Below are 69,254 nucleotides of genomic sequence, written 5' to 3' on the forward strand. Positions count from 1 at the left end.
TGTTGTTCTGGTCAATGCTGAATTTTCTCCCGCCGCCCCTGACTACCGGTCATAGTTGGGTGTTACCGAAATTGTTGTCAGGCTGAGCAATATCTGGTGCGGCAGACTTTTTGACGATGGATTAGGATTTCTTGTAAAATTTCAGGGATAGTGTTTCGCTGATTTCTTCTCCATATCTTCCGTCAAGTGTTCATATGGCCAACGTCATCATCGAATATTGCGTTTTACTCTGTGGGGCCCAATTGTGACTTCTATGTCAACACCTATGCTATTCCCTAATTGGTTGTAGCTGAAGAAAACATCCACCACGGTTGCCCTAGAAAAGTAGGGTTTATTATATCTAATGTGGATCAAGGGTGGTCAAACGGTTTCTCAACAATGAACATTTATGATGGTCATGTTCCATCAGTGTGGGGAATACGTCTCTTTTTAATATTCTTAGTCCACAGCTTAGTTGTTGTATCTTTGATGGTGGACTGCATATGTGTTTGATGTTTTTATCTCTGTAAGTGCCGTTTGGCTCATCTATTTTCCAGGGTCAAAAAAAAAATTATATTTGTTGTTCTGATTATTTTAATGCATATATTTTTCTGTTACCTTATATGATTGTTATTCTATCATTGCAATTAATTTTCGGGCCAGCTAATCAATTGGCAAGTAATTATCACGATGAGCTTGACTTTGAATTCTTGGGTAACAATGTATTTGCAAGTGATAATGGTGGAAGGGCGTAAGAGTTTCGTCTCTGGTTTGATCCCACTGAGAAATTTCATACCTATGAAATTCTATGGAACCAAACTAGCATATATCACCACTTAGCCTTTTGTAATCAACCATATTGTATCTTTAATATGTGTGTATATATATAAGATCAGCATCAAAATCCTCTCCTGTACCTACACTTGTAGAAAAATAATATAGTAAAAAGGGTTTGAGTTCATAAAATCAATCAAGATCTCAATATTATTAATTTTGTTTACCGTAAAAAAAGTAACATTAATATTGGTTATTTATATAATTGACTTTAGGTTCTTTGTGTACCAAACCCCCTATCAACAATACAAATATTGGAGTGAGTTTCCCATGCCCATAGAGGGGCAAGCAACTATATGGAATTCAACTGCTTGGCAAGGAGAAGTGGAACGGAGTGACGGACTTCACGGCCTTTTATCAAGGTTTTGCAATCAATGGGTGCCCCTATCAGAACTCGAACCCTCATATGTGTTTGAGAATTGAGTCCCCCTATCAGAACTCTAACCCTCACATGTGTGTTACTCTTCGAGCTTGCCTTGGAACGGGGAGGAAAATTGGCAACTCACTTAGCAATAGGGACAGACCCAGTAGGGGACTAGGGGGGGGCATCTGCCCCCCCTGAATTTTTAATATTTTCATTTTATACCCTAATGTTTTTAAAATTTATGAAAATGCCTTCCTAAAATTACAATTCACCCCCACTGGATTCTTTTTTTTTTTAGCATTTTATACCTCAAATTTTGATAATTTATGAAGATGCCCCCACTATAATTATAATTTGCTCCATTGATTTTTTTTTTTCATTTTATACTTAAATTTTTTTAAAAATTATGAAAAAAAACCCTATTAAAATTACAAAAATGAACCCATCATATAATTTTATACCCACAAATTAAAAATTCGCCCCCCCTCACCAAATTTTCTGGGTCCGTCACTGCTCAGCAACAAGCAAGTTTTGAAGATGTTAGAAAGAATTATATGACTAATGATTATTGTTCTCGAAGCTTCAAAAACTATCCAGAATGCTCATTTTATCAAACGACTGGAGGGCCTTGTCAACGCTGGACTCCCTCACAAACCTGTGCATTAAAACACAAAATGTCTTTGGTTCAAGTAAATATTGATATCTTCCATCTTCTGAATCAACTCAAAAGCCTTATCCACCTTACCCCACTTGGTGAAAGAGAGCACCAAGATAGACAAAACATGAGAATCGAGCAAACCCTTCTCGTGCAACTAATTGAATACTTGCAAAGCTTTATCAGACTTGCCGGTATTGCTGTAACACTGTAAGAGCGGTATAAATGTGTACTTATCGAGTACCCACCCTGAATTACTACGCATCTCTTTCAACCTTATCTCAATTAAATCAACAGAACCAGACTTAGAGATAGCCTCCAACAGACAGTTATAGGTATAATTATTTGGAATGCATAGACCCATCCTTTTAACTTGATCAAAGAGCACATTGGTTTCTTAAATTAAGCCTTGACCACCCAAACACCTAATAATGAATCCAAATGCCCCGGGGGTGAAGAAACAATGAGAATTCACTATATCTGAGGGCCGAGGCTAAAACCTTCAGTAGGGCATTTTGACGAGCATGTGATAAAATGGAAGCCATAACATTGTAAGTATAACAATTATGCTTATACCCACATTTATTTGAAGCCCAATTAAAGAACATGTGAGCTATTTCCCAACTCTTTATACCTGCCAACACAGATTCAACAATTTTGGTAGTGAGTTTTGATCCATAGTCCCTCAGTTCTAGGGTGTCTGCGGTAAAGGGTCTTGTCTCGGTGAAGATGGAAATGAGACCATCAACGATCTTAGAATCATCTGAAGATGAAGAAGAAGAAGAAGAAGAAGAAGATCGGTAGTGATGCGTTTGGGTACGGAAAATGAGTCGAGGAAATGGTGACTTGGGTGTGTGGAAGCGAGAGCAGAGCTGAGTCTGATTACAGGGTTTCATTGATTTCAATAGAAAATGCGTTTTGCTGATTCTAGGTAATGCCATGTTACAACAGGATTCTCAGCTCTCCCTGTACTATTATTGGAAGGAAGTTAAAAATCACCCTCTTGACTGTATTTTCTTCGACTGAAGATGACGGCGCAATTTGGTGCGTCACTTACTCCGTGTCTTGAGTTCTCCTCTCTGTAGGAGTTCTCCTCCCGTAGGAGTCTCCCTGCTAGTCAGAGTTTGTAGTTCTTCTGTTTCCTGTTTTTGGGTTTCTTTCCTTGTTTGTGTGGCAAACTTTTCTTGGGTTTGCTCGTTTAGGGGGTTGTCTTTATAGGTGAGGGTCGCGGGTTGGGGATCTCACTCTTAATCTTGATTGCTTCTTGCTCTTGCTAGTTGTTCCTAGCTATGTCTTCTTTTAGGAGTTATTCTAGATTTCGGGTTGCTATTGACAAATTCATCATCATTTGGCTGATTTGGTGGTGGATTATTCCTTTGCCTATTCTCACTTGTTCTGACTTGTTACGAGTCTTGTTGTATATTTCTAAGGGAATATTTTGTGCTGGCAGTGTGTTTTTGTCGAGTGTTATGGTGGTGTTTCTTGTTCCTCTTTGCTTCGCGGTTCGATTGAGCAATGTTTTGCTTTGGGAGTTCTTACATAGTTCACTAATCCTGGGTTTCCCTCCTTTATTGTGGTGTTGGATTTGGCTTGAGTCTGGAATGTGGGGGTGGTTGCATCTGTGGGTCTGGTGGTTCTCTTGGCAAGTGGTGCGATCTCCCTTGCCTGCTTGGTGGTATTTCTCATGGATCGCCGGCAATTTCGAATGGTGTTTCCCTTGTCCGGTTTTGACGTCATGGGTATCTTCCGGGCAGTTGTCTATGGCAGTTTTCGGATGGGTGACGGTGGGTCAGTACTCGGGCTATTTGCGTGTAGCGATAACATTTCATTTATCCGGAGGCCTCTGGTTTTATGTTTATCGGTCTCTCTTTCCATATCTTACTCACATGTGTGGCTCTCTACGCCTTAATCTTACTGACATGTGTGGCTCTCTGTGCAAGGCGTATTGGCTAGGCATCTTTTACGGCTAGTTTGGTGCGACTTTTTAGTTATCATCTGGTTTCTCTTTGGGCTACTATTCCTTTATTTTCTCGATTTACTTTTATTGTCACTTACAGTTTCTTTATTTTGAAGTCATTCTTTTCAACGCTTACTATTAGCTCTTGGTGGTTTCGTCTATTGCTTCTCTTTTTCTGTGGGTTTCATTACTTGCTACTGGAGACGGACCACTTTATCCTGCCTCACGTCCAAGGAATGATTACGACTACAACAGAGAGAGAACATTTGTGTTGTCGCTGATATTACCTAAACTGCTCAAATTTATCGTAATACTACCACTGTAACTATCACCTTTTCTTTGTTTGTCAAATATGTGATCTTCACTATAAGGGTCGCTATAAGGGGTGTTAGTTAAATTTGGTTGGTTTTGTGAATGTGGGTATTTAATGTGTTTTGGCTCTGTCTATGGCCATTATTCTTGCATATATATATATATATATATATATATATATATATATGGCGTTTGGCTTGTTTTCTTGTCAGGGTAAAAACAAATAAAAAATCTTACTCCGTGTCATGTAATTATTATTATTATTATTTTGTTTTGGATAAATTCAACCGACACCCCCATAAAGATTTTGGTGAATGCCATTTAATGGTTTGTTAATAATTTATTTCCACTTCCTCAAGTATTAAAAATGTGTATTGACACTCTTTTCAAACCTCTAAAATTATATAAAAATATCTTTTAATCCTTTAACTTGTTAATAATTCCATTTAAATTATAAAATTATAAATTTAACATCATAATTAAATTTAATGAATCAAACTAACCTGTTCATCTCTTTTATACATATAGATATGGTTTATATACAATAAAACTTATACCACCATAACCACCACCACAACATAAAAACAAAAAATAAAAAAAAAATTAAATTATTTTTTAAATAGCTAGATAACTATACATAACCATAACACAGGACGATCCAAATTTGTTAGATTCGAATCACTAACCGGGTCCTTACCCGAACCCGAGGTCATGCAAGAGTACAATGGTCATTTCTCATTAAATTAATACTTTAAGGCCCAACGTGGGCAAAATGGTTATTTAACATAATCATGATAGTTTAAGACCCAAAAAGGGTAAAACAGTTATTTGTTAAGGTCATCCTTTGATTAGGATGAAGTTTGAGAGTAATATTGTCATTTTCATGGTTAAAATATAATTAAAGTATTTTACTGGGTAACATGGTATATACTAGCAACATTAAATGGATGGTGAAGAGAAAAAAGGGGAAATAAAATACAAATAGTAAGTAACAGGAACCGATCGATATGTGGACAATACACATCAACCGATAGGGCCATCCACAGTGAAATTTCTCATTGTCCAAAATCGTGAGATACCGGTCGACGTGTAGGAAGTTACATGTCGACCGATACCCCCAGCAAGGCATTTCTAATTTCCTTGAATTGCTCAACCAATTACACTAAAACTACCCAAAATAAAACCACTAAAATAACACATTTACACTACTAAAATATTACTAAAATTTAACACTATTGAACGTGTGTGTGTGTGTATATATATATACCCAATTAATTCTTTAATTCATACATATTCAAACAAAACTACGTTCATATAATTTTAGGCTTATCAATTCACATATGCTACAAAATACAAAACATATATCCATGTGTAAGGATTTAATTTAATTACACTCACAAAGTATACAAAGTATGCCCAAAAGAATAAAAATACAAATTTGAGACCTTTAAGGTAGTAATTACAATGTTTTTCACAAAATGAACGTATTATAGCCCCTTTACAAAAAATAATCATCACATCTAAGCATTGATTACAAAATATGGTTTTATCAACTTCGACTACACTTGTGGAGGAACGTCATCAACCACTTCCTTGCATAACCTAAAAATTGTTAAAGGACAGAGTGAGCATGGAGGCTTAGTAGGAGATACCTAAGGTGTGACAACCCTGGTTTTTAGGCCAGCATGTCCTCTGATGAACCGTAAGGATGATCCGATAACGGATCCGAATGCGGAAGCGAAAACAGAAAACAAGACTCTAAGAAGTCAAAGTGACCTTCCATGAGGTCGTGGAACTCAACAAGAACTGATGCGGAAGCAAAAGATCGAAAATATGACAAATAAGCCCCCAGGGGCAAAATAGTCATTTCTAAAAATTGTAGATTCGGGTGCCACTGAGCACACCGCTAGAAGGACAACGAAAAACTAATCAAGATGGACTCAAGAATCGCATGATTCGAAGTTCGAACGAAGGAGAAACGGCATGACGAAGAAAAACGAGCACTTAAAGCAAAAAGGGTAAACTGGTTATTATTCAGGAAGAACCAGGTGCAACCGAGCATACCGTTGGAAAGACAGCGAAAAATTAGTCAAGTTCAAAAAAAAATTCACTTGAATTGGAGTCCGGACAAAGGAGAAAAGCCCAAAAGAAGAATTAACGTCGCGGCGGCACGACGAGGGGCCATGACAGCCCCATGTGCACACCCATATGCGGGTCCATGCACGCCGCGTGCGCGCTGGGTGCACCATGGCTGGCAGCAGCCCATAAAGCTGCTGTGTGGTTGTTTTTTTCAGAAAAATCCAGAACAGAGGCTGAATTTGGAGGCCTAGATGAATTTTTTTGTAAAAACACAAAGAAGAAACCCCCCTCAAAATTGAGTTTTCTACATGACTCACAAGAGAATTAAAAAAAAAAAACACAATATAAAATGCCCAAAATGCCCTCCCAAGAAATCTGGTCCAGAGGGTCGACAAAGCTGCTAAATAGAAAACTGAAAGCTGAACTCGTAAGCGATTTCCGATGTCAAGACGACATTTTCTGGAAAAACACGGAAAAGAAGCCCCTCCTAAAATCATGTTTTCTATTCAACCATGTTAAAAGAAGAAAATAAAACTACAGTAAAAAGTCTATAATTCCCCTAGATCAGAATATGCAAAAAAAGTGCGAAAATAATTCACAAGAGGCTCAAAACACAAACGATAAGGTTTTGCCCGGAAAAGACCATGCATGCAAACGTAGCTTACCTATTTGGACGTGCTACAATGGTCTACGACTTAAAAATACTACCGATACAAAATCCGACCCCCCAACGGGCAAAAAGGCAAAAATGCAACTTGGAATAAAAACTCAAAATCTAAAAATATAAAACGGGATCAAATGACCGTTTGGCCCTTGGCCACACTTCAAACATGATTTATGAGACCCTATAAAAGAAAGAGAATGGAATTCCCACACCCGATGCAACCACGGTGAAGCAATGACTTGCGATTTTTCAAGATTTCACAATATTTCATAAAGTTAAAAAGTACATAAAATACAATATAACGATCATTGGCCTCCGGCCTCATCTCATACATATCAAATACATTGAAAGGAGTGTACTTAAGTACACATTACATACATGGAATCAAATATACATATTTTGACATATAAGTCTACAAAATGACATTTCATGCTAACATTTGCATGAAATGGAAACTTGAAAGCTACACGACATCCAAGGAATGCTAGGCGTCACAAGTGGTATCAGATCTCCTAGGTTTAAAAACCTTTGGATGACGGGTTTTGGGTGCATATCATGCTTTTATTTCTATGCTCTATCTATTTATATGCTTTATGATAACATGTTTTGGTTGATAACATGTTTATGTGTTTACGTGCTACATGTTGTATGCCGTTTGTTTAACATTGTTTTATTTTAATGTAAAGAGCTTGACATGTGACGTATGCTAGATTAGAATTGTATATGCATAATTGTGTTGCATACTTGGCATGACACGGGATTGGTCATTGAGGCACGAGTTGAGGTTGATGGTGATTGCAGTCACAGTCTCGTTGTGGTATAGGTTGTTATCGACCTAGCATGGGTTTTGAGGTAGGTGGATGGTCACCTTTTGTTTGGACTCTTGTGAGATGAGTCATTTGGCGTTACCGTAGTGGTGGATTTGTTGGTTTTGGGCTATTATGAGGTTATGGACCTCTTAGGATCCTTGGTTGATCAGGATGATTCCTCTGGGATTGCAATTTTCGTGGGCGGGTACGTTTGTGGGCGGGTGCATGGCACTGTCATGCTACCGTACTGGCTAGCTACAAGCGCAGTTCGGGTGGAATCAATGTTGGTTTTGTTTTGATAGGCGTTGTCCTTTGATCGGTGATGATGATGGTTGTTTTGGCGATTAGTCGTGGTGATTGATTTAGTTGTTATTGGTATGGCTGTAGTTGCCATTTTCCCTGAGGAGTTCTTGCGTGATGACGCTTTTGGGATCAAGTCAATTGATTGATGTTACGGGTAGTGAGAGCACTGCACTATTAGTGTCACTTGTAGTGTCACCTCTAGATTCTGAGATGGATTATTAGAGTCTTACCGTTGTGGTAAGGGCTCACGTTTGCTTTGAGACAGGTTGTTATCGCATTGGTTTTGGAGACAGTTTATGACTAGGAATTGTCCTTTCTTTTCTAGACACTCTAGGACACGATATCTATAGGGTTCATTGTTGCATCATTTTATCTTATGCAGTTTTGTTTATTACCATGTTAGTAGTATGATTTTTTTGATGTTGTGATGCATGAGTAGGTGGAAGTGTGTCCACATTTGCCTTCTTATTGTGTGGCATTAACATGCCTTCTTTATATGCTTAGAAATGCCATGTTGTCATTGCGCTTTAGTGACATGCTTTTGTGCTTACGTGGAGACGTGTTGCATGTACTTTTGATTTTTATCTATATGAGTAGATTTTCCTTCTGGTAGTTGCATTCCTTGTCATATGCATGACTTCCAGGTTTGGTTTTCCCATTCGTTCCCTTGGTCGCACGTAATGTGTATGTGGATTTCCACAATGATTTCGTGTTTGGTTCGAGTAAGGGACTTCACATGGAGTGAGTCTCTTCTCTTCATTGCGTTATGAACAGTTTTGGGGTTGACTGATCCGTAAGGGTCACCATCATTGTCTTGAGTCCTTGGTAAGGATTTGTTGGATTTTGGTCGACTTACTTCCATGTAGGGGGTGAAGTCTTTGGCCTTGTTGTCTTTCGTTATAGAGATGGAGTTGTGGAGTTGTCCTTTTTAGGACTGGTGGTTCCCTTTCTTTCGTGTCTTCCCTTGGGGAGTTTCTGCCGTAGTTGTTGACGGAGTTGTAGTGCTCACAGTGAGTTGATTGGTGTAAGATTATTTTGTGGGGACTTGTGTCCATACCATTGAGGATTCCTTTGATTCGAGAGGTGAGCTCGATGCTCTTTTGAGAACGTCTTTTAGAGACTTGTTTCAGTTTTAGAAATCTTGATGTTGTTGACTCTTAGGAGGGGTTTTGAAGGATCACTGTTCGATATGACTGTTTGTGGAGTTTTCTCGTCCTAGTTATGGCTAGGCGTAGTTTTGAGGAATCGTCGTTCCAGTGGTTGTTTATGGATCGATAGAAATTGAAGAATTTTGATTTAGCTTGGTGTTGCCAAGCAGGGTTTTAAGAGATTCATCTTGTGACCTTAGTTGTTGGCATTTTGATGTATGTGCCACTTGGTGGATTTGTATTTTGAGGATTTAGTTATCCATGATAGGGATGAGGATCTGATGTTTAATTACGGTGTAGTCTTGTAGTTGATCTGTTTCAGGGAGATATGAAGAACTTTCGATGAAATGTCTTATTGTGAGGTTCATTTTGATTTCTGTAAGCGTTGATTTGCTTATCAGGTTTTGGATTCCTGATTAATGTTGTTAATAGGGGTATTTTGAGACATTGGAGATGTTGGTTTCGCTGTATTGAGGATTTGTGGCCTTAAGCATAGCGGTACTTATAGTATTATTGTCAGAGTTTTGGGATTGACTAGGATGGTCTGGCCAGACATCTTTGGACCATATCTCAACTCTCACAAAATGTTGGTCTCCGTAGTGCTTTTGGCAATAATCATTTTTTTACATTGATGTCATTTGTATCGAGAGGTTTCATGGATAGACCTAGTGGGGGGGCAGGTTATGAATTAGTGCCTTATACTGTCATGCTACCGTACAAAGTTGTGTGTTGTGGGCGAGTACTAGTTGCCGTCGATGCTACCTTACTGACGAGTAAGTGTGGGCGGACACTAGGTACTGTCGTTGCTACCACACATTTGAGTACGTTGTGGGCGGGTTTTGGTCTCTATTCGTACTGCCACGTTATGTTTGTTCTGTACCCTAATTTGATATGTGGTTATCTTGGAGTTCTTTTGGTGGTTGTTTTTGGTTTCTTATGATGGTTTGTCAGGAGGGACGCTTACGGTTGTTGTTTTCTGTTCTTTTGTCTGACCTTAGGTTCTATGTGTGAGTTCAGACTTGTCGTGTGGCCATACGGTCATTTCTCCCTTGAGGAGTTGTCTTGTCATGAGCACGCAGGTGCAATTGACAATGGTTTGTGTGTTCCTTTCAGCTTCGAGGTCGCTGGTGTAGCGCGTTGTGAGGGATACTCGGAGATATACTCTGTAGTTATACTGGTTTCGCTTTTTGTTTTGTTGGGGCTGGATTTCGGGGACGAAACCCCTTTAAGGTGGGAAGGTTGTAATGACCCGAATTTTTCGGATAAATTTTTTCCGTTATCTTTTCCCTTCTGAGTTTGGTTTCTTGTCGATTAGTGTCGTCTCGAGTGCTCTGGGGTGATTTTTGAGACTCTTTTCTTTGAATTGACAACTTCTTTTGAGGACCGAGTCATTTCCACATTTTTCGTTTTTCGACACTATTCACTTTTCGTCTTTTCCTTGTTTGGCACTTTGTTTGCGTAACCACACTTCTTGTGTTCGGAGTTGATTTCTGACTTCATGTATCTTCATTCCCAATGATTTATATGAGATACGTATCTTTACTTTCGTGAGAAAGTACTCTGGTTGCTCCCGATGTCCATAGGGGCATAAATGCAAAGTTCTTTGGAAACTTTTTCTTTTCTTAGGGTGTTTTTCATAAATATCTTTTGAAGATATTTTATTTCAGGGGTATCTAAGAAAATAGCTTTTGGAAGATATTTTCATTCTGGGGCAGTTTCGCAGTTTTCACTTTTTGGAGGGGTCATTGTGCAATTAATGAAAGTTATTGCTCAATGCCTTGTTTTGAGCCTGGATCCCCGTACGGGATTCATTTTCACATTTCGTCGAGTCGTGAACTCTTAGAATTTCCTCCTGGATGATATTTTCCAGTTTCTGGGTTTTTGGCCCCAATTTGTGCCAAACTTGTTTTGGGCATAACTCTCTGCTCGAGACTCGGTTTTCGATGCCATTTCTTCCGTTGTTCATATTTTCTCATTTGAAATCTTTTTTGTTCACGGAGTTTTGCCATTTGAGCGCGTCTGCGTGAATTCCACTTTTCCAGACCCGGCAAGGCCCGTTCGGGGCACTTTTTGAGTTTTTCTATAAATAGGAGGTCTTAGAAAGAAAAATCAAACTTTTCTCTCTCTCTCCTCTCTCATGGCCAGTCCAAGATCCATCCATGGCTGCCATCTTCTCTCTCCTCTTTTGGACTTCTTCCCTTCATTAAAAAGTGGTGATGCCTTTGTGTTTATTGCTCCCCTCAGCGAGGCCTTCGATTCCAACCGATTTGAATCTCGTTTTGGCCATTTCTTGAGTTCGGGTTTGAAGTCAAGTTGTGTTTTTGATGGGGGTTCCATGGGATTCATGTTCGTGGTGTTGTTTCCGACAAAACCTAGGAGTTTCGTCGGATTCAGAGTCGATTTATTTTTGGTAGGGATTTGAGATTTCATCTCAAATGGAAGTAGGGAGTGTTTTAGGATTTTATATGTGTTGTATTATGTGTTTCCCATGTTTATACAACCTATATGCATGCCTTGTATCAAATCTAGGAAATTTGAAATATTTAATTCTTTGTATAAGATTAAATTTTCATGATGATGAGAAACTTGGTTTTGAATTGTGGCATGGTAGAAACTCTTGTTTTAATATGTTGGTTAACATATATTAAATTGGAATTAATTAAATAAGAATTGCTCTTTTTAATTAATATTTATCTTTTGTGAAAGATTAAAGTTCAAGACCATACCTTGCATGAAATTGAGTTGTATTATGCTTCTAAATTGAGTTTTGGTATGTTTGTTAACATACTTTAATTTGAGAGCATTTGGTTGAGTTTGGAAATCTAGAAACTTTAATTAAGGGAATTAATTAAAATCTATTTTTTTGAGGTTTCATGGGCCTAATTAAGCTTGTGTGTGAATATATGTAATGACCATGATATGTCTATTAACATATATTAAATTGAGGCCAATTGGAAATGATTTGAAATCTAGAGAGTTTAATTATTTTGATGTAATTAAATTCTATCTTGTGTATCCATGGATCTAATCATGTTTTAGAAGTTGTTTCTATTTTAAGAGCATGGATTTAGACTTGTGATGTATTCACTAGATTGTGTTATATACATTGAAGAGCATTGTTGTTAAGTTTATATTCATGAGAGTATGTTTCTAATATGAATATATTATTGGCTTGTGATTTCATAGCATTATAGATATGAAATGCTTATTATGCACAATTGAGAGTTATATTGCTAACTTGTTACTATGTGATAGTAATATGTATAAGTTATGAACTTATTTGGCTTATTTTGGAATCTTGAAACATTGTTGAGTTAAGATGGCTAGGGTTTGGCTCTAGTACGGGGACGTGAGTTCTCTAAGTCATTGAGATAGGTGCACTTAGGGTGGTCTTCCCTACGGGTTAGTGCCCGGAATAACCATTGAGGTCTCGGCAGAATTTCGAGCGCGATGTCCAAGTATTCCACTGTTTGTTTTCGCATTCAATTCCATGTTGACAATCATGTTTACCTTGTTAACTTGTGGTTTTGGCTATTGGCGATTTTGATGTTGTTAAGTACATCCATACTAAATTGATATATTTAGTTGATTTCACACTTTTAGATTTCTAGTTGATAACCTAGAGAATCTATGTCTTGATGTGTGATATTAGATATTCTAATAATGTTAAATTGTTATATTTAGTTGATGTTGCATTTTAGACTTCAAGTTGATAACCTTGAGAATCTATATGTTGTTGCTTTGTGTAAGCATGCTCTTATGTTGTTGCTTTGTGTAAGCATGCTCCTATGTTGTTGCTTTGTGTAAGCATGAACCTATGTTGCTAAAATTGCATGAATGAGGTGATTGATGCTAGAAATGATCTTAGGTAGCTAGGATGCTCCTTGAGTCTCACCTTTGACAAAGACGTTAGGTGGAATGAACCACAATGATTAAATCATGCAACTTGTAAAACGTAGGTCGATGTATGCTCATTTCCTATGAGTTGCTTTATGTTACTCACCCCTATGATACTGGGGCATATTTTAGGTGCAAGAATCAAAGTTGAGGTCTTCATTATCCTTGGATGGTTTGTGGACTTGGAGACTTCCACTTTTGTGAAGGTTGGCTTGGAATGCCAATTGTAGTCTTATATGTCAACATGTGTACATTTGATTCCTTATATGTAATGTGTACAAGAGTACACTCTTTACGATGTATTTGACATGTATGAGATGAGGCCGGAGGCCAATGACATGTAAATTGTATCTTATGTAAATTTTGACTTCATGGAATATTATGAAAGTATTGTAAAATATTGAGTTTTTGATTCACCATGTTTGCATTGGGTGTGGGAATTCCATTTTGATTCTTCCATTAGCATTCATTCACCATGTATGAAGTGTGGCCAAGGGCCAAGCGGCATTTTGAAATAATTTCATAGTTTTGAATTCCAAGTTTTCGTTCCAAACTTCATTTTTGGCATTTTGGCCGTTGGGGGGGTCATATTTTGCATCGGCCATATTTTTGGGCCATGGACCATTGTAGCACATCTTACTAGGTAAGTTATGTTTGCGTGCATGGTCTTTTCTGGGCAAAGCTTCTTCTTTGGTGAAATGAGCCTCCTACGGTCTCATTTTACACTTTTGTTGCATTTTCTGACCTATGGGTATTTTGGGAATTTACTTTGGGAAATAAATTCCGTTCTTCACATGGTTGAATAGGAAATATGATTTTAGGGGGGGTTTCTTTTTTGTATTTTTCCAGAAAATGCCATCTTGGCATCGGAAATCGCATCCAAAGTTCAGCTCTTAGTTTTTAAATTTAGCAGCTTTTTGGACCCTCTGGACCAGTTTTCTTGGGAGGGCATTTTGGGTATTTTATATTGCGTATTTTTCAATTTTTCTCTCCAATCATGTAGAAAACTCGATTTTGAGGGGGGTTTCTTCTTTGAGTTTTTCCATAAAATGTCATCTTGGCCCTCAAATTTCCAGTTTCCCTAGAAAAACCCTTGCTGCCAGGTTTTTTGGGCTGCCCATTCTGCCTCCTTCACATGTAAACGGTTACGAGGGGTTTCATAACCGGTTACATGTGCATGGGCAGTGTGTTTCTCGTGATTTTTGACTTCCTAACCGGTTAGGAAGGTCTCTTAACCGGTTAGATGTTCTTGGTTGCCATCTTTTTGACCGTTTTGCCCCTTTTTCTTCCGTTAGCCGTATCTTCTTCATCCGGACTCCGAATCAAGCTATTTTTGAGTCTAAGTTCATTGATTTTTCGTTTTCTTTCCAATGGGATGCTCGGTGGCACCCACTTTTGGGCTGGAAATGACGATTTTGCCCCTAGGTGTATTCTTGTCCGTTTTTAAAATGTCGTTTCCGCATTTGATTCCTTTGGGTCCCGTGACCTCGTTGAGGGTCACAATGGTGTCTTAGAGTCATGTTGTATCTCTAGAGACCGTTATTTGTCTTTTGCTTCCGCATTTCAGATCCGTTATCGGATCATCTTTGGGTTCATCACTGACACACTAGGTTGAAATACTTGGGCCGTCACACGCACGCCCATGCGCGTGCCCATGCACGCCACGCGCGCGCTGGGTGCACCATGGCAGCCAGCAGCCCATAAAGCTGCTGTGTGGTTGTTTTTTTCAAAAAAATCCAGTACAGAGGCTGAATTTGGAGGCCTATATGAATTTTTTTGAAAAAACACAAAGAAGAAACCCCCCTCAAAATTGAGTTTTCCACATGACACACAAGAGAATTAAAAAAAAAAATGCAATGCAAAATGCCCAAAATGCCCTCCCAAGAAATCTGGTCCAGAGGGTCGAAAAAGCTGCTAAATAGAAAACTGAAAGCTGAACTTCGTAAGCGATTTTCGATGCCAAGAAGACATTTTCTGGAAAAACACGGAAAAGAAACCCCCCCTAAAATCATGTTTTCTATTCAACCATGTTGAAAGAAGAAAATAAAACTACAGTGAAAAGTCTATAATGCCCCTAGATTAGAATATGCAAAAAAAGGTGCGAAATGAATTCACAAGAGGCTCAAAATACAAACAATAAGGTTTTGTCTGGAAATGACCATGCACGCAAATGTAACTTACCAATTTGGACATTCTACAATGGTCCACGACTTAAAAATACCACCGATACAAAATCCAACCCCCCAACGAGTAAAAAGGCAAAAATGGAACTTGGAATGAAAACTCGGAATCCAAAAATACAAAATGGGATCATATGACCGTTTGGCCCTTGGCCACACTTCAAACATGATTTATGAGACCCTATAAAAGAAAGAGAATGGAATTCCCACACCCCATGCAACCATGGTGAAGTAATGACTTGCAATTTTTCAAGATTTTCACAATATTTCATGAAGTTAAAAAGTATATAGAATACAATATAACGTCATTGGCCTCCGGCCTCATCTCATACATATTAAATATATTGAAAGGAGTGTACTTAAGTACACATTACATACATGGAATCAAATATACATATTTTGACATATAAGTTTACAAAATGACATTTCATGCTAACATTTGCATGAAATGGAAACTTGAAAACTACACGACATCCAAGGAATGCTAGGCGTCACGAACCAAGTCTTCATACCTGAAATATGTACCAGAATTGTAGGGGTGAGTAATATAAAGCTACTCGTAGGAGATAAGCATGCATCAACCCAGCATTTTACAAATTTATCACCTTAAGGTGAAACATGTTAAATGGGTTTATACCACCTAACGTCTATATCGAAATGAGACTCAGGGAGCATCCTAAGCTACCTTAGAGTGTTTCTAGCATAAATCACATCATCTATGCCATTTAAACAATATGGAAGCACGTTATACAAAGCAACAAGATATAGGTTCTTAAAGGTATTAACTTGCAATCTCGAATACAAAAACAACTAAAGTGATCATGTCACCTAACGTCTATGTTCTAAATAAGTCTAAGGAATCATCCTAGGCCATGCTGAACAATCAAAACGCAATTTACAACTTCAATGCAATCTAACCACATAAAAGCATATTATACAAAGCAACAAAATACAATTTCTTAAAGCTATCAGCTTGAAATCTAAAGCACGAAAACAACAAAAGTGGGTCATGCCACCTAAAGTCTAAGTTATAAATGAATCAATAGGATCAATCCTAAGCTTTGTTAGAACGTCAAAACACAATTTTCAATACCGATGCAATTTAACCAACATTGAAACTTCCAATACAACACATAAAGCATAATTTTGGCAAAGCTAACATCATGTAACTTAAAATGGAACGACAAATAAGAAACAACAAGTTACAACATCATCTAGTTAATAACCTGAAAATGAAATGCGAAATCAAACAAAGTGGATACTCGGACGTCACGCCGGATCAAACCGACAACATAGTTACTTTAGGGTTACTAGCCCATGGGTAACCTCCCTATGTGCGCACTAGACCATATAGAGGGACTATCCCCCGTACTACAACCACGTCCTAGCCATAGTCAAACAACAACATTCCCAAGTTTCCAAAATCAACAAGTTGTGCAACAACACATATATCAACAGGAATATGCAAGATAATCAACTATCTACTAAGCACAACCAAATTTGAAAACCTATACAATACATGCTCTAAATCCACAACTAATATGATATGATGAATGTCGAATCTTCAGTGTGTGATTCGTTACACGCTATACATGAAAGATGTTAAACACAAAGTGTGCAAATCATTACACAAGGCAACAATATATTCAATAAGGAAAACATATTCTCATGAATACAAACATAGTAACTATGTTATCCAATGTTCAAAACATAACCAAATGAATATACAACAAGTCTAAGTCCATGATTTGAATATAGAAACCACTTCTAAAATACAACTAGATCATGGAGCAAATTGATAGAATTTAAATAGATAAACACAATTAAATTCTCTAGATTTTCAATTCAATTTCAATTAACCTCGATTTAATACATGTTAAAGGGCATGGCAAGGTCATCACCTATATCCATTCTAAAACTCAATTAGGTAGTTAGAACAACAAAGTAGAAATTTGATTAAATCATGCTAATTTAAATCCCAAGGTTCTAAAATAACTTCAAATAGTCCCAAATTAATATATACCAGTAAATAAGTCATGGCCAATACAAATATCAAGTTAAAACCTTAATTAAGCTAATGGGACCACAAAATAGATTTTAATTAATTCTTTTGATTAAAATCTCTTGATTTTCAAACTTAACCAAATGCTCTCAAATTATCCTATGTTGGAAAGCATACCAAGAACTAATGTAATATCACATTACAAGTTTATTTCATTCAATTTAAGACCATGTGAATTAAACTTTCACTAAAGTTAAATATAAATTAAAAGTTACAATTCTCATGCAATTAATCCCAATTTAATACATGTGAGCAACCATACCAAAACTTAATTTTCTAGCATGCCACAATACAATTCCAAATTGTATATTACCGTGAGGATTAAATCTTAAACATGGAATTTAATTAAATAAAAGGTTTCAAAACCTAACTGAATATTCTAAATCAAATATATGTGAAACTATATGGCATGTAAATCAAGAATATCAAGTCGAATTTAAATAGAGTGAATAGTGCACTCGGGGCAAATTAATTAATCAAATTAATTAATAATTACTAATTTTCAAAACACCTCCAATCACTTTCAAATTCAACTATGTTGGAGAGCATGCTAAGGCCTAATTTAATATGCTAACACATATTGATTTTAAGCCAATTAAGGCCATATGATTTAATATTTTATTCAAGATAAATATTAAATAAAATCTTTAATACTTGTTCAAATTCCCTCAATTTAATATATGTCAATGACCATATTATAGAGCATTATATTACCATGCTACATGTTTAAAACAAGTCATAAGCAACCAGGAAAATCAAATCCAATACAAGAAAATTAAATAATAAAATCTCTACATTTCACATTTAAGCATGCAATCAAGTTATATAAGCATCAATAGCATGTTATATAACAAGAATTAAACTTATAACACCTCCTACCTCAATTTGAGATGAAAATCCCAAAGGCCCACCAAAATAAAAGTGCTTCGAATTCGACGATACCGAGAGGTTTTGTCGGGGACAACAACGTGAACAAGAATCCGCAAAAAGCCCCATGAAAATCTCAACTTGACTCCAAACCCAAACTCAAAAAATGGTCGGAAATGGATTCTAATAAGGGCAAAAGGTAGAGCACGTCGAGGGAAGCAATAAATGCTAAAGCCGAAGAATTTCTACCAAGGAAAAGTGGACCAAAGAAGGATAGAGAAAGTGGCAGCCATGGCTGCTTGGAAATCCGGCCAAGAGAGGTGGGGAAGATGACCAAAATCTGATTTTTCACTTTAGGGCATCCTATTTATAGTAAGTCTTAAAAACTGCCCCGAAAGGGCCCCGCCGGGTCTGGAAAATTGGATTTTGAGCAGATAAGCTTAAACGGCAAAACTCCATGAACAAAAAAGATTCAAAATGAGAAAATATGAACAACGGAAGAAACAACGTCAAAAACTGAGTCCCGAGCAGAAAGTTATGCCCCGAACAAGTTCGGCGGCAACCGGGTCTAGAAACTCTAAAACTAGAGAAAAACGACCAGAACGGAATTCTATGAATTTACGAGTCAACGAAATGTGAAAATGAATCCCGTACGAGTTCAAAAAATAATTACAAAAAACACCCCAAGAAATGAAAAAGATTCTTAAGAATTGTGCATCCATGCCCTTGTGGGCACCGGGAGCAACCGGAGTACTTTCTTACAAAAGTAAAGATACGTATTTCAAGAAAACCACTCAAGATGAAGGCACTTGAAGTCAAAAACCAACTCCAAGCATGAGAAGTGAGGTTGTGCCAAAAACTGGCAAACGGAGATAAGACAGAATAGAAAAAAGGACGAAATAGCACATAGTGTCGAAAAACGAAAAATGTGAAAATGACTCGGTCCTCAAAGGAAGTTGTCAATCCACAGAAAAGAGTCTCGGGAACCGATTCCGAGCACTCGAGATGACACTAAGCGACACGAAACAGAGCTCAGAAAAGAAAATTAAACGAAAAAAATTCATTCGTAAAATTTCAAGAAAAAAGGAAAGGAAGGCAAACGACCAGGTCATTACATAAGGCACCAACTTTGGACTCCTTTTAGCCACACAACACACATTAAGGTTTAAGAGAAACCGGGATTATGCTTAAGGGATTTTATAGCATTTAAATCACTATCAATCCCATCAATAGAACTTTCACAACTTATCATAACGCACAACCATTTCCAAACTTGGTCTTTTCTGACCCTAACTCACTTCGAAAACTACGAGCTGACTTTACTGAGGCAAGATTGATTTACTATCCCGGTTCCAAATCCGGCAATAATTTGGGACCTAGTAATCAACTTTACACATCCAAAATCGATACACGCTCCCTCTAGGTCGAATTAGCACCGGACTCACGAATTTTGATTTAATTTATAAAATAAAATAAAATAAAAAATCCAATTTGAGCCCTTTCTCCTTTCCCTTTCCCTTTCCCTTTCCTGCCATATTATGTATAGGCATCAATCTCATCAATTTAACTTCAATATACTTTTATAACAATGGCATAAGCATGGCATTCTTTAGAAAATAATCATAATCGTGGCATTCTCATCAATATAGTCACAAGCATGGCATTCTTATTTAATTCAATCACAAGCATGCTCTTTATAGAAATCATATCATCACAAATCATGCTAGCATTTATAATTTAAGCAACTTTGTACCAAAGCCATGTCGTACATATCTTTAGCATTAAAAGAAACACATTTTTATACCATACACTAGCATGCTTTCATCAATTCAATGTGCCATCATTTTAACTCACAAAATAACATATAAGGATGGATTCAAAAGATTTCAAGTAGAGATGTTCAATGAAGGGCAAAGTTTAGAGCATTAGAAATCCCTTCCTTAATGGAGCAAGCTAAACAAGTCCCTAAACAAAGCCAATTTTGAAATCATCCTAGCCCTTACAATATTGGTCTCAAATGGAAGCCGTTGCTAAGTAGAACAACTTTCCCTTCTTCGCCTATAGCAAATTCTCACTCAAGACCTCTCAAATCTAAGCTTTAAGCATGGAAGCATAATGGTGTATAGATATAAAGAGAGAAAGAGGAAAGTTTAGTGAGAGAGAGAAGGGTTAGCTGAAATGGGAGGAAAAGGGGGTGATGGCTTTGTCTTGCAAATGCATACTTAGTCTTCATTATGCCACTTGTCAAGCTTTGGTAGTTTGCTAACTTTGGGCTAAGTTACTACATTGCCTTCACTCTTCCATTGCATTTCCAACTAAGTCCCCAAAATATCTTCCCAATGTCTAGATATATGTGTGTGTATATATATATATATATATATGCATGTGAAATACCAATAACGCCCCTCCCCAAAAATGGCAAAACCTGGAGAAGTTTCCGAGCCCGAAAGTTACTCTAAAAATAATCCCATTATTTTTAATTGGCATAAAATAATTGAAAATGCATTTCTAAAACTCTTAGGTCAAGAAAATAAGCTAAACAGCCCTCAGGGCCAGCGTGGCATGCAAAACAATGTACAAAAAATAAATAATAGAAAATTTTAAAAATTCGGGACATTAGAATCTACCCTCCTTAAAATGATTTCGTTCTTGAAATCTACCCTCGTTAAGAAGAAGATCCACAATCATTCACTTTCCTTGAAGAACGCTTCATAAAACCCGTAAGAATGGCGGCTCACAAACCTTATCGCATTTGACACCGGATGTCCATAGGCAACCACGCACCACTGCTACTAGCAACACAATGCTCACCACCCTATGTAGGTACTCATTACACAACACTATAGCACTGTATCACTGTAGCACCATAGCACTATTCATGTGTTAGCACTGTAGCACTATTCATGCTCTAGCACTCCGAATTAGGCGATTCGTGAGCTTAACCTTATTAATTTTTCATTGTCTATCCAATGGTGTGCTTAGTAACACCCGAATCTTTTTGTAAAATTACCAATTTGCCCGTAGGGCTAAACTTGTCCGTTTTTATTAAAACTTCGCTTTCGCACTTTGTCTCTTTGAGTACCGTGACTTCATAGGAAGTCACGTTTGTATCTTAGGGATGACGTACATCTCTAGAGACTTTGTTTCTAGGTGAAATGACCATTTTGCCCTTGTGGCTTATTTAGTCTATTTTTACCCTTCTTCTTCCGCATTCGTTCTCATTGTGTTTTGTAACTTCATAGAAGGTTACTTAGGTGTCTTAGGGATGATGTACATCCCTAGATACCTTAATTATGTTTTTGCTTCCGTATTTGGATCCGTTATCGGGTTGAACTTCGAATTAAACTTCGGTTCTTCACATAATACACTGGCTTGAAAAACCAGGGTCGTCACATATCCAACTTTGAAATTTATTAAACCATGCAAGAACAAGATTTAGCTCCAAGTAAGATTATGGCTCGAGATATTTTGGCATGAGGATAAAGATACCAAGCAAGAAGTCAAAAAGAGTTGTCACAACTTTTTATGTGAAAAACATATGCATATGGGTTTGATTTTCATTAATTAGATATAATTAATTATTATTGCTGCTAGAGAACTTAGCCATGTGTCTTTTCTCTCTCTGGAACTTTTCCCTATCATTAAGGTTTCCTAACTGGTTTAGGGTTTCCTCGCCACCGTAGAGGTTCTGTTCGTGCAGACGTTCTCTCGTTTCCATCGAGAGTTTGCAAGATCGACTCCTCCAATCATGGCTGATCCTGAGGCCGGCTGTTCTTGGGTGGTTTGGTGTGCGTTGTAGGGTCTAGTATTATGTGATTCTGTGTGTGGTTGGCCAATGGTGTTTGAATCTCTTTTTTAACCTTGCTTTAGAGGATCATTTGGTGTGTAGGATCTTCAAGTTTTAGAGATCTGGCTATTATGTGGTTTTAGTATGTGATTGTTGGGTTTTGGTTGTTTTTGGGTGACAAGGCGTGATGATTTTTTGGCCGGTGGCAAGTTGCTTTGGTATCCAAATGGCTTGTTACGTTTTAAGCTGAATTGGTTGGTGTTGGAAGTCTGTCAGATTGGCGTGGGTTGTCAATGGGCAGTGGATTGGTTGACGGTTCAAATTTTTTTGCCAGTGATGTTGGTTTCCAATAGGGCAGAAGTGAAGCGATTGTTGCATTCTCTAGATGCTTCGACATGGAGATTTGTGTGCAGGCTATATGTGCGGCAGAGAGTCTAAAGTTACTATGACTGGGTGGGGTGGATGAGCTCCTGGGTGTTGCAGAGTGTCAAATAGTGTGGTTTAACTGGCAGTCAGAATCTCGCTCTATATTCGCTGCCCTTTCCTTTTGATCCAGGTATTGTGTTGGTTCTCTTGATTTTTCTTTTTGTACTAATATTTTCTCTGTGTTGTTTTGGGGCATCCTTGTTATGCTTGATTGCCTTTTCCTTCATCCATCACCGGGTCTCCTATCTATCGGTCTTCGTGGTGGGCAAATCATTTGTAAATGATGCACTTATGTCTGTGGCCATGGAGGATGTTGTGGGGTTTTGTTATCTGGTGGGTCTGCTTTGGGTGAACGACGTTTCAAGTTCTTGTAGTACTTTCTTTGCTTTGTTTTGGGTCCCAGAATCTTCATATCATCCTTTTGCAGCCCGTATCTAGCTTATGCTCATTGGTCGATGTTCTGCCGCCAATTTGCTTCTTTGTCCTGTTGCTCCGGCCAGTGCTAAGTTTTCTTCGGCTTCCCCTGACTATAGGTCATAGTTGGGTGTTGCCGAAATTGTTGTCAGGCTGAACAATATCTGGTGCGACAGACTTCTTGGCGATGGATTAAGATTTCTTGTAAAATTCCAGGGATGGTGTTTCGCTGGTTTCTTCTCCATATCTTCCGTCAAGTATTCGTATGGCCAACGTCATCATCGAGTATTGCGTTATACTCAGTATGGTCCAATTATGACTTATATGTCAACACCTATGCTATTCCCTATTTGGTTGCAGCTAAACAAAACATCCGCCACGATTGCCCTAGAAAAGTGTGGTTTATTATATCTTATGTGGATCGAGGGTGGTCAGACAGTTTCTTAACAGTCAACATTTATGATGGTCCTCTTCCATCAGTGTAGGGAATACGTCTCTTTTCAGTATTCTTAGTCCACAACTTAGTTGTTGTATCTTTAATGGTGGACTATGTATGTGTTACCTTATATGATTGTTATTTTATCATTGCAATTAATTTCCGTGCCAGCTAATCAATCGGCAAGTAATTATCACAATGAGCTTGACTTTGAATTCTTGGGTTGTGACGGCCTTGGTTTTTAGGCCAGTGTGTCCTAAGATGAACGGAACGCAAATCCAATGGTGAATCCCAAATGTAGAAGTAAAAGGTACTACAATGGTTTTAAGAGATATTACACATCATGTTATATCAACTTACTATCAATATAGGCCATAATTGTAATTCATGCAATATAGTAATCTACCTACAAGTAATTATAAGTGCCACACACAAGATTTTCATACTAAGTTTTCAATGACATCTACATTACTTAACATCATAAGTGTAATCTCAAGATATCTATAATAAATCCTTAATGAAATCACAAGTATTAGGCAAATTATTAGACAATAACCTACCTAGACAATTTAATGATCATATACATGCTTTAATCCACAAATCCTAAGTCAAGCATATAAAATCTCTATTTACATGCTAGTACAAGAATTTAAAAGGTATGTAATCAATATATATCAAGCTCCAATATATATAAAACCCAAAAAGGATAAACATACAACCACCTCTACCTCACAAGAGGATTGTCCCTCTTGAATACAATGAAAGCAAAGAAATTTCAAGTTTTCCTTCTAGGGTTATGAAGAGAAGGATGAGGCAAGGCTTTTGTATTCCAAGCTCAAGGATATAAGGCAAGTGGAAGGGCACCAAAATGAAGCTTTAAACCTTGAATCAAGCTTTGCTCCAATGGTGGTCAAGTTAGGGTTTGAGAGGAAAATATAAAAAATGAATAAAATGAAATCAAACCCTAAGTTAAAGGTGGTGGGATTCTCCAATCACTATGTGCTCTTGCACTACCTCTCTCACACACACTTGTAAGACTTAATCTTGTGCTTACACTTGTCATGAATCTAAGGCTCCTCCCTACACTAAATCCCTAGCCTACACTTGTCATGAATCTAAACCAACATGTGTTCCACTCCTAAGCCAACAAATGGGTGAATCTCCACCCTCCATGTATCATCAAACTAAGTCCCCAAATGATTCCACCACAATGCCAACAAGTGGCTCCATGAGAATGTGACACTTGTCAAATTTTCTAATAATTGCAAAAAGGTCCTTTTTGAAAATATCTTCCACAATAAATTACAAAATGGTCCCTAAGACGAAAAATAATTACTTTATTTAATTACGCAAAAACCCCTCAAGTTTAGAGTAATTACCAAAAGTGATGCATTTATGCCCTTTACAAGAAAAGTAAACATTTAACATGCTTTTCTACAAAAGTGTAAATGTAGATATCATGGAAATGAAATATCATGGATGTATGCAAAGCCAGAATCAAATCTGAGTGCAAAAAGTGAGGTTATGCAAAGAAAAATCAAAAATAACTAAAGGATGAAATAAGGAAACGACGAAAAAAGAAAATTACCAAAAAAGGAAAGGAAGTAAAATGACCGGGTCATTACAACCTACCCTCATTAAAGGGATTTCGTCTCCGAAATCGAATCATACCTGAAAGAGAGAACAAATGGGGGTACTGAGAACGAACCTCCTGTTCAAGCTCCCAGGTAGCCTCCTCAATGCCGTGGTGTCTCCACAAAACCTTAACCAATGGAATGGTCTTGGTCTGCAAGACCTGCTCTCGTGAATCAAGAATCTAGACCTGACCTTCCTCGTAGGTCACATCCTTATCAACAACCACATCTGTCCACCGCAGAATATGTGATGGGTCCGGCTCGTACTTTCTCAACATAGAGACATGAAAGACGTCGTGAACCCTATCCAAGTCTGGTGGTAATGCCAAACGATAAGCAACTTCACCGACGCGCTCTAAAATCTCAAATGGTCCAATGAATCTAAGAAACAACTTGCCAGTCTATCGAAATCTCAGAAGCCCCTTGCGCGGAGAAATCTTAAGAAAGACATGGTCCCTTACCTCAAAAGACAAGGATCGTCTCCTCTTGTCAGCGTAACTCTTCTGTCTGCTCTGTGCGGTAGCCAATCGCTGCCGAATCAACTTAATTTTATCTGTAGTCTCAATGACAATGTCAGGACCCAAGGCAATGGTATCACCGACCTCGGTCCAATAAACTGGAGATCTACAAGGTTTTCCATACAATGCCTCAAAAGGTGCCATTCCAATACTGGTCTGGTAACTGTTGTTGTAGGCAAACTCAACCAAAGGTAAGTAGTCCTCCCAACTACCCTCGAAATCCAAGATGCAAGCCCATAACATATCCTCCAATATCTGAATGGTGCGCTCCGACTGACCATCAGTCTGAGGATGGAATGCCTTACTAAAATGAAGCCCCGTATCAAAAGCCTCCTGAAAACTCTGCCAAAAGTGAGACGTGAACCACGGATCCCTATTTGAAATAATGGATACAGGCACTTCATGAAGCCTGACAATCTGCCTCACATACAGTCCACTCAATCTCTTTGCACTGTCTGTCACTGCCATGGGTAAGAAGTGAGCCGTCTTAGTCAACCTATCAACTACGACCCAAATGGCATCATTCCCTGCTTGGGACCTCGGAAGTCCCGTTACGAAGTCCATAGTGATATGCTCCCATTTCCACTCAGCTACTGGTAATGGTTGCAATAATCCTGTCTGTCGTTAATGCTCTGCCTTCACTTGCTGACAAGTAAGGCATCGAGCCACAAACTATGAAACATCCCATTTCATGCCCTGCTCCCAAAACTGTCGCCGCAGATTGTGATACAGCTTTGTACCACCAGGGTGAACTACAAGCCGAGAGTGGTGAAAATCCCGAAGAACGTCTTCATGGCAAGACAATGGAACAAACATCATCCCCTTGTACCTAAGACCACCGTCTGAATGTAAGGTCCAACCCTCTACATCCTCACCGCCTAAAATTCGATCATGGATGGCCTTCATCTCCCCATCCTCCAACTGTGCCTCAATAACTCTACTAACAAGTGCCGGTTGAGCCACAAGCCTAAACAAAATAGCCGGTGAAGCATCCTCATAACACTACAAACCAAGATCTGCAAGCTCTTCTAGCATCTTCCATCTGTGAATGGAAATGTTAGCAAGAGTTCCCCGCGACTTCCTACTCAATGCATCGGCCACTATGTTGGCCTTACTCGGATGGTACTGTAACTTAAAGTCATAGTCTTCCATGAACTCGACCCATCTACACTGTCTCAAGTTCAAATCCTTCTGAAAGAAGAGATACTTGAGACTATTGTGATCGGAGAAAACCTTAAACTTCTCCCCGTACAAATAGTGTCTCCACCCTTTCAGGGCAAAGATAAATGCTGCCAACTCTAAATCATGTGTCAGATAGTTCAACTTGTGAGTCTTCAACTGTCGAGACCCATAAGCAACCACCCGCTCTGTCTGCATCAAGACATAACCCAAACCTTCCTGCGAAGCATCACAAAAGATCACATAACCCAAACCATGTTCAGGAATGATCAAAACTGGAGCCAATGTCAACCTGACCTTCAACTCCTGAAAAGCAAACTCACATGCCTCATTCCATACGAACTCAACCCCCTTGCGGGTAAGTCGAGTCATAGGTGCCGCTAAACGAGAGAAATCCCGAACAGATCTTCGGTAGTAGCCGGCTAGACCAAGGAAACTCTGAATCTCAAACACTGTCTTCAGATGCTCCCAATCCATCACCGCTTCAATCTTTGATGGATCCACTGCAACACCACCCCTTGACACAACATGTCCAAGGAACTTCACTTCCGGTAGCCAAAATTCACATTTCTCAAATTTGGCATACAACTGATTATCCCTAAGGATCTGCAATACTGTGCTCAAATGATACTCATGTTCCTCTACCGAAGCTGAGTATACGAGAATATCGTCGACGAAAACCACAACGAATTGATCAAGATGGTCACTGAATACACGGTTCATCAAGTCCATAAAAGTTGCTGGAGCATTGGTCAAACCAAATGGCATCACCAGAAACTCGTAATGGCTATACCATATATGAAAAGCAGTCTTAGATATATCCTCATCCTTAACCCTCAACTGATAGTAACCCGATCTCAAATCAATCTTCGAAAAACAAGTGTCTCCCTTCAACTGATCAAACAAGTCAGCAATCCTAGGCAAAAGATACCTGTTCTTAATCGTAACGTGGTTCAGCTTGCGATAATCGATGCAAAGTCTTAATGACTCATCCTTCTTCTTCGTAAAAAGAACCAGTGCTCCCCATGGTGAAGCACTGGGACAAATAAAGCCCTTAGCTTTCAAATCATCCAATTGAGCTTTCAGCTCATCAAGCTCTATCGGTGCCATGCGGTACGGTGCCATAGAGATAGGTGCAGTACCGGGAATGACATCAATGGCAAAGACAACCTCCAGAAAAAGAGGAAGTTCCGTCAACTCCTCTAGAAAGATATCCTGAAACTCGTCTACAACTGCCGAAAAAACACGACCCAAGCTGCTGTCCTCCTCAACTAACAGGCTAGCCAAGTAAGACCTGTGGCGACTCCAATCACCAATACTGAAAATCATCGTCGAGTGGGAATCCTCCGATCTCCCATGAAGTGAAAACAGTCTCCCTCGGGAGTTCATACAGTCACCCTCCCACAGAAGCAATAGATCGTAGCACGAAAGAAAGATAACCAATCCATCCCGAGAATGACGTCAAAGCCCGTCATGTTGAAGACAACAAAATCAAACTCTAAGGTCCGCCCAGCTATCTCAATAGCACAACCCCGACAAACACGGTCCAAAGACACTAGAACCCCTATTGGTGTGTCAACACAAAGGAAACCATCCCGCTGCGTGACCTCCAGACCCAATGAATGTGCAAATGAAGTAGATATGAATGAATGCAACGCACCCGTGTCAACAGGAACTCTAGCCCAAAAACTAAAAACTGGAAAGATACCTCGAACTGTAGAAGTCCCAGCGGAGGTATAGGCCTGTGGCAGTGCGTAAGCTCGTCCCTAAGCCCCTGACTGCTAAGAACTGCCCTGGTGACCCAACTGATGTCCGGAAGCAGTAGGTGTAGAACCTCTACCCGGATAAGAACCAACTGGCGGCGCCACTAGCTATGGTGCCTGAGGCACCCTAAAACCTGACTGCACAACTGCTGACTATGCCGGTGCGACCTATGAACCTATACCACTCTGTGTCCCGCCTTGCAATTTCGGACACTCTCTCCTAAAATGACCTGGTTGCTTGCAATAATGACAAGCTCCGCGAACCCCCTTCGTCGAAGCTGTAGGCTTACTAGCCTGTGACTGACTGGCCTGTGGCTGAAGCTGTAGGCAGGGAGGCTTGATATGCCCGGGCTGCTAACAGTGGTGACAAATCATTCCTCGAGCTGACCCCGAAGATACTGGAACTGCAGGTACAGACCGAGCCTACTGTGACTATCCCTAAGTACGTGAACTGTCCCCGACCTTAGCCTTCTTCCACTGACCCCCAATGGATACTGATGAAGCCTCTCCACGAGACTGCTTATATGAATCCTTGATCCTGAGCTGATCTCGATCCTCTAACTCAACCAACATAGCTTTCTGTATTACCTCCCCGTAGGTCCTCAATTCCAACACTTAAAATCCAAGGTGTAACCCATCCTGAAACTTCTTCGCCCTGAGCTCTTCGGTAGCTACCATCTCCGGTGCATAGCGGGAAAGAGAAGTGAAGCGTGTCTCATACTCAATGACACTCATCCTGCCCTGATAGAGACCTGTGAACTGCACTCTCATGTCTTGCCTCATAGCCCTCGGAAAGAAACGGTCGAAGAACAATGTCCTGAACTCCTCCCATGTCATCACCTCCACATCGTGGATATTGGTGATGGACCTCCACCAGATATTGGCATCCCCCATGAACATAGAAGCTATCAAGGAGATCCCCAATCGGTCTGTAGGTACTGCCATGCTATCGAGCTTGCTTACCATGAGATCAAGCCATGCCTCCGAAGCAAGCGGATCCATACTCCCTGCAAACTGGTCAATCTTAACCCGCTGTAACTTCATGAAGTAATCTAATGCCTCATTAGCAACTGGTGCCGGTGCTGGTGCCGGTACCGGAATCTGCATCCCCACTATGTGCTAGTAAAACATCGCTTGAATGGACTCTGACATCCCCATAGCCATTCCCTGTGCAATCTGCTCCTCATAAGTCGGCGCTCGTGGTGGATTAGGATCCACGCCACGAGGTCGAGCCCTAGGCCTCCCTGGACCCAGTGCGAGCCTGGTGTCCGCAACCTGCTCCTCAACCAGCTCATACACCCCAATGTGACGAGAACACTCTCCGCGAGTCAAGACCATGGTGCTACACACATAAGGGACAAGGTCAACAACAATGCAAGTCGTTAAGACCTATTGCAACTCACGCCATGAATACACAAGGCAAGTAGTACATAATACAAGCAAGAAATGTATCCAACATACAGTCACGCTAAATATATAAGCATATACAACATTCTAACACCCAACAAGTGTATACAAAATGCTAAGGCATACAAGCATATACAATATACTAAAACAGTTAAGGAACACTCATAAACATGCTACCACATAAGCACGTAAACATGTTATTAAATCAAAACATGTTATCAAGAAATACGTACACATATCAAAGCAAGTTAATAAAAGCATGATATGCACCCAAAACCCGTCGTCCTAAGGTTTTCGAACCTAGGAGCTCTGATACCACCTGTGACTGTCCTAGTTTTTAGGCCAGTGCGTCCTAAGATGAACGGAACGTAAATCCAATGATGAATCCCGAATGTGGAAGCAAAAGGTACTACAATGGTTTTAAGAGATATTACACATCATGTTATATCAACTTACTATCAATGTAGGCCATAATTCCAATTCATGCAATATAGTAATCTACCTATAAGTAATTATAAGTGCCACACACAAGATTTTCATACTAAGTTTTCAATGACATCTACATTACTTAGCATCATAAGTGTAATCTCAAGATATCCATAATAAATCCTCAATGAAATCACAAGTATTAGACAAATTATTGGACAATAACCTACCTATACAATTTAATGATCATATACATGCTTTAATCCACAAATCCTAAGTCAAGCATATAAAATCTCTATTTACATGCTAGTACAAGAATTTAAAAAGCATGTAATCAATATATATCAAGCTCCAATATATATAAAACCCAAAGAGGATAAACATACAAACACCCCTACCTCACAAGAGGATTGTCCCTCTTGAATCCAATGAAAGCAAAGAAATTTTAAGTTTTCCTTCTAGGGTTATGAAGAGAAGGATGAGGCAAGGCTTTTGTATTCCAAGCTCAAGGATCTAAGGCGAGTGGAAGGGCACCAAAATGAAGCTTTAAATCTTGAATCAAGCTTTGCTCCAATGGTGGTCAAGTTAGGGTTTGAGAGGAAAAGATGAAAAATGAATAAAATGAAATCAAACCCTAAGTTAAAGGTGGTGGGATTCTCCACTCACTAAGTACTCTTGCACTACCTCTCTCACACACACTTGTAAAACTTAATCTTGTGCTTACACTTGTCATGAATCTAAGGCTCCTTCCTACACTAAATCCCTAGCCTACACTTGTCATGAATCTAAGCCAACATGTGTTCCACTCCTAAGCCAACAAATGGGTGAATCTCCACCCTCCATGTGTCATCAAACTAAGTCCCCAAGTGATTCCACCACAATGCCAACAAGTGGCTCCATGAGAATGTGGCACTTGTCAAAATTTTCAATAATTGCAAAAAGGTCCTTTTTGAAAATATCTTTCAAAATAAATTACAAAATGGTCCCTAAGACGAAAAATAATTACTTTATTTAATTACGCAAAAACCTCTCAAGTTTAGAGTAATTACTAAAAGTGATGTATTTATACTCTTTACAAGAAAAGTAAATATTTAACATGTTTTTTTACAAAAGTGTAAATGTAGATATCATGGAAATGAAATATCATGGATGTATGCAAAGCAAGAATCAAATCCGAGTGCAAAAAGTGAAGCTATGCAAAGAAAAATGAAAAACAACTAAAGGACGAAATAGGAAAAAGTCGAAAAAAGAAAATTACCAAAAAAGAAAGGAAGTAAAATGACCAGGTCATTACATGGGTAACAATGTATTTGCAAGTGATAATGGCAGATGGGCGCAAGAGCTTCGTCTCTGGTTCGATCCCACTGGGGATTTTCATACCTATGAAATTCTATAGAACCAAGCTAGCATATAGCACTACTTAGCCTTTTATAATCAACCATATTGTATCTTTGATCTATTTGTATATATCTAAGATCAGCATCAAAATCCTCTCCTCTACGTACACTTGCAGAAAAATAATATAGTAAAAAGGATTTGAGTTCATAAAATCAATCAAGATCTCAATATTATTAATTTTGTTTACCATATAAAAGTAACATTAATATTGGTTATTTATATAATTGATTTTAGGTTCTTTGTGGACCAAGCCCCCTATCCACAATACAAATATTGGAGTGTGTTTCCCATGCACATAGAGGCAAGCAACCATATGGAATTCAACTGCTTGGCAAGGAGAAGTGGAACGGAGTGAAGGACCCTTCACAGCCTTCTATCAGGGTTTCGGAATCAATGGGTGTCCCTATCAAAACTCAAACCCTCATATGTGTTTGGGAATCAATGGATCCCCTTATCAGAACTCAAACCCTTACATTTGTGCTACACTTCGAGCTTGCTTTGGAGCGGGGAGGAAAATTGGCAACTCAACCCTCAGCAACAAGCAAGTTTTGAAGATGTTAGAAAGAATTATATGACTAATGATTATTGTTCTCGAAGCTTCAAAAACTATCCAAAATGCTCATGATCGTGTAACAGTTCAATACATAGCTTGTGAATAGTCGGTCTAATTTGCTTTCTTGCTCTGTCGGTCTCTGATGCTTTGGACAAATTCTAGAGTATCTTTTCTTCATAATCAATCATCCACTAGATCCCCGAAGAAATATGAAGTGAGGGTCATTAGACAACAAATCCAACCTCCCCAAAATAAATAATTACAGAGACAAAAATCTAACTACAATGTGATTGACATTCAACATCATATGATTCATAAGGGAAAATCAGAATACCAATAGTAAAGTTCCAATAATTACTGGAAATAACAATAAATGTGGAACAAAAGATGCGAAAGTTGCATCTCTTTAGCATAATAATGTTACACGACTTGCCTGTACCATGGCAGGTGTTATGCAAATGTCTCGGTGCTTCGGCCAGTTATTGGGCAAGTTACATATTATTCTTTGAGTAAGTGAAGATTTTTTCCTATAGAAGAAGTTTCTGATTTTCATCAGGCACGCCTTTCTTGTCTGTCGTTAAATTCATTAGGATCCTCATAGGCAATCCTTCAGGTTGTACTGAGGGCGTCCCGATTAAGTTTCTTGATCATTTTCAAATTGTTGTGCCGCTGAAGCATTCTCGTGATGCATTTAATGGTAAGGTGCCAGAATTAAGAAGACCCTTGCCAAATTTTCAATTATTAAGGGAACAGAGACTATTGCCCATTTCACATATTGTCTACTTCAATAAAAGCAGGCTGCAATACATAAAACTTGATTACCTTCATAAAGTTAAGATACTTCACCAAAAGCTCATCAAATTCATCAGAGATGAAGAACCCACTGCAAGAAAAATGGCTTTTAACAAGGGGCGAAAAACAGTTCTACAATGGGCATGGCCCGTTATGGTATCCCCTATCGTCGTTGACTCAGGGTCTTCTATAAGAGTTTGAGTGCATTGTGGAAGGTGGAACTTTCAACAACGGTTGAAACCGTTATAGAAGGTGTCATTTTCTACGACGGACGTTGCTCCTCTTAGAAATGTAACTTTCCACAGCAATAATTTACCTGTTATAGAAAGTCAAATTTTCTACAACGGTACTTATACCGTTGTAGAAGGTGGAATTTTCTACAACGGACATAGCCCGTCTTAGAAATGTAACTTTCCACAACAAATTTTACCTGTTCTACAAGGGACTTCGCCCGTTGTGAAAAGTGAAATTTTTTTTTTTCCCCCACCCAAAACAAATATATATTATGTCTGTTTTTCATGAGATCCAAAACAAAAACCTGGCCAATAACCATCACTCATCCAACACCTCATTTCACGAATATTACACAACCAAAACTCCACAACAATAACATATTTGATGCATGCAAAAAAATATCTCTAAAGTCTTACAAAATAATAAAAAGGGCAAATCCCACTAATCACAAACAAATAAATTTCAAGATGTCTTATATTCATTAAAGATTTCAATGTACAATTCCATCATTGTTGACATATATATATATATATATACCCACAAAAATTGTAACCTGGCAAGTAGCAATACCCACAAAAAATCAAAATATTAAGGCAATTGCTCACTCTTCTAGGCAACCCAATTGGCCGTCTTGATATCCTCATTGTAGTGCCCGTCATCATATTCTAATACCCTAAGAAGTACACCCAAGTATCCCAAAAGAAGATGATGATCTTGAACCTATAAATAGAGAAAAAAGAATTGGATACAATTAATTAATTTGTTAGAGACAACTAAGGAATGGAAGTAAGTACGTAATGTGCACTTAATATCTAGCATGGTCAGACTATAGAAGAGCAGACAAAATCACATTATAAAATGTCAAAATATGAATTTTAATCTATTAATCCATTTTGCAGAACATTGCCACAAAATTATTTTTGACAACCAATGAGAAAGAAGTCTAAAAAGATAGATTGTCGAACAACTCTTTTGATCATCCACTCAGTCCAAAGCAGATTCCATGTTCACTAAACATATGCAAGTCTCTCCCAATCAGAAAGACCCAGAGAATTGTGAATGGACAGCCACTAATGCATTTGAGATTACACTTAAAATCTTTCACAATGCAAACACCAAGTTTTTAACCTCTCAGGCATGGACCAAACCATGTAAAATCCATAAATCATCACAATCAAAACACAGTTGAGGGAAATGACAAATGAGCAATTCAAATGGTTGATCACAATCCCATGTCTGGAAGGTAAACAAAGGATACCCCAAAATAAATAGATTAATAAATTGAAAATTAACCAACTAAGAAACTTAAGCATGAAAGGATCTGATACTAACTGAAGCATCAACAGCTTTAGAAATTCATTCCCTACCACTATAGTAAAAAAATTAAAAAATACACTCCTACAAAGTTAGGTTCCCAAAAGTGATACTTTGTGGGATTAAGGTAGTATTAACTTACGGGCCAGTGTTATATGTGAATTGGACCAGTACACTAACTTGGTTGACAGTTTCACCATCTTGGTCCATCTTTAGTGACAATAAGCAAATAACAGAAATTGACCACACACCATACTGCTCTAGCCAATAGTTTTCTACTTGAATTGGTGGAGGCCCATGCTACTGAGATGAACATTACAACAGGGATAAGCACCCTAGTAATAGATAAAGACCATTTCGACATCTCTAAACATACCTCTTGATGAGGTAAGAGCAACCTTAATTCACAAAAGAGTCCTTTGTTTAACATGTGCCAGAATATTATTGAAAAGAGACACACTAGAATTAGTCAGTTTGTTTTGCAGGAAATATAATACTTTACACTGAAATGTTTCTTCTAAATGTTGAATCCTGGTCAAAACTATGAGGTTCTATATTGAGAACTTGACACCAACAATATCACCTTTTCACTCATAATTATCACCAACCATTTGGTGTATTTGAGACGCATAAGAGCTTACATGAAGTGACTAATGCACATACACTGCCCCATTCAGCTAATAAATATCTTTTTAACACACCAATTTAAAGAACCAAATTAACATTTTCCTATTTACAAGGGAACTTCTAGTCCAATTCTTACCCATTTAGCCAAATGCTATTGTTTGTTCACACAGCATTCGTACTCGAGCAACAATTGACAAAGAGAGATTCTAACCACCACTTAAACATAAAATTTCAACATGAAATTCATCATTTGAACTAAAAATTTTACAAGGGTTCTAAATCAATATATTATTTCATCAGAAACATGGAAATATAAATTGGCAAATAAAGGGAACCTCCATATAATTCCTAGACCTTGGAAAACACATAGCACTCTGAAACAAACCGTAAATCATGAAGGAGAAAAAACAATGAATGTCCAATCATATAATTCCTAGACCTTGGAAAACACATAGCATTCTGCATTTAATGATGACGAACAGCGTAGGTACGCCTTAATGCATGTAGCACTGCTTTGATTATCATGAAGTTAAAATAAGCTGGCATCATCATAATCATTTTGCCCAGTTTTTATTACTACCATATCCCCATGCTTTATTGTTTCTGCTCTTGTTCTATACAAGTAGCACTAGCCTTTTATCTTGTTCAAATGCTAAAAGTTAATATGATAATATATATATATATATATATATATATATATATATTATAAAGCATGGGGATATGGTAGTAATAAAAACTGGGCAAAATGATTATGATGATGCCAGCTTATTTTAACTTCATGATAATCAAAGCAGTGCTACATGCATTAAGGCGTACCTACGCTTATCATATATATTAAATCCTATCATAATTTTGAACTGTTAATACTCCGATGGATAATCAGAATTGTGAAATTGATTGGCAATATATAGTTCATTCATGAATATTGTCATTTAGTTGACTGGTGGTTATTTTGTTGTTTATTTTATTAAAACGTGCTCCCCTCTGTCAACTCAAATTTTTTCTTTTCCGGGTAAATAGTTAATTTCAAATGTTGATTCTAGAAGTACATGAAGTTACTGATTTGAGTCATTTGACCACCATACTTCTATTCAAAGGAGTCAACCCTGTGGATGCAGCTATGCTAGAGGCGAATGTGAGTGTAGAGGAGATCAAATCATCAGTTTTTAGTATGAGGGCTGACAAAGCACGGGGTTCAAATGAATTGTAATCTTGCAATATTAGAGGTTCAAGCATGTGTGTGAGTCATCAAATAGGGACTAGTTATCTACTCAACAACCACTTCCTAAATCATGAGAGTCAGGACTCAATAATAAAAATGCTATAAAAGAGATCACAACCTCAAGCATCATTTAAGCAAAACGATTGATAGAAAGCAATGCTATAAAAAAAAAAAAATACATACCTCAAGCATCATTTAAGCAAAAACTCAGAAATGCAAGCTTATCCCAAAAGAAGCACACCCAGGTATCCCAAAAGAAGATGAAAATCTTGAACCTGTAAATAGAGAAAAAGTTGGAAGTAGATGATAATCAGGTATCTCTATCTTGTATTTTAATATTTTGGAAGTTCTAAGCAAAAAAAAAAACTTGTCTTCTTTTATTTTTTATATTTTATCTGATACACATATATTTTATTTTTTTTAAACAAAGTTTACAGGGGCATAAACTGGTATCTCGATTCCTTGCATTAACTCAAGCCCAAGCGACAATATTTCTGCTCCATTTGTATACTCTTCTGAAGCTCTACAATTGAAGACTTAAAACTTTTATTTCTTACAAAAATAACAGGTATAATGTTTTAGCTTTTACCGATAAAGCTATTTGTTATTCTAATAACCTGTCATCAAGGTGCATCCAGCCTTTATCCCCCATAGCTCCTTGCTGACTTATTCAATAACTCTAGTAGAAGTTATTGATAAACTATACCAACTTCGTCAAAAAGATCAATTTTGTGATTATTGTTAAATTATTCTATCAAAATTACTTACATTTCTAATAATGATTGACTCATACCAATAATCTCCAGACCATATAATAACTTCTCGCTATTACTATATTAATTATCACGAGACATGCATGCTGGTGATAAAATTGATTATTAAAGGATAAAAAGTTGAATTACTTAACAATTATCACTTGAAAGTGATTTACCTTTTATTGATCCAGCTTTATTGAACATCTAATAGCAAGTCACAACTCAAAAGTTGAACTTAAAAGTTTGAAGTCAAATGGAAAAAAAAGTAATTAAAGCTAGAAACAATTTAGTAATCACATCTTTACAGAACAAATTAAAAAGAGTCACATCAAGACCAATTAAAAAGAGTCACATCAAGGTTTGAAAATTGACAAGAAATCCCATATGATCATAAAATTTGAAATAAGAATATTCTCATGGTCATATTTTATAAACAATGTTTCATAATTAAGAACCAATTACTCAAATGTTTTCAGACTGTTCTATAGCGTCTTTCATTTGACAATTGACAAGAAATCCAACATTTAGACACTTACTTGCACCCAACACATTCACCAGAGTGCATGCATCTTATACATTTTAGATTCCAAGACAACTAATTTTTGGTAAGACGATTAATTACTTCTTACTCGTGAACTTAGAGTTACTAGATGACACGTTTCAATACTAGACTTAACCTATTCTGTTAACAATCACAAATATCAAGCAACATTATTGAAGTTAATTTGCTTGGCTGCAATCAATTTAAGTGACCCAGATAATCAATTGAAATCAACGCCCCAAGTCTTTCTTTAAAACAAACAACAAATAGAAACATATATATAAAACTGTAAGTTTGGATTAACTGATTGGCATGCTTACCACTTTGCCGAGATGCTGCTGCAGGAAGTGCTAGACTTTTGATAGCTGCAATTCCAAAAAGTAAATCAGATTTACTTTAACAAAAAATAAAAAATAAATAAATCAGATAAAAATCAGTAAATATATCACAAAAAACTAGCAGAAACAAACTATCAATTGCGCAAGGAAAAAAATTAGGATGATCCCATCTAAAGAATAGAAGTAACAGCTCCACATACTTTTATTGCATGATGAAGCTCGTAATTGAGAAGGAAAGGGCCAAGGAGCGGAAATGTTATCATTCAAATCACAAAGAAAGCCAATCCCTTGAGATCTGTCAAGTGTTGCATCTGATGGCAAGCTAGGCAAAAGGCATCCAGACTCTAGTACATAAACACAAAAACAGAGGAAATTTAAATACAATCAAATAATGCAAGTTATTTACAAGATATTTAGAGGAATATTTTCTAACAGCTAAATAACATAAATCTAGTTCTGAAGCAAAAAACACTTAACAAGAATTGAGTGTAACTTGAAATCTCAAAATAAAAAATAAAAAACCCGAGTTGAGTCATAGGGTAAATGTAATACAACGTTTTATACATCATACAAAGAGAGGAGTGGGGTAACATTTTTTTTTTTTTTTCCCTCAGTAAAGTGGAAAAATTTTATAGATATATCAAGAATGTACAAGTAAAACAACAAGGGCATCCCCGTGCAAAAGAAAACAAAATTTACAAATAACTATAACTACAACAAGTAGCTACAAGAGATCAAAACAGATAAATAGAATAGGACATTCAAAGAGGTTGTCCCAAAGAGGCTGTCCCAAATCCCCCTAGCTCCATGTCTGAAAGTAATAAAACCTCTCCACATATAGCTTGAGCAATATGTGTAGCATCCCTCTGATGATCATGATGCAATCTCTTATTTCACTCATCCCATAAAAACCACAACATTGTAGCAGCGGGGTAACTTCATTACATATCAAATTCAAAAAGGTTTCTAATCTATTCTTTCAACCTTTTGAATAAATAATCAAATTTCCAGTTATTGTGCGACTATGACAACACGATGGCTAAACGTAACCACCGGACCATTGGCCCAGGTGGTAACAGCTCTCCTACCCAAAGGGGATGTGAGTGGTTTGACCTTATTTGCGAGCTAGAGGATATGCATCTCAGGTACATCCATTAGGAGATATGAAAGGATTAATGTGGATCCCAAAGGACAAATGATTGCTGTACCTATTGTATGTGATTTAAAACAAGAAAGAGGAACCAAACAATCAAATCTACCCTCTTGCACCAGGTCTCCTTAAATACTATTTTGTGTATTTATTGGTCAAGACTATATGAAAAAGATGTAGTCTCCAAAAAACCAACATAAATGAGACATACACTGGGTAATATTTTAGACTTTTTGGTTATATTCAGTGTGAATGCACTTTTGGCTACACAAAAGTTGATATCATACATTCGTGCCCAACACTTTTTACCCATCAGCATAAAAAATGTAAATTTTCCATCCTATATTAATTTGAAATAAGAATATTCTAATGCTCATATTTTATAAACATCAGGTGAACCTTGACATACAAAAATTAACCCTTGGCAATTCACTAACCACCAGCTCGCATAGGAAATTAATATTCCAACAGTTTTATATGCATTCTGTTATCATTTTATAACCTGAGAAAGAGGACCAGCCGATTCAATCTTGTTTCATCAATGGGTCAAAGCAAAAACCATAGTGTCCAATTTCAATATATGACCTGATTCTACTGCTCGGGTCATTCAGATCACCACAGGTCAGCCTGATTATTACTGAAGCTTTACTATTACAATGAGAAAAGATGTGTGCTTCTAACAACTTTGCAAAGGCTTCACATGGTCCAATGGACATTTTGTCACATTTAATATTATATGAAAACCAAGGAAGTTATCCCCTCTTTTATTCCTTTCCTTTTTCTTTTTCTTTTTCGTTTTAGGTGTGTTTGCGGGGTGGGGGAGGGAAGTGGGGGGCTAGGAGTGGAGAGACAGCAAGTCCTAACAAATTGCAAGCATGCCCAGTGCATGAGAATCTTGTGCCTTACAATTCTTCTACTCTTTGAATGGTAAATCAGTAAAGATGCCCAAAACCCATACCTTAGCCAATTCTTCAAGAAGTATTTCCCTCACAAAAGCACCTTGCCAAATTTTCAATCAGATCTACAGTTAGTTTCATGATCTATACTAGTCCACAACTATATATATATATATATATAAAATGAAGAAAGGATTTGCCTGACAACCACCCTGGTATTGTTGTCTTCTACTTGTTTCTTAACCAAAGCCCTCTCTGTTCTAGCACGAAGGGACTGCCATAAGATTATTTCAGGTTCTGAGTAAAATTAGCTGGTGGGACTGGAAATCACAAACCAACATTGTTGGAAAAGAAACATAAAAAGGATCTCATTCCTTAGTATGTCAAAATAATTTTTCAAGAAAACAACTAAATTCTCATGAGCAATCTAGAACATTAAAAATAATTTCAATAATGGTTTGACATGAGATTTAAGATAATGGCAGATGAAAGTACTTCAAAGAAACTAAATATATAAATATATACAAAAAATTGGTTATTTGGAAAGAAGTAAAGCATCTCCTTATCGGAGATAAATCTCAAACCCATGATCGTGACCAATGTTTAGAAACCAAGACCAAACAAGCTGACCACCAAAGTCTTAGCTCGAGTAGGAGAGGTTAAGGGTTCAAGCCCCTATTGGAACATGTGTGTAACTTACCTATTGAGAAAGAAAAAAAAAAAAAAAAACTGTTGATTAAATTCCAGTACTGTGATTTTTATTATCAACTCCTTCACTTTCTTGGACTAAACCAGGATGTCTCAAGAACTATTAATGAAAACAAGAACAGGAGTCACAATAGTAAGAAAAGATATGATGGCTTAATAGTAAAGGAAAATACATGACCCTAGAGGGTGAAGAATATAATGATAACAGACGCTAAGTTCTAATATAACTTGAGAGTAATGCCAATGAAAGTCGGACTCAGTCTCAAATGAATTCCAAGAGTCTTGTTGTATTTGAATAATTCTTTAACATTGCCATCTTGACTGCTATGATAGTAAATCACACTTCGGTTTCATTTCTCCCATCTCTCTCTCTCTCTCCCCCCCTATATATATATGCACTATTCTTATCTCTCCTTATTGCCATTCTTATTCTGGAAATGTAGAGCTGCATTTCATTTCAAGTGTGAGCTATCTTGTTTGTTTATATTCAGAAAGGAGGTCGCTGGTGGTATGTTCACTGGTAATTGGATATTTGGTGTTTAGTATCACATTGAACAAAGAGCCTCTAAGGGAGGAATAAAATGTAAAGTGTCTATCATCTCTCAGATATTTCTTAAATTGAAAAAGAAGACTGCCTTGAGTCAATTATAAATCGATTCAAGAAATCAAAGATTCATCCCCGTATTCTCAATTTCTGCTGCATTTGATTTTATAGTGACTCCCATCTTGTTTTTACATTACATGTCCATTTGTTTGGATATCTGTGTAATACAAAAGAAATAATATATATATATATTGTTTATTTAAATACGAGTGTAACACAAAACCAAACCAAAAAAAAAAAAAAAACTCAAATGAAAAAGATTTTGTTTATTTAGATACGAGTGTAACACAACACAAAAAAAAAAAAAAAAAAAAAAAAAAAAAAAAAAAAATTACAGAGACAGGAATTTAATTTTAGAGACAGAGACTCTACAAATTGCTAAGGGAACGCAGAGATGATCAAAGAGGAAGTTAAGAAATAGTACCTGTGTGAGAGAGGCTTAGACTAATCCACCATGCTATGAAAGATGAAAATAAGAAGAAAATTAATGAGAGTTCAGAAGAGGAAGAGAGGAGAAGAACAGAGATGAACCAAATATATATATATACATATTCAGAGAAGAACAGAGATGAACCAAGAACAGAGATCAACATGCGTACCTGGGTTATTTTCCTTGAAGGTGAAACTCGCGAAATTTGGGCTTAGAGAATTAGGGCTTCGTGTAGGGACGGAGCCAGGATTCCAAAGTAGGCAGGACTAAAGGTAAAAAAATTTGAAGAGCACAATAATTCTTATGACAAAAATATGTTATATATATTTAAAAATAACAAATAAAAAATAAAAAAACGATGATGTTCTCATATATCAAATCAACTACATCATATGCAGCAAGTAACCTACTGAAGATGAACCTAAGTTATTGAAGATGAACCCACCGAATCTATATCAATATCTTTAGCAAGTTCTCTTTCAATGTTGAGAATCATGCAATCTGCAAGAAATTCATTAGTGTTAGAATGTTTTATATATATATATATATATATATATATATAAGTGTTGGGCCATTATGTAATTACAGAAAGTTGATAGGGGCCCTTGTGTAGTTAAGTAAGACTTGTACTCTTTATATAAGCCTTGTACACTTTATTAGGTTTTTAGTATGATGAATATATACAAGTCTGAAACTTCTCTCTCTCTCTCATATATATAACTGTGAACATGGTATTAGAGCGTACGATCATGGGAGTGAGAATCTGTAATTGTCGTATTGTATAAGATTTGAATTGCAGTTGTGGTGTTGGTGATCTCTACCATCGGTTCCTTGTTTGTCGTCATTAGCAGCGGCTTGTTCATCATCGTCAGATCTGCAGCGTCGTCAGATCTAGGAGTTGTTCGTCGTCGTCTCTGCCGTGTTCGTCGTCGCCGGCAGCTTCTCTTTGGTTGCCAGCGAGCTCGCCGACCTCTGCAATCTTGATTTGCAGAGGTGAGGTTCATCTCTGTTGGCCGGAAGTTGCAACGATCGCTGCTTATTGATTCGGCCGTTACTTGTGATTGGGTCACCGTCGTCGCCGCCGCGTTATTCCCCGGCGTCTGTGAAGGTGTGAAGAAGAAGACCTCTGTTTGGCTACACGGTTATAGCTACTTCAACCCTGGTTTGCTAAACCTGGATAGCCCAGGTTAGTCCAACCCGTTTGACCAGGTCCGTTGACCAGATCCAACCCGGTTCCAAATCCGACCCGTTTTCCAAGTTCGGCCAGAATACAGAATCTGTTTTTTTTTTTTTTTTTTTTTTTTTTTTTTTTTTTTTTTTTCTGTTTTTCTTCTCTGTTTTGCTGGATTCAACATGGCATCTAGTTCAAATTTACTTTCACCCACAAACAGTCTTAATTCTCCCATGACTTCAGTTAAACTCAATGGGAAGAATTACATATTGTGGGCTAAATCTGTTGCCATTTTCCTCAAAGGCAGAGGTCGTGGTTCTCATTTGACTAAAAAGAAACCCAAGGCAACTGATGCCTCCTTTGATGCATGGGAAAAGGAAGATGCTCAGATCATCTTTATGATGATAAACAGTATTGAACCCCAAAGTAGTTCAACTCTACTTTATTTGGATACTGTCAAGGAGATATGGGACAGATTGCAGCAATTGTATTCTGGGACAGGTAATATCACTCATGTTTATGAGCTCTGTAAGCAGTACTTCAATCTTGAACAAGGTACTCAAAGTATAGAAGAGTATTATTCTAAAGTTATGGGAGCCTGTGAAGAGCTGAATATATATCAGCCCATTACAGGTGATGTTCGTAATATGCAACAACAGCGTGCGGACTTTAATGTTGTCCGTTTTCTAACTGGTTTATCATCAGCATATGAGCCTTTTCGTGCACAGATTATGAGCAATCCAACACTTCCATCTCTTGCTGAGGTGTTTTCTAGACTTCAGCGTGCTACACTTGCAAGTGATACCTCAAATTTGAATACTGGACAGAGTGGTGAGCGTTCAGCATTAGTGGTTTCAAAGGGTGAACATAATACTTACCGTGGAGGTCGTGGGGGACGCTCCACACATGGTGGTCGTGATTCACGTGGAGGACATGGCTGTGGCAGGGAATTCAGAAAGTGTACCCATTGTGGTCTTTCTAATCATACTGTGAACTTTTGTTAGAATCTTCATGGGAAACCATCTAGTTATGCCAATCAAGCTTCCTCTTCTCCGAATGATGTTGCTACTGGATCGCACAACGTAGCTGAATCAGATACAGTTCCTATTCCACGGGATGAGTATACTTAGTTTTTGTCTTATAAGCAAGAATCTAATTCATCTTCCACGGCTACTTTTGCCCAGTCAGGTACTGCACACACATATCTATCGTCTTCCACTCGCAGTCCTTGGATCATAGACACTGGAGCATCTGATCATATGACCGGATGTTCTTCTCTTCTATCTGATTTTCATTCTATACATCCTTCTCAAAGTGTTACTCTTGCTAATGGTTCATCCACTCAGGTTTCAGGTTTGGGGACAACTCAACTTAGTGATTCATTGTCTCTCTCGCCTGTTTTACATGTTCCGCGGTTTCCCTTTAATTTAATGTCTATCAGTAAGCTTACTAAATCTCTCCAGTGCTCTGTTACATTTGATCCTACTTCTTGTGTGTTTCAGGATCTCAAAATGAAGAAGACGATTGGTACGGGGCATGAAGCTGGTGGCTTATATTATTTTGATTTCGAACCTTCTCCTGTGGCTCTTCAGTCTTCTCCATCTCCATTCCAGTGGCACTGTCGCCTTGGTCACCCGTCAGTTCAAGTTTTGAAGCATCAAGTTCCTAGTCTTAGTCATTTGAAATTCTTGTCATATGAAGTTTGTTAACTTAGTAAGCACCATTGCGTGTCTCTAGTCCTTTTCATTTGGTTCATTCAGATGTATGGGGTCCAATAAAACATTTTTCAACCAATAAATTTCATTATTTTGTGACATTTGTGGATGATTATTCTCGCCTGACTTTGTTGTTTTTAATGAAAGATCGTTCTGAATTATTTTTAATTTTTCAAAAATTTCACAAAGAAATCAAAACTCAGTTTGGATGTCCAATTCGTATTCTACGTTCTGATAATGAATATTCTTCAACTCCATTTGATGGGTGTTTCACCAGCGCACTAAAGCTTGCTTCATATTTCTTGTGGTGTATGTAGATGATATTGTGATCACAGGTGATGATTCTGAAAGCATTGCTAAGTTGAAGTTGTTTCTGCAATATCAATTCCACACTAAAAACTTGGGTAAACTTAGGTATTTCTTGGGCATTGAAGTTGCTAGATCCAAGAAGGGTATAAGTTTATCCCAACGCAAATATGTGTTGGATTTATTAGAAGAACAAGTATGTTGGGTGGTCATCCGGTTGATACTCCTATGGATTCAAATACAAAACTTGTATCTGATGAGGGTGATCTATTTAATGACCCGGGCAGGTTTCGTCGCCTTGTTGGGAAATTAATTTATCTTACTATCACTCGACCTGATATTTCATATGCAGTCAGTGTTGTAAGTCACTTCATGGGAGTTCCTAGAATGCCACATTGGATTGCTGTTCTTCGGATTATACGATATCTCAAGAAAGCTCCAGGTTTAGGGTTACTATATAAATCAAATGGTCATCTCAGGGTGGAAGGTTTTACGGATGCTGACTGGGCTGGTTCTCCTTCATATAGGAGATCTACTACAGGCTATTGCACATTTGTAGGAGGAAATCTTGTTACATGGCAAAGTAAAAAGCAGACAATGGTAGCTTAATCTAGTGCTGAAGCTGAATATAGGGCAATGGCCCATACCACTAGTGAGTTGACATGGATACAACATTTTCTAAAAGAACTTGGGTTAATAGTTGGGGCTCCTACTCCATTGTTCTGTGATAATCAAGTAGCAGTTCACATTGCATCAAATCCTGTGTTTCATGAGAGGACCAAACATATTGAAGTTGATTGTTACTTCATTCGGGAAAAAATATTAAGTGGGAGCATCTCTACTCCATTTGTGAAGTCTGAAGATCAATTAGCTGATATGTTTACCAAAGCATTGGGTCATAACCGGTTAAGAACTATCTGTTCCAAGCTGGGATTATTTGATATATATTCTCCAGCTTGAGTGGGAGTGTTAGAATGTTATATATATATATATAAATATAAGTGTTGGGCCATTATGTAATTACAGAAAGTTGATAGGGGCCCTTGTATAGTTAAGTAAGACTTGTACTCTTTATATAAGCCTTGTACACTTTATTAGGTTTTTAGTATGATGAATATATACAAGTCTGAAACTTCTCTCTCTCTCTCATATATATAACTGTGAACAATCAGCCATCTTGTTGCGAAGTTTAGTTTTGACACGCTTCATTGCCGAAAAAGCTCGTTCTATTGTTGCTATAGAAACAAGAAGAGTCAATATGAGACGAATCAATCTATCAATCAGATAATAAGTTTCTCTCTTTCTTGTTTCAGCTAGCATTTTGCATAAATCAGAAATGGTGGACAAATTCTGAAAACTCGGATGATGGAGTACATCAATCTTATAATGTTCCAACTGACTTTTCAAAGCATGCATCTCATCTTGAAAATCCTTAGGACAAAATTTCCCTGCAAGATCGCAAATATCATCAACTTTAAATGATTTATAAGCATCTTTAGGATCCAAAGCTGTGCCAAGAATAAGGAGTTCCACTGTACTTTCAGAGAATCTATGATTTAACTCCATCAATTGAAAATATACAGCAGCATTGAAAATATCAACTTGATAGTGATGATTAAATGTAATACTATTATTTTGTTGACAAAAACGACTTGTACCCACCATATAAGAAGCACTCATATTAGGTACTACAATGTCATGTTCTTTACAAAATGATTCCACATTTTGAAAGAAAGTATGCCACCCATTTTCTCTCAAATTTTGAAGGAGTGCATTCGTACTTAAAACTAGATTCATAGCATTTACAATGTCTTGAGTTTTTCGTTGCAATGCTTGACAAAGTATATCAGTAACTCCCATCATCTCACGCAACAAATGCAAGATAAATACAAATTCAAATGAAAGCATTGCAAGATAAACACCTTTTGCTTCCCCACATATAGAATTAGTTGGTCCATTCTTTGAAAGATTTTCAATAATTACACGAAATGGACCAAATAAGTCTATCAAGCTACTAACAGAACCAAAATGAGAGCTCCATCGAGTGGCACCTGCTCATTGCAAAGTCTTAATCTGATTAGCTCCTTTACCACTCTCAAGTTCACCAGTAGCCAACTTATTAGTAGATAAAATCACTTGAGCTGATTGTAACTCGCTATGACGCTTAGGAGAAGCACTGACAAGATTGACAATAGAATTCAACTTTGAAAAGAATAGCCATATATCTTGCACATCTTTGGATGCAGCAACTAATACTAGTTGTAGTTGGTGAGCAAAGCAGTGTACATAATATGCATATGGACATTCTTTAAGAAACAACGCTTGTAATCCATTCCACGCCCCACGCATATTGCTTGCTCCATCATACCCTTGGCCTCGCATATTATCAATTTGGAGATCATAAAGAGTAAGGACATCTGATATTTCTTTTTTAAGAGTTAAGGCAGAGGTGTCTTTAACGCCTACAACTCCAAAAAATCGTTCTTTAAGCAAACCATTCTTATCAACAAATCTCAATACAATGGCCATTTGCTCAGTATTAGACAAATCTTATGCTCCATCAACCAAAATACAAAATTTTGCATCCCCAACTTCTTTACGAATCTTACGTCTCACCCTATTGCCAAGAATATGTAAAACCTCTTTTTGAACCATCGGCTAGAGGTACTTTGCATTTTTTGGTGCATTCTCTAAGACAACTTTAGCAACTTTGTCATTTAACTTTGCTAAATGCTTTATGAATTCAATAAAGTTGCCACGATTCAAAGATTCAACGGATTCATCGTGACCTCTAAATGCACATGTTTGGAATGCAAGCCACCGAACACTTTCAATTGTTGTCTTAAGGCGTAATCGATTCTTTTCCACCACATCTCTAGATGATACATTCAACACTCTGTCAATATGTTGCAAAGGATTCATTAAAGCATCTGAAGCTCTTACGGCACACAAGTGAAATGAATTAGGACCTCCCACATGTTGCAAAAGAGCACACCTAGGTCCATCATTAACCCTTTTCCAACTATTAAACTCCTCGATAGTAAAAGCAGGATGAGATGGTGGATTAGTTTCAAAGAGAAAACATGGCAAACAATATGCTTTATTTTTCTTAGGAGAATACTCAATCCAAGTGAATTTTTCATACCAATTACTTTGAAATCGACGAGATTGAGTTCTATCTTGAGTGGAAGGAAACACATGGAGATTTGGTTGATAAGGTCCCCTTAAGATATAATTTGTCGAAGCTCATCACGTTCATTAACGGGGTGTTTCCATATTTGAAGACGCAAGCCAGGATCTTGTATAAAAGACATATCATCAACCTCCGTCTGCTCAACTCTTGGAATTTTTGAAGGAGGCTCTTGTTGCTGCTCATTAGAGCTTGTAGTCTTAGGACAGGTACTTGTACTCGTAGAAGCTGCCCCAATTTCTGATTTATCATCTTTCCGTTTATAAAACGAAAACAAATTTTTCATCTTGAGGGTGGAAAATTCCTATCTTGTAGTGCTTCAACAAACAAAAATAAAGGGCATGCCTAATTGCCTATCACCTATAGAGCTGATAGCAGGAAAAAGAAAAAAAAAAAATTTATTGAGGTATGTGTATTGTCAAAGAAATGAGAAAGTTTTATTGGAATTTTATTTCAACTCACTCTTACACACACACATACAAACAAACAAATATATGTAAACAAATTTATATATACAAACTTTATTTACAGGAAAAAGGTATGTTTACAGTATATTCATATAAATTAAGGGTTTCAAAACAATGTCATACATTCCTAGACTCATTTATATAAATGGTGAGAGATAAAAATGTTAAACAAAAACAGAAGAGAACAAAACTTCAAACACATCAACAATAGAAAAGGGATTTTTTTTTTTTTTTTGGTAAATAAAAACTTAAAAAGGGGTTTTTATTTTGCTTGAAATTAATTTCTGTTATTAGAAAGAAAATGAAAACCAACTATGCATCACTCCTACAAAGCACACCAGAACTAGAATGATGAAAATTAAAAATCACCTGTAATTTGTAAATGGAATTTCCACCGCGTGGCGTGTGTTGAGATGAAGATGAAGAGGAAGAGTAGTTTCCAGTTTCCACCATCCCCTGCTGGAGCCTGAATCATGGCCACTACAAAAATGAATTTCAATAGATGTACTATACATGTGTGATAAAAACTCAAACCCATTTACTTTCTTCAAAAACCCATTTACTTTCTTTTTTATTTTATTATTTAGTTTTCTATTCATCATTGACTAAGACAAACAACGGCGCATTCAAACTACACAAATAAAAATTCAAACCCATTTACTTCCTTTTTTTATTTTATTATTTAGTTTTCTACACAAACTACATAACACTCAGAGACCCAACAAACAACAAAAATAAATTTGTAAATGATTTTTTTTTTTTTTTCCATGCCATTGAATAGATTATATATCTCCTTCTCCGGCTTTAATTATATAAAGTTACAGGATCCAACTGGTGTCTGCCTTACATGGTATCTGCCAGTCCAAGGAAATAGAATAGTCAATTGTGTTATACATATTCATTATTGTAAATATAATTTTTCATATCTTGCTTTGCATTCGTTCCAACATATTCCTTTTAAGTTAGTAAACATATTTTTCAATAACTTGCCTCATGTCTCTTTTACTTTTAGCTTGAACCCAACAAACAACACAAATAAATAAGTGTTATGCAAACTGGGTATTAAATTATTAATTACTAAATCCTCCATTTTCCAAGAACAAACCCTAGATTTGATTAAAAAAGTAATAATAATAATAATAAATAAATAAAACCAACACTAACAGAGCATTCAAATTTCAAACTACACAAATGCATTTGCAAATGAATTTTTTTTTTTCCATGTCATTGAATCATGAAACCCTAGATTAAAGTACTTGAAACCCTAGATTAAAGTATGCAAATATTAATACACACACACACGCACACACACACACATATATATATATATATTTGAAAGATAGATTTAATATGCACAATTTCATATACAAATTCATATATATATATATAAATGTATATAGATGCATCAACAATTTAAATTTGAGCACATAGTAAGGGCTCACTCAAGTGGGTAAATCATGGGATTTAGGTTCTTGTTTAGCCTTCAACATCATCCTCTATACTGGTGTTTCATTCCACCCAAATACCCAATAAAGAGTCTCGGCTGAGCGTGTATATGTTTCCAGAATCTGTATTTGCCTTGAATAGTTAGGTACTTAGGTCTTCTTCTAGGATTAGTTTTGGTTTGCTGGGCTAGTGGGCTGGCCCGGCTGGGCCATTTACCATGGATTGGGCAACTTAGGTTGGGCTACAGCTGGTAGGAAGTAGTAGTAGTAAAAAAAAAAATTTTTTTTGACCTGGGTTGCAGCCCAGGTTAGCCCACAAAGGGCTACGCCCATGGTTTCGAGTGCATTTTGGTTGATGGATCAATGTGTGCCAATTTGGGAGGAATAGGAATGGTATTTTTCTTGTAATGACCGTCTATCATATAACTTCAGGTTGGATTTTTCATGTTATAGTAACTCTCATACAAATCACGAGGAGCCCTAGTAGTAAACTGACTCCATGCAAAAGAGCGTTCTTGTAACTGAAGTCCTGTTTAACCAAACAAAAACAAAAATAAAAAGTACATCGGATGAAGAGAAATTTACTACAAAAATTTTACTAAATTTATCCACAAAATTCACTAGTGTCCTGCAAGTCCAAGCAAAGGGTAAGCACAGAGATATAAAAAATTACCATGGCAAGAGAGTGGTATTCTGTGTGATCCTTAGCCATATAGGTTTCACATCATTCTAAAGCTCCCACTCGTAAGTTGTTTCCTTCACTTTCTTTGCCTTGGGTTTCTTTTCGCCATCTTCATCTTCCCCTTCTGCCTCAGTTCCTATTATATCTGTGTTCGCTACACTGCCATAGACCATGGGAAGAAGCAAACCTGTGGTAATCTACTTGCAAACTGATGAGCATTCTCCAATCCATCGGTAATGTTGACATCGAATGCATCACTGACAACACTGGTTCCCTGAGCCACTACTGCCATTAGCTGCCTCAACCACCTGATTTTAAACTTCTGAATTTCAAATCCATCTAGTATGATCTGAACACTGTATAGTTCATAATACCTCTGTAGCAAGGAAATAGCAGTTGATTTTCCACTTCCTCCCACATGAGCCACAGTCTGAGAATTGAGACACAAATTATCACTTTTATCAAGTTCAGAGCTGATTAGTTTGAACTTTGAACAAATTATCACCTTTAAAAAAAAGAGCTGCACTGGAAATATAGCAGGAGCTTAACTGTCCCACGTCATAAATTATATGTTGATGAGAATTATTTGTTGTTGCATATTTTATACTCAAATAAAAAATCAAGAAATAATATTTATCATCTATATAGAATGAACATGGAACTACAATAATATTCACTATTTAGCTGTATGTTAGCCATACTAGTAATTGAAAGTTTAAGGCTTACCATAATTGAAGCAGACAGAAAAAAAAGAGTTGCAAAGAACTTGAATATATGGCCTTGATAGATGGTTAAACTGACATTCCGTATTTCTATGCCCCCTTTAAAAAATCACAAGAAGTTTTCCAGAATAAGAGAATGAATCCACCCCTTGATTTTCAATTGAGAATAACAAAGTAGGAAATTACATCCCCCTTGAACCCCCTGGCAGAAGGCAGATGGAGTATTGGACTGAATGGAGGACTTGATTCGAATGGCTTCACATAGAAGATGAAGACATTCTGAAATTACCCCAGCCTCTGACGTGACTAGCTGACAGAAAGGACCCCTTGATTAGGCTATGGGCTCAAGTCCATCTTCACTTCCAACATCTGAAATACAAAGATTTTTCAAAATACTGCTCTCTGCAATAAGATTCTTAACATTCGTTTTAGTCCTGGCATCTTCAGATAGTTTAAGTATTGCATCTTTTAGAATTAAATGGTTCTTATCAACCGAGTCCGGAAAAGTTCCATTGTGAACCATCTTTCTCAATAACTCAAAAGCCAAGGGTGCATTTAAGTTAGACAGGAAGGCATTTATCAATGCAACATAGACAATAGTGTCGGGTGTCATCTCCTTGCCTTCCATCTTCTGCAAGTATACTAGAGCTGTACCTGGCTTCCCACACTTGCAAAGGCCACAAATTAGAGCCATAAAGGCAATTCTGTTTGGAGAACAACACTTTCTCTCCATTTCATTCCAATGCTTGAGAGCATCATTTGGCCTTCCAGCATTGCATAAACCATCTATTAAAGTTGCATAAGTGATGACATTAGGCTTCCGTTCTTCCTTAACCATCCTTGAAAGACAAAGAATGGCATTGTCAATATCACCAGTTTTGCACCATCCATCAATGAGTATATTGTAGGTAACAACTGAGGGAACAAGCCCCTTCTCCAGCATATCAGTCAAAAAGTCCTGGGCTTCAGATATTCTTTTGACCTTACAAAGTCCATTTATTAGAGTGTTATAAGCAACTACATCAGGACAATACCCACGAGCACAAATGTCTCGGAATAGCTCTAAAGCTCGATCCACTTTGTGGATCTTGAAAAACCCATCAAGAGCTGCAGTATAAGCAATTATGTCAGGGAGGAAACCTTCTTGAACCATACCAGCAAGAAAGTCAAAAGCTTCAACTGCCCTCCCATGTTTGCATAGCTTCTTAACAAGCAATGTAGAATGCTTTATCCATGGTTCATGCCCATGAGCACGCATCTCCCTTACCACATCAAGGGCTCCTATAACATCCTCTCTTCTACAAGTGCACCAAAATATGGAGTTATGGGTAAAAGGTGTTGGCCTAAATCCCAACTCCTTCATCTCTTTTAGAAGTTCATAGCATTCCTCTACTCTATTTGAATTGCTCAAACCATCAATTAAATTATTATAAAGTAACAGACTTTTTCTACAACCAATTTGATCCATATCTCGGAAGAGTCCTAGGGCTACATCCAACTTACCAGTCCTGCACAATGCATCAATGACTATTCTGAAAGAATTGGTATCTGGACTAGCAAATTCCTTAACCATGAAGAGCTTGTCCACATCAGAATCAGCAATAAATCTATCCCCACTCATTGCCTGTAGCAGATGACATGCTTTATCAATGAACCCATTATTAATAAGACCATTCAAAACAGAATTATACAGCAAAGTCATAGTTTTCGGGTCCAGACCCTTGGGCCGATACTTGATTAATGATGATACAAGCTTTGTAAGCATTTCAATATCAGGATGGATTCCCTGGTATACCATCTCTGTGTACAAAAATAAAGCTTTTTGAAGCTCTTTGTTCTTGCAGAACCCTCCAATCAGCACGTCAAAAAGTGAAATGTCTGGAGTGAAACCACACTTGCGCATTTTATCAAACAACTGGAGGGCCTTATCGACCCTGGACTCCCTTACAAACCCATGTATTAAAACACAAAATGTCTTTTGGTTCAAGTAAATATTGAGATCTTCCATCTTCCGAATCAACTCAAAAGCCTTATCCACCTTACCCCACTTGGTGAAAGAGAGCACCAAGATAGACAAAACATGAGAATCGAGCAAACCCTTCTCGCGCAACTGATTGAATACTTGCAAAGCTTTATCAGACTTGCCGGCATTGCAGTAACACTGCAAGAGCGGTGTCAATGTGTACTTATCGAGTACCCACCCTGAATTACTACGCATCTCTTTCAACCTCATCTCAATTAAATCAACATACCCAGACTTAGAGATAGCCTCCAACAGACAGTTATAGGTATAATTATTTGGAATGCAAAGACCCGTCCTTTTGACTTGATCAAAGAGCACATTGGCTTCTTGAATCAAGCCTTGACGACCCAAACACCTAATAAAGAATCCCAATGCCCCGGGGGTGAAGAAACAATGAGAATTCACTATATCTGAGGCTAAAACCTTCAGTAGGGCATTTTGACGAGCATGTGATAGGATGGAAGCCATGACATTGTAAGTATAACAATTATGCTTATACCCACATTGATTTGAAGCCCAATTAAAGAACATGTGAGCTATTTCCCAACTCTTTATACCTGCCAACACAGATTCAACAATTTTGGTAGTGAGTTTTATTCCATAGTCCCTCAGTTCTTGGGTATCTGCGCTAAAGGGTCTTGTCTCGGTGAAGATGGAAATGAGACCATCAGCGATCTTAGAATCATCTGAATAAGAAGAAGAAGAAGAAGAAGAAGAAGATCGGTAGTGATGCGTTTGGGTACCGCAAATGAGTCGACGAAATGGTGAGTTGGGTGTGTGGAAGCAAGAGCAGAGCTGAATCTGATGACAGGGTTTCATTGATTTCAATAGAAAATGCGTTTTGCTGATTCTAGGTAATGCCATGTTACAACAGGATTCTCAGCTCTCCCTGTACTATAATTGGAAGGAAGTTGAAAATCAACCTCTTGATTGTATTTTTCTTGGAATAATGTGCGTCACTTACTCGCGTCATGTGTTTTTTTTTTTGTTTTTTTTTTTTTTCGGGATAAATTGAACCGACACGCCCTTTAAGATTTTGTTGAAGACCACTTAAAGGATAGTCAATAATTTATTTTACATTGACACTTCTTTTAAGTTTCAAAAATGTTCATTGACATCACTTTCAAACCTCTAAAATTATGTAAAATTACCTTTTAACTTTTTGACTTATTAACAACTCTATTTAAATTATAAAATTACAAATTTAACATCATAATTAAATTTAATGGATCAAACCAACCTCCTCTTCATCTCTTTTATACATATAGATATGGTTTATATATAATAAAACTTATACCACCATAACTACCACCACAACATAAAAATAAAAAATAAAAATAAAAATTTAAATTATTTTTTAAATAGTGAGATAACTGTACACCATCATAACACGTTATGATCCAAATCCATTGGATCCGAATCGTTAATCGGGTTCTTACTCGAACCTGACGTCATGCAAGAGTATTATGGTCATTTTTCATTAAATTAATACTTTAAGGCCCAACGAGGGCAAAATGGTCATTTAACACAATCATGATAGTTTAAGACCTAAAAAGGGTAAAATAGTCATTTATTAAAGTCATCCTTTGATTAGGATGAAGTTCGGGGTTAATATGGTCATTTTCGTGGTTAAAATATAATTAAAGTATTTTACTGGGTAACATGGTATGTACTAGCAACATTAAATGGGTGGTGAAGGGAAAAGGGGGGAAATAAAACACAAACGGTATAATGACCCTATCATTTTCATTCATTTTTTTTTTCTCAAATTTTTACGAATATTTTTTTTCTGCTAATCTTTTCTTTCTGAGTTCGGTTTCTCATCATTTGGTGTCGTCTCAAGTGTTCGGGAATAATTTTCAAGACTCTTTCCTTTGGATTGACAATTTATTTGTTAGGATAGCGTCATTTTCACATTTTTATTTTTTGACACTATTCACCTTTCGTCTTTTCCCCGTTTGTTACTTTTTTGGCGTAACCTCACTTTTCGTGTTCGAAGTTGATTTTTGATTCCATGAGTTTTCATTCCAGTTGGTTTCCTCGAAACATGTAGCTTTATTTTTAGAGAAAAGCTCGCCGGTTATTTCTTTTTCCCGCAGGGGCGTGGATGAAAGGATTTTTCAGAAACATTCTCATTTCTTGAGGTATTTTTCAAAAATATCTTTTGAAGATATTTATTTCAGGGGAAAATATCTTTTCATTTTGGGCAGTTTTGTAGTTTTCCCTTTATGTAGGGGCCATTATGTAATTAACAAAAGTTATTGCAAAATGCCTCGTTTTGAGCCTGGATTCTCATACGGGATTCATTTTCACTTTTCGTCGAATCTCATACTCTTAGAATTTTCTTCTGCTCATTTTTCCACAGTTTTTAGGTTTCTGACCCTAAATGCCGCCAAACTTGTTCGGGGTATATCTTTCTGCACGGGACTCGGTTTTCAATGTCGTTTCTTCTGTTATTCATTTTTTTCCATTTCAATTCTTTTTTGTTCACAGTGTTTTACCGTTTGAGTGCGTCTACGCAAATTTCACTTTTTCGGACCCGGTAAGGCCCGTTCGGAGCACTTTTAGGGGTTTTCTATAAATAGGGGGACTTAAAATGAAAAGTCAACATTTTCTTTGTCTTCTCCCTCTCTTGGCCGGCAGCCCAAGGGGATGCCACCCTTCTTTCTTCTTTTCCGGCCACTTCCCTCATGTATTTTGTTGTGATGCCTTAGTATTTATTATAGGCCTTGGTGAGGCAGTCATTTTCCCCTTATTAGAATCCGTTTTCGACCATTGTTGAATTCGGATTTTGAGTTCGGGTTTGAATTTTGGCGGTACCTCAAGGGTGATAGTTGCTTCCCTCGTTGTCCCCGACACAACCACAAAGTATTGTCGAATTCAGAGCAATTTTCTTTTAGTGGCTTTTGAGATTTTCATCTTAAATTAAGGTAGGGGATGTTTTAGGTTCATATATGTGTTGTATTGATTGTTTTCTATGCTTATACAACTTGTATGCATGCTTTTGTATTAATTCTAGAATTTAATTTAATTATTTTCTATGTAAAATATTTCATTCACAGGGTTGTATATAGCTTGGAATTCATTTGTAGCATGCTATTAAATTAGGCCTTGATATATTCACTAACAAATATTAAATTAGGAATATTTGAATAAGTATTGCAACTTTTATTTAATTATTTTTTTGAATAAAAATTTAATTCACATAGTTGTAACTAGTATGAAATTAACTTATAATCTGATATTAAAATAAGTCATGGTATGTTCTTTAACCTATGTTAATTTGAGAACATTTGAAGTTATTTTAAAATCTAGAGAAAATTAATTAATTAGATTAATTAATTTTATTTTAAGTATTCTATTCACTTGATTGGATTTTTAACTAGATATTGTTGATTACCATGCTATGTTCCTTAATATATATTAATTTAGCATTTGAAGTTATTTTAAAATCTAGATGAAATTAATTAATTAGATTAATTAATTTTATTTTAAGTATTTTATTCACTTAATTGGATTTTTAACTAGATATTGTTGATTACCATGCTATGTTCCTTAATATATATTAATTTGAAGCTATTTGAAATTGATTTAAAATCTAGAGAACTTAATTATTTTATTTAATTAAATTCTATTTACTTGTTCCATGGATTTAATTATGTTTTAGAAATTGTTTCTATGTTTAAATCATGAACTTGGACTTGTTGTGTATTCACTTGGTTATGTTTTAAGTATTGAATAATATTGTTGTTATATTTATATTCATGTGAATATGTTTCCAATAATAAATATATTGTTGTCATGTGTAATGAATTACACATTTTGTATTTGATATTTAATATGTCATTGTAGCTTGAATGCCTAGGGCATAACTTGTGTGATTTCCATGACTTGGATGTGCATGGTATTTGATCGGTTGATCAACTAACATCAACCTTCGCAATAGCACGAATCATTGTAAAATAGGGCTATTGGTCGGGTAAGTCGAACCACTGGGACTGCGCTAATTTATGGCAACCTAAGTGTCTAGAGTCATTTTAGAGTGATAAGGGGTGTTCATAGAGGGTTTGTTTTGTTTGTCACTAAACTACAAATTCAGAATGCATAAAACAATAAATTGAAGGAGATTAAAAGAGAAGATTTAGAGAAGGAAGTCTAGGGTAGTGAGTCCACTCCAAACCTCTACACAAGCTAATTATATGATTGATTTGGGGAATTAATGTAGAAATGACCTTGATATATAATAATACATGACTACTATAATATCTTCAAGAAATTCAATTAATTAAAGAGTAAGAACAACCTATCAAAGCTTCACATGGTTGAGTTACCTAAACTAAGATGCAACCCTAGACATGCTCATTAAGCTAGAGATTGTCAAACAATTAATCAATTGGTGGAAGCACATGATATCAAGTCACAAGATTAACTCATCAAAAGAAATTCTTAAGCTATGGATTAACAAACTACTCAAAACCACGCCATTAAAACCGTTCCATAATCTTAGTTCCATTGTCACTATGAAACTATAAGCCATACAACTATGATATTAAATAATCTAAGACAAGAGTATGTAAATCAACATAGTCATTCAAACATTCAAAATCTTTATTACAATTTGTAACATGCCCTAGACCATGGAACTAGCCAAATATACATTTCATTCCCCAAAATAAATCAAAAACTAGACATGCTTACAAGGTAGAGCTTCATCACCTCCCTAGATGGAGGTTTAGTTACCCATTGATGCACTAGAGGAAGGAGGAAGCAAAGCCTTGACCTCCATTTTCGAGCTCCCCTCTTCTAGCTCCAAGAACACACCTTTTTTGCTCTCTTCTCTCTCCTCTATCTTCCCAAAATGAAGCTTAATGTATTGTGTGGCTTCCCTTTCTTATCTTCTAGAGATAAGGCTCAAAAAAATCCCCACCAACCAACCATTAAAGAGGGAAATTAGAATTGAGGAACCCAAGATACAAGTGGCTGAAAATGGGCCATTTTCGGATGCAATTATGGCCTAATTTCGAGCACTCGAAATAAGGGCTCGAGCACTCAAAATTGGGGCAGAATGCTCCATTCTTGCCTTGCTCCGCCCAGACCTACTTCGGTTAAACAGCCATAACTTTGCGCTCCGAACTCTGAATGATGAACCGTTTAAAGATTTGGAGAGCTGATTCAGAGCTTTAAAAACTTCATGTTTTGATAAAGACCCAAATCTCAAGTCTGGTTGGTCGAAAATGGGGAGAAAGACAGTACTTCAGTGCTGCCAGGCAGTTCTGCGCACCTCTGGTAACAAGGCCATAACTCTCTGCTCCGAGCTCCGAATGATGAACCGTTTGAAGATTTAGAAAGCTAATTCAGAGCTCTAAATCTTTTATGTTATGATGGAAGTCCAGTTTTCGAGCTTTCTGAGTCAAAATGGCGAGCAAAGTCCTGACTCCACTGCTGATCTCGTGAAGCAATCTGCCCTAATTTCGAGCACTCGAAATAAGGCCTCGAGCACTCGAAAATTGGCCAGAATGCCCTATGCTTGGTTTGCTCCGCCCGGACCTACTTTGGTAAAACGGCCATAAATTTGCGCTCTGAACTCCAAATGATGAACCGTTTGAAGATTTGGAAAGCTAATTCAGAGCTCTAAAAACTTCATGTTTTGGTGGAGATCCAATTCTCAAGGATGGTTGGTCGAAAATGAAGATAAAGGCAGAATTTCATTGCTGCCAGGCAGTTCTGCGCACCTCTGGTAACAAGGCCATAACTCTCTGCTCCGAGCTCCGAATGATAAACCGCTTAAAGATTTGGAAATCTAATTCAGAGCTCTAAATATGTCATTTTATAATGGAAGTCCAGTTCTCGAGTTTGCAAGGTCAAAATGGTGAACAAAGTTCGGGCTTCACTGCTGCCAGAATTTCAGAATTGGCACCTTTGATGTTCAAAACTCCACAAAGCATCCTTCTTGCTTCTTTTTGGCCAATGGACCTGAAAATGAGCAAAAACATACAATTGGAGATAATCTATATAAAATACACAAATAAAGAACTTAACTAATGCAATTTAGGGCGCTTGAATATACAAGATTCGGCGCTTATCAGTATTTGGCTAAGTGCATTGAGTATATATGATATACATTTGTTACACAATTTGTTGATTTGGGTTTCTTGAGGCATTGTTTGTTTTGACTTGGCCAGAGTAAGGCTCTAGTACTGGAGATGTGAGTTCTCCCTGCTTTATAGTGCGCACTTAGAAGAAAGTACCCATGGGCTAGTAATCCAAAAGTGGCCTTTGTATACGGTTCTATTCCGGTTGGTGTCCAAGAATATCCACTTTGTTTGATTGCGTAATTTCGTTTTCAAGTTAATAATATTGAGTATTTATAACTTGATGTATTACTTTGGAGGTTCCAATTATGTTTAATTATAGCACTTTGGTTAATTTTGCAATCTTGATTCCAAGTTAGTAACTTTGATAATCTATACTTTGATGTGCTATATTGGAGATTTCAACCATGTTATATTGTATCATTTTGTTGGTTTTGCGTTTTAAACTCCGAGTTGTTTATAGTTGATTACTTTTAACTTGTGCTTTGGAGCATGATAATTCATTCTTACTTTGTATACTTGTGTTTTGTATACTTGTATATTGAATATCCCGTTGCATTGTACCGCATGCTTCTATGTCGTTTAAATTGCATAAATGATGTGATTTATGCTCGAAATGATCTAAGGTAATTTAGGATGCTCCCTGAGTCTCACCTTTGACATAGACGCTAGGTGACATGACCGTATGAATTGATTTTTATCAACTTAACAAACTTGTAAAACGTTAGGTCTTTGCATGCATGCTCCTCTCCTACAAGTAGCTTTATGTTACTCACCCATGTAGTGGGGACATTTTTCAGGTACAAGAATTAAGATTTGAGATTCACATTATGCCTTGAGTGATTTGTAGATTTGAAGTTCATGATTCATGCAAATGTTAGCATGAAATGTTATTTGTAGCTTTATATGTCAAAACTTGTGTATTTGGTTCTAAACATGTAATGTATACATAAGTACACCATTTATAATGTATTTGACATGTATGAGATGAGGCCATGGGCTAATGACATTTAATTTGTAATCAAAGCACTTTTGCTTTCATGGTATATTATGGAAAAATAGAAAAATGACACGCATTAGCATCACTACATTTGCATGGGTGGTGGGAAGTGGACTTTTACACTTCTATAGGGTCTCTTCAATTATTCATGAAGTGTGGCCAAGGCCAAACGGTCTTTTGAACTCATTTTGCATTTTCAAGTTTCAAAATTTCATTTCAAACTTCATTTAGCCATTTTTTAGTTTTGATAGGTTGTATTTTACATCGACCATATTTGGGAGCCATGGACCATTCCTGCGCACTTAAAATCACTTGTATATTTACGTGCATAATCATTTTAGCACACATTTTTATTTGGTGTCAAATGTACACTTGGTGCAAAGTTGTATTTTTTTTTTAAAATTTTTGGCCTAAACTGATCTAGGGGTATTTTGGACATTTCACAGCGCGTTTTAAATTTTTCTTTTGACATGGTTGGCTAGAAAACTTGATTTTAGGTAGGGTTTCTTCTTTGTATTTTTGCAAAAAAATCCATCTTGATGCCCAAAATTGCTCTCAGCTCCAGCATGTTCTTGCTGTCAAAAGTTTCGGCTGCTGTCAGCCTTGTGTGCGCCTAGCGCGAGCGCGCGCACTTCATACGCGCGAGCGGCGCCCATGCGCGCGGGGCTGCTTGTTGCCCCTTTGCCGCTTTGACGTCAAATTTTCAAACAATTGTTTCTCCTTCATCCGGACTTTGTTTTTGGCGATTTTTGAGCCTAACTTGCCTAATTTTTCGTCATCTATCCAATGGTATGCTCAGTTACACTTGGATCTTTTTGAAAAATTACCAGTTTGCTCCTAGGGCTTTATTTGTTCGTTTTTCGTCTTTAGGCCATAATTTCTTCGTCCAGATTTCGAATCAAGCGATTTTTGAGTCTAACTTGATTAATTTTTTGTTGTCTATCCAATGGTGTGCTCGGTTGCACTTGGACCTTTTCATAAATTATCATTTTGCCCTTGGAGCTAAACTTTTCCATTTTCCTTTTTAAATTGCTTCTACTTTGCTTTCTTTAGAGTTTCGTGACTTCATGGGAAGTCACACTTATGTCTTAGGGATGATGTACATTTCTAAAGACATTGTTTCTATATAAAAAGACTACTTTTCCCTTAGGGGCTTATTTAGTCTTTTTCTAATCTTTTCCTTTCAAGTAGTTCTTGTTGAATTCCGTGGCCTCATGGAAGGTCACTTTAGCATCTTAGAGATGCATAATATCTCTAGAGATTTGATTTCTGTTTTCGTTTTCACATTCGGATCCGTTATCGAGTCAAGCTTCGGTTCATCATAGGACGCACTAGCTTAAAAAATCAGGGCCATCACAAATGATAAGTAGTAGGAACCGGTTGATGTGTGGACAATACACGTCGATCGATAGGGTCATCCACAGTGAAATTGCTCATTATCCAAAATCGTAAGATACCGGTCAACATGTGGGAAGTTACATGTCGACTGATACCCCCAACCAGGCATTTCTAATTTTCTTTAATTGCTTAAACAATTACACTCAAATCACTCAAAATACAACCACTAAAATATCACAATTACATTACTAAAATACTACTAAAATTAAACACCATCGAATGTTTGTGTGTATAGATATATATATATATATATATATACCTAATTAATTTTTTGATTCATGCTTATTCAAACAATACTACGTTCATATAGTTTTAAGCTTATCAATTCACATGTGCTATAAAATACACAACCTATATCCATGTGTAAGGATTTAATTTAATTACACTCACAAAATATATAAAATATGCCCAAAAGAATAAAATTACAAATTTGAAACCTTTAAGGTAATAATTATAATGCTTTTCACAAAATGAATGAATTATAGCCATTTTACAAAATAATCGTCATATCTAAGCGTTGATTACAAAAGATGGTTTTATCAACTTCGACTACACTTGTGGAGGAACATCATCAACCATTTCCTTGCCGTGACCTAGAAAATGTTAAAGGAAGGATTGAGCACGGAGGCTTAGTAGGAGATACCTAAGGCATCAACTTTGGACTCCTTTTAGCTACACAACACACATTAAGGTTTAAAAGAAACTGGGATCATGCTTAAGGGATTTTATAGCATTTTAATCACAATCAATCCCATCAATAGAACTTTCACAACTTATTATAACGGACAACCATTCTCAAACTTGATTTCTACTGACCATAACTCACACCGAAAATTGCTAACTGATTTTACCTAGCCAAGATTGATTTACTATCCCGGTTCCAAATTCGGTAACCATTTGGGACCTAATAATCAACTTTACACATCCAAAACTGGCACGCGCTCCTTCTAGGTCAAATTAGCACCGGACTCACAAAATTTGGTTTAATTTATAAAAATTAAAAAAAAAAAAAATCCAATTTGAGCCCTTTCTCCTTTCCATTTCCCTTTCCCGCCATGTTATGCATAAGTATTGAGGATGCCAAAAATGGCGCGAGTCGGGTACGGCCTACACAATGAGAAACAGGCTGGATAAGTGATCTTGATCTGAACCATGTTCTCGCAATACAGGCCCAATGCTGAAGAATGAAGTTGAAGGGCCCTTGAAAAGTAATCAGGCCCACGAATATATATAAGCTTGGGGACTGAGCCCAGTGTAAGGAATCTTTTAGAACTTGTAACAGTCTATAAATAGACTAAAAATATAGGAAAAAAAGGGGATTGGAAAATCTTGAAATATAAGGCAATTCTGTCAAAATAAAGAGAGAAATTTCTTGCATCTTCAATGGCGCCGTCCGTGGGAACGATCAGGATTAATTTGTGTTCGACCAAGACTGATTCGATCAAGATTAGTTCGTGAAAAAAGAAGCTTGATCTCTGAAAGTTGAATCCAGATCGGTGTGATCGTGATTTATCTTGCAGTCTTGATTCTGGTTGATTTTGAGAGATTCATGTTGGATCTACGCAATCATAATTTGACTAGTGAGGTTAGATCTAACAAGTCCACAGTAAGAGAAATTCAGATCCGACCGGTAGAGATCCAAATTCAGCTAGTTTTAGTGCGTTTGTATCAGCGAAGCTTAGATCTAATCCGAAATTTGCAGTTAATGACTTTACTCCGATCAGGAATGATGATCGGAGGTAAGAGCTCAAATCCAGTGGAGAATGGCCAGCAGTCGAAGCTCAATGAATTAATGAACATGATCGAAGCCATGAGAAAAGAGAATACAGAATTGCGAGCTGGAATAGAGCGTCAGGAGGCTCCGGTTATTCCACGACCGTCTCTAGTAGGTGAAGGAGTTTTACAATTTAATGCCACTCAACAAGGTGATCAGGAAGGAAACAATCGCGAGGAGATCATGCTATGCGATTTACTGCCAAATGTCTATCAGATGGAGGATCGAGAGGGATCTATCCATTTGGATTCGTATCGTGAGTGGATCATGCGAGAAGAAGCCGCAGCATTTGATCCAAGTCAGGGAAGACTGAGGCGAGATGAAGCTATAAAGTTTGGTCATCATAGAGCTACGTCACCGTGGCGGAAGGAGTTTACGGAGGAAAGATCATTTGATCCATCCTACTGGCCTTCAATGGCTACGTATGATTATAGGAGTTCAGAGAGACGGTCTGTAAATAAGAGGATCCCTCTATGGTTTTCAAGGGAGAATGAAACCCTCCATTCATCAGCAAGAACGGTTGCCTCTCCATTCACTGACGAGATCTTGAACACTCCGAATTCGAGGAAGTTTTCTATGCCGGTGTTTATTCTGTTTGACGAAACAACTGATCCGATTAATCACATTTACCACATTCAGTTGAAAATAGCTCTAAACACGAAGAATGATCCTTTAATGCGCAAATGTTTTCCTACAAGTTTGACCAGGCCAGCGCTCAATTGGTTCAAGAATTTGGCTCATGGTTCAGTCGCTAGTTTCCAAGGCGTGTATGACAAGTTCATAAGCCAGTATTATGGGAACAAATGCCCGGCCAAAGATGTTTCTAGCCTATTTACAATGAAGCAGCATAAAGACGAGCGGCTCCAGGCTTTCCTCACCAGGTTCAACCTTGTCAAGAGCATGGTAATGGAATGTCATCCATCCACAAAAATTCAAGCATTCAAGCTAGCAATGAACCAAGGGACACCGTTCCACACAAGCCTGGTGGTGAATATGCCGAAGACCATGGATGAGCTGACGGTTTCGTGCATTTGGAAGAAGAAGAAGCAGCTAATGCAAGGAAGACATCTATTATCTCAACAGAGGAGAAGTCCAAAGCCAAGATCCGACAAAAATAAGCTCTGCCACAGCGTCAGACCTCCTGGAAGGCAGAGAAGAGGCCCAGAGAGGAGGAGTTGGTTACTCCACTCAGAGTCACTCTGGTAAGGCTGTATCAAGAGAACAAAGATAAGTTTCGCACTCCCTTGCTAATCAGACAACCTCTTGAATAAAGAGATCAATCTAAACATTGCGTTTTTCATAGCAACTTTGGTCATTAGACTAATGAATGTAGGAACTTAAGGAGGCAAGTGGAGATGATGATTGTAAGGGGAGAATTCGCTGGATACATTCAACGGCCACTATAGGAGCAGAACCGATCGGTGGAGCAAGTTAAGAGAAATCAGAAGCCAAGTTACAATAATGCTCAGCCCGTTCAGATTATAAATGCAATTTATGGCCGACCTGAACAGACCAAAGAGTTCGAAGAGTTGTTCCAAACGCGTCTCCGTCAAGCGCAGATGAAGCGGAGAATAGGCAGTGTAAATGCTCTGTAACAATAGAATGCATCAATGCAGATAAAGTTTAACAGATTAGACCTGCTGCGAGTTCAGATTCCTCATGAAGATCCTTTGGTCGTTAGTCTGATGGTGGTAAAGTGCCTAGTGCGAAGGGTGCTAATTGATCCAGGGAGCAGTGCGAATGTCATGTCGAGGGTCACGTTTGATCGACTTGAGATCAAGCTTGAGAAACTTAAACCTACTGGAAATTCATTGTTGGGATTCGGTGGAAAACGAGTAGAACCGATCAGCATGGTAGAATTGCTTGTCCGAGCTGCCACGAGGGGACTGGTTAAAAGTTTTGTGGTAGTTGAGATCCATCCGTCTTACAATCTGTTGATAGGGAGAGGGTGGATTCATAGGGTTTAAGGAGTCCCATCGACCCTGCACCAGGTAATGTCTAAGTCCAGATGGGAATAAGGTGATTAATATCCATGGGGACCAGGTTACAGCCAAGGAGTGTTACTCAGTAATTCTGAAAACCGCTGGAAAGGGAAAAGCTCCCATCCGCTCTGCTAGCCCAATATAGCAATTACAGGAACCTCCCCCCAGCATGAACGGGGAGAAGGAGCCTCCGGCGTTGACCGCAGAACCTCTGATTGAAGTGCAAGTTGATTATTCGAGGCCATATCAAATCACGAAAGTAGACTTAGGGCTTGCAGAAGAAGAAAAGTGCCAATTAGTAGATTTCCTTTCTTAGAACGCAGATATGTTCACTTGGAACCATTCGAACATGCTGGGGATCGACCCCTCTGTCTCTTGTCACTCCTTTAACGTAGATCCGAGCGTCAAGCCTGTACGGCAGAAGCAAAGGAGGTTCACCCCGGAGCGCAACCAGATCATCACCGATGAAATTGATAGGTTGTTAGAGGCTGGGTTCATTAGAGAGGTTCAATACCCGTCCTGAATATCAAACGTGATTGTAGTGCAAAAGAAGAATGGGAAGTGGAGAGTTTGCATTGACTTCACCAACCTGAATAAGGCTTGCCCGAAGGATAGCTTTCCACTCCCAAAGATTGATCAAATGATGGATACTACAAATTGGCTATGAATGGTTAACCTTTTTGGATGCCTGTTCAGGCTACAATCAAATCCCTATGAATCCAAGCGATGAGGAAAAAACCTCTTTTGTCACTGAACGAGGGATCTACTGTTACAAGGTCATGCCGTTCGGACTGAAGAATGCCGGAGCTACGTACCAAAGGCTGGTCAGTTAGATTTTCAAGAATCAAATGGGAAAGACCGTAGAGGCTTATATTAATGATATGGTAATCAAGAGCTGAAAGAAGGACCATCATTTGCAGTATTTGCAAGAGGTGTTTGGAGTGCTGAGAAGGTACGGTATGAAGTTGAACCCAACGAAGTGCTCGTTCAGTATAGGTTCAGGGCAATTCCTTGGCCATGTGGTCAAGAACAGAGGGATTGAAGTTAGCCCAGCCCAAGCAGAGGTACTACTTAAAAATGCAGAACCAAGCACAATCAAGGAAGTGTAGGCTCTCACTAGGCGCATAACGGCACTAAATCGATTCATTTCGAAGTTGTCAGATCAATGCAATCCATTCTTTGATATAATAAGGAGTTACGGTAAGCAATCTTGGGGGGATGAACAAAGGCAAGCACTATCCAGGTTGAAAGAGTATATGCAAAACCCACCAATCTTGACTACCCCAAAACCGGGTGAAAAGCTTTTCCTGTACCTTGGAGTTTCCAGCATTGTAACAAGCACTGTTCTGATATGATGTGAAGAGGGAAAGCAGTTCCCAGTTTTTTTATGTCAGCAAAATGATGACCGAGCCGGAGAGAAGGTATTCAAAGGCTGAACAAATGAACCTATCTTTAGTGAATGCAAAGAGAAAACTCAGGCACTACTTTGAACCACATCTTATAGTTGTTCTGACCACTTTTTCCATAAAAGTGATCCTGCATAAGCCAGATCTGTCTAGGAAAATGATGAAGTGGGCAATCGAGTTGAGTTCTTTTGACATAACGTATGAACCTCGAACGGCTGTCAAAGGACAGGCGGTGGTTGATTTCCTACTAAAATGTGACGTAGCGGACCTGTAGGAAAACCCTAGAGATTCTTTATGGAAACTTTTTGTTGATGGGTCTTCGAATCAAATGGGGGCAGGAATTGGGATTAAACTGCAAACGCCAGAAGGTATTACGTTGAATCAAGCAATTAGACTCGAATTCAGGGCGACTAATAATGAAGCAGAATATGAGGCATTGTTAGCTGGATTGAAGCTGGCCAAAGGGCTAAAGATCAAAAGTTTGGTTGCTTTTAGCGATTCACAGTTGATCATTCAGTAGGTGAATGGGGAGTACAAAGCCAAGGATGAGACAATGGAGGCATATTGTTCTGCCGTTATGCATGAGGCAAAAAGTTTTGATCAGATCAAGTTCATTCAATTACCGAGGGAGCGTAATGAGGACCCCAATCGGTTAGCATGCAGTGCATCGAGTTTTAGAGAAACACTAGCAAGGGTGATTCCGGTTGGTGTGTTGCGCCAGCCGTCTATCTTTGAAGAACCATCGACCTTGGATCCTTGGCAATTGAATATCATACCATATGAACTGAGCTGGATAGATCCAATTATGACTTATATACAAGATGGTGTTCTGCCCGAGCAAAGGGATAAAGCAAGGAAAATCAGATCGAATGCTGCAAAGTATGCCATAGTGCACAGCCAGTTGTATAGGAGATCTTACTTAGGACCTTACTTGAAATGTGTTACCCCCACAGAAGCTAGGTAGATATTACGAACTATCCATGAAGGTGTGTGTGGTAATCATTTAGGGGGGAGGTCCCTAGCTCACAAAGTGATGACGCAGGGATATTTCTGGCCGAACATGTCGCGAGACACAAAGGAATTCTCTAGAAATGCAATAAGTGCCAAAGGTTTGGACCATTGATCCACCAACCACCAGAAGACTTGCACGTAATGGCCAAACCATGGCCTTTCGCGCAATGGGGGATGGATGTGGTTGGCCCGCTACCAACCGCCAGATCGCAGAATAAGTACGTTTTACTTGCAACGGATTACTTTACCAGATGGGTGGAGGCAGAACCATATCCCAGTGTGACTCAAACTCAAGTGAGACGCTTCATCTGGAGTAACATCATTTGTCGCTTCGACGTACCCAGGTCGATTGTTATGGACAACGGGATGAATCTTGACAGTAAACAAGTGAGGAAGTTGCTTGAGGAGTATGGAATCAATCAAAAGTTGGCAGCGGTCAGCCACCCGCAAGCAAACGATCAAGCCGAGATCATGAACAGAACAATCTTCACTTGTATAAAGAAAAATCTTGAAAAAGAAAAAGGGAAATGGTTAGACGAGCTTTCGAACGTTTTGTGGGCTTATCAAACAACGCCGAGGTGACCGACCGGAGAAAGCCCATTCGTTATGGCGTATGGTACTGAGGCAGTAATACCGGTCAAGCACCTAGTTCCAACTATTCAAAGCTTAACATGGAATCAAGAGCAAAACGATGACATGTTAAGATTTAACCTCGACCTACTAGAAGAAAAAAGGGATGCAGCGGCAGTAAGGCTAGCATCATATCAGTAGACGCTTATAAACAATCACAACATAAAGGTGAAGCATAGGGATTTTGCACCTGGTGATTTAGTTCTGAAAAGAAAGGTTAGAATTGTCAAGAAAATGGTGTCAACTTGGGAAAGACCTTATAGAGTTGCAGAAGCCATAGTAAAGGGGGTATACGTCCTAGAAACCATGGCTGGAAAGCTGGTCAAGAAGCCATGGAATGCCACATCTTTGAAAAGGTATTACCAATAGAAAATTGAGTTCCAGTTTGGGTAATGTTCATTTTCAATTATATACTTACGAATGTATGGAACCTTAAAGATCTATAAAAGGTATTATTTTCTTTCAAAAAGTTGATTGGGCAAAGTACTTAGCAAAGTAAGTGGCAAGTGGCACTATGAGCCGAACGCCAAACACTTGCGCAAAATAAAAAGTGGCAAGTGGCATTCTAGTCGAGCGCC

General features: G+C 37.7%; 1 protein-coding gene across 3 annotated transcripts; it reads right to left on the reverse strand.

Moving 5' to 3' along the window:
* Positions 1-38,081: 38,081 nt before the first annotated feature.
* LOC132311120 (putative pentatricopeptide repeat-containing protein At5g08310, mitochondrial) lies at positions 38,082-54,782 on the reverse strand. 3 transcript variants are annotated; one of them, XM_059808857.1, is made up of 4 exons: positions 51,365-54,782; positions 50,630-51,068; positions 48,881-48,977; positions 38,082-38,218 (listed from the first exon to the last, which is right to left on the reverse strand). In XM_059808857.1, exon 1 carries the CDS (start codon positions 54,245-54,247, stop codon positions 51,692-51,694), a length of 2,556 nt encoding a protein of 851 aa, XP_059664840.1. In that variant the 5' UTR covers positions 54,248-54,782; the 3' UTR covers positions 38,082-38,218; positions 48,881-48,977; positions 50,630-51,068; positions 51,365-51,691. The 3 variants fall into 3 exon arrangements, 2 of the variants coding, with proteins under 2 accessions (XP_059664840.1, XP_059664839.1); XR_009482854.1 differs by lacking the exons at positions 50,630-51,068; positions 51,365-54,782 and adding an exon at positions 41,657-42,163 and having other exon boundaries at positions 38,108-38,218; positions 48,881-49,947; XM_059808856.1 differs by lacking the exons at positions 38,082-38,218; positions 48,881-48,977 and adding an exon at positions 49,993-50,485.
* Positions 54,783-69,254: the final 14,472 nt, after the last annotated feature.

Source organism: Cornus florida, unplaced genomic scaffold (assembly GCF_030987335.1).
Source record: "Cornus florida cultivar Cherokee Brave unplaced genomic scaffold, ASM3098733v1 CherokeeBrave_3.0.0_Hap2_Chr06, whole genome shotgun sequence".
NCBI lineage: Eukaryota > Viridiplantae > Streptophyta > Magnoliopsida > Cornales > Cornaceae > Cornus > Cornus florida.

Bases quoted from the DNA above. Each gene is read 5' to 3' on its own strand.
- LOC132311120 (XM_059808857.1), bottom strand. From the start codon at position 54,247: ATGGCATTACCTAGAATCAGCAAAACGCATTTTCTATTGAAATCAATG.